We start from the raw sequence: 72089 nt of genomic DNA, 5'->3' as shown, positions 1-72089 counted from the left end.
ACAGTACTGTATGATAATCACCTGTGTGTGTTTGGAGGCTTCAACCACACCATCGACACCCACTTCAACGACCTCCACAAGCTTGACCTGTCCTCGATGGAGTGGAAGAAGGTGGAGTGCAAGGGAAAGATTCCGTGCAAGAGACGTCGACAATGCTGCATTGTACATCGCGACAGGATGATCATGTTTGGAGGGACAAGGTGTGTATTTGGACAAGACTATCTAACAAAATTCCCTCCACTAGTTCAATGACATCCCAATTATATCTCTGATACTTCTTTTGGTTTATCACGTTATTGAGGGAACAGCTCCTGATTGCAATGTTTGTTTGTTTCGTCAGTATCAACCTCCACAATCTCTTCGATTCTCAACTTCAGGTCTCTTACATATTCCGTTTTCTAAGAAATCTTGGGGGGAACAAGCTTTCGCTCACGCTGGACCAATACTGTGGAATTCACTTCCTCGTGAGCTGAAAAACTCAAGTTCCATAACATCTTTTACAAGTAATTTAAAATCCTATTTGTTTAGCAGTGCATTCTGAAGACCAGTCCCTTTTGAAGACAGACTTTCATGTCCTTTTTTTCTGCTTCTTCATCTTCTTCTATTACGGTGTTGTACTTGCATCTTCAGTCTTTTTGCTTCGATTTAAAGCGCCTTGAGCATTTAATTAAAGTGGAGAATGGCGCTATAGAAATTGTATGTATTATTATTATCATTATTATAATGTGATACTTAATGTGACCAGACATTGTTTTGGCGCTGAACATAAGAACATTTTTTTTTGGGGGGGGGGGGGCAGCATTGCAACATTCAATGAGGTAATTTAAAAAGTCAATCACATTATAGCTGACATTTCTGTCAGTGACAAGCATTGCAAAAAATACCTGTAGAAAATTGATTTTGTGTATTGTAATTTACCACTTAGGGATGTTTGATCAGATAAATGGATAGATAGAGTTATAGAGGGATTGATGTATATTTGTGTAGTATTATAGAGAAATACTTTGTTTACCCATGACTATTACTTGATTAAAGCCTTCTTCCCATGATAGTTCTAGCTTAAATTTTGGAGTGTAAAGGTTGTGATTGTGATCCTGAAAATGGATTATCCTATTTTAGTTCTCAATACATTGTTGGATTTCTGCATTGGCTCTTTGTTTTCGCTTCATTCTGATCATTCCTCTCATGTTTTACTTACAAATTTTTTATTTGTGGGCGCGGCTGGATTGTTTTGTTGTCTCTGTGAAACAGAAGTTTGAGGCCGTGGTAACAAAGTCAAGAGCTTTTCTCACAGTGCATACTATCTTGTTGTCTCTGCCACAGCCCAAGGGAAAAGTACATCCCTGGAGGAAGTCCCGGGGAGAACCTGATTGACCTAGCAGATCTACACATCCTGGACTTTGGTAAGTGGGGAGCTATTTCAAAAGGGCTGCATACATTGTCTGGATAATTTGGGATGTTCAATTGCTGTGACTACCCTCTTCCAATTATCACAGAATGTTGTTGTTTGTTTACTTGCTTGTTTGTTTTTGAAGTACAATAAATTTTGTCTGGCTAATTGTAGAAAGAATGGTAATTGACCTTATCTGTACAGTTAGCCAAGAGCAATGAAATCTATTTGATGTCTTGGATGGACGAAGTGTTGTATGAAAAAAAGGGGGTTATCATACCAGGTACCTATACAGATGAGCACTCAAGGAGAAGATACAAAATATGTTCACAAGAATTTACTGAGCAAACACTGCATGACAGTGAAAGGTTCGTGTCGTGTTTGGTATATCCATTATCTCTAGGTGATCCTAGTACTGAGTATTTCCCCAGACATTGTACCAAATATAGTTCTACGGAAATTGTAGGATGAGTGGGGCTGTGCGAGGGGTGAATTAACCCTATTTTAACTGGGCTATTTGAGACCAAGTTTTTATTGGGGGGGGGGGGGGAGTCAATTTTACCCCCCCCCCCCCCCCCCCCCCCCCCCCCCCCCTTCAGATCTCGGCCACCAATCGCGCGATCGCTGCGAAATTTTGCCTAAAGATAGAGCCAGATGTCAACTACAAGATTACATGGTCATACAATAGAAAAATATTGCCTTTCTATTTCTAATAAATTGCTTATGCAACTTTATGCATGAAATCATATTTTCCCCTATAACTCCATTAAAAAGACTAGGATTGCTACATTTTTGCGTCAGAATTCCTCAAGACACATCAAACGATTTTGTTGTAAAAAAATAGCACAATCAAAATCGATTTCTTGTGTTTTTTATTTTTTTGTTAATTTCTTATGTATTTTATTGTTTTTTCGACCTTTTGTTTTCTATTGTTTTTTGTTAAAATTTGTTGCAGGCACTTTTTCAAGCTTATCTACATTAAAATTGATTAATTTCAATGGGTAAAAGTTGAAATAATCTAATTTATATCAATCTAACCAAAAACACAATTTGCATTAGATTTGCACACGATATCATGAATTTGAGCTGTTTTCGGGTTGACATGCATATGCAAAACATTACGTAACTTCAGAATGGTGTACCAGGACGTCGCAAATTTGGTCTCAAAATATGCGGGAGACTTCAATGAAAAAAGTCATGAAACGACACGGCGAAATCTTTGCGCGTTGCAGAATCGTGGTGGAAACGTCGAGGGGGGGTCAATTTGACCCCCTCCCCAGTTAAAATAGGGTTAAAGCCCCAGACGATGCTGTCTGAAACACAGTGCCTATATTTCACACCCTGTAAGCCCCCTAAACCCAGTTCCCAACACATTCGAGTGGTCACAACCACATTCAACAGTGATAGTAAACCACCATTATGCATTATGGTAGAAAAGAGGAAGATAGAAAGCTGAATCCATGCCATGCTCAAGCTGTCTTTGATTTATGAGTAGCATGAGCGCCAGCAGGCAGAATGGCGTAAATTGAATTCAGATGAGAAAGATCTGTTGTATTGAAGTCGTGCATATTTTCATGAAGCAGGGATGTTGGTAGAAACCACCTATTCAATCTGTGACAGGCAATGGTGTCATCATTTGTCCACTCTCACAGTGGTGTGTACACATACCTCGGGGTATTCACTTTAGAAAGCATGTGTTCTTTTGAAAGTTTGCACGCTGATATAAATGAGGAAGAGTGGTTTGCGGTTACACCATGTGTATGTAGTCCTCGACAGGACTGTTGTTTAGTGAATGAGGACCCTGGAAAGAGGAGAGTGGAGGAGGGAAGTGACATAGATTGTATGGTAGGCAAAAAGTGACAATTGAGGAGCAGCAGTGAGCTGGAAGTTGAAGATGGGAAAAGAGGAGACAGGGACAGTTGTAAGGAAGAATAGAGCATGTATTTGGTCAATAATTGAGCTGCTGCAGCCCACCCATCCTCAAAATTGATCTTTTCCGAATCATATGTGAAAGATCCCCATGATTTATTAAAGAAAGACAGAAAAAAAAGGAAATTATGTGAAGGGTTTTTTTTAAAGACTGAGGTTAGTGTGAGACTTGGGGGACAAGTACTTTGATTATCACCTCACACATGTGGTTGCAACCTGTATAATTGTTTTCATGAAAACACAATCACATAAAACTTGAAATCATATAACTTTGTCACTTCATGCCTAAGGGCCAAATCTAAATAAACTTTAACATTTCATTAATCAAACTTTACTATTTTCATTAAAGTTAACTTGATTGTGGAGTGGCATTGATTGTGCTCTAATGATGCTGGTTTGATTGATTTGGGATGTTTCAATCTTTATTTTTTTTCCAGAGCCATCTCTGAAGACCATGTGCCAGATGACAATTATCAATGAGAAGATTGACCCGTCCTGTCTGCCAAAGACACTGAGGTAAGATATCTTGGTGTCTCATCACATCCTGCAGTGATAATAAAAGCAGTGGGCCATTAAACTGGACCAACTGCCAACAATAGTGTTTGCATTTTCCGTTTTCAATGCAGGTGGCATGTCAATTGCATTGTTGTTTTTTATCCATAGTTATAGTTATCCACTCTCTAGATGAAACTGATCGCCAGTATATTTTTTTATTTCAGAAAATATCTCAAATTTTGCTAGCACACATTTTTTTTTTTGAAGTGTTTGCACACATGGTATACTCTGCGTACAAACACTTCAAAAAAGCTCATGATAATCAAGATACATGTACTGCCAAATAAGAAATAAATAAGAGGCTTTTATGTGTATATAATAACATCTGTTTCATAGATCTATTAGACTCTTGGAATATGTATTTTATGTTTTATAGAGGGCAATGCCTAGGTGATTTCCAATGTCTTGCCACATGTGCTTCACATGCAGGTTTTATCGCTAAAATTTCTTACATAGCAAAACATTAACAGCAGATTAACTCGTTCCACACTGAATTCTGAAATCCCCATAGACTTAATACACAGGCCACCAGGTTCCCGTATGGAACGGGTTAACAGCAGAGGCAGTTTGCCTCTCTGTCTGTGTCTGTCTGTCTGTTTGTCTGTCTGTCTGTCTATCTCTTATCTTTCTTTCTATGTGTCTTTCTTTGTCATTGCGTCTCGAAGGTGGGAAATTGCTGCCATGACAACGAACAGTGACATCAGCCAGCCGTGTGAGGCCACGCAGCAGGGATGACCTCCAGCCGTGTTGTGGAAATAGCTGTCAGGAAGTGGGGGAGCTTCTTGCTGCTTCTCTTGCCAGCATCTTGCATGCCAGTCTGTTATTATGCTCTCCAGTGGATGAAAAACAAACCGTAAAATCGCCAGAATATGTCTGAGAAAAGGCATGGATAGTATGGAAGAAAAAAACAATGAAACAGCAGCTTCCTCTTACACCAGGTTTTTCTGGAGCTGACTTCACTGTACTGTGCCTGGCATGTCTGGATGACAGTGTCACTGTTCTCTGATTATTCTCAGGAGGTGAAGATGACGCGCACATCTTACAATCATCATCTTCAAACTCTATCGAGGCTTGTCTCTTGAAAGTTCTTGCCATTGTGATCAGCTGCGTACTCGTATGCAGCACTCTTATTTTGATGACTGCAGTACTTCCAGCCTGTGATTTGTGCTAAGAGAACTTCAGAAATAGGATGTGCAGAGTGCTAACTTGGGGAATATCACTCTCTCATCCGTACATCTATTTCACTGACAGTATTTTACCATCAAACTTTTTCCTTATCAACCGCCTTTCAGAAAATGGAAGCAGGGTATTTTTAATGAAGAAGACAAATAATTTTTTTTTTTTTACAGAAAAATTTTAAAGCACCAACAAAGGAATGAATCGGCAAAGAAATCTGACAGAATGACAGTGCAACCAAAAGATTGACAATTCAAATATATTATGTTGAATTGACTTTATACCAAATGCTCGTGGGTTCAAAACTCGCTTTTGCACCAAGCCAGGTGTGCATTCATCCAATCTTGTTAATATGTGTGCTTTTGACTAGATTATTTTGTTCTTTTTCCATCCAACATCCCAAGTGTGTGCGCAATGGACGTGAACACTAAGACAGTTGCTGTGTATATACACGTATTTTGTGTGTGTAGCCAAAATTGAAAGTTTCAGTTGAACCAAGTTTTGTGCTTCTGCTGTTCTGTTCAAAAATGTTGTCTTACACGTTGTAAACCTTGTGCATAGCTGCCATGTATTCAGAGCAGCAGTCATGGGTGGTTATCCTGATGTCATAGTATTTCTTCTGCCATTATGTCATCTGAACTCATCCCTCTGTGGGTAAGAGATGCAAGAGCCAAGAGTCAACCCTTATCATATTCAGAACCATTTTTGAAATGTATGAACTTCAATGAAGTGTAGGAAAAATGTGCAATGAAGTTTTTTTATGGGGAATTTCTCTCTTCACAGGTCCGAGCCACTGAGCAATTTATTTCACTTGTCAAAGACTTTATATGTGTCCACCAAAGATAATAGCAAAAAAGGCAAGTTTTTGATGAGCTAATGTTTGAGTTTTTATGAAGTTGTGCAGTTTTGCGAGTGTGATGTGATTTTATTTCTCTATAGCTATATGCCATACGTTATATGGCAACTTTTTTTTTTCTTTTTTTTTTTTTCTACTGATATCCCTGTGAGCTAATATTTTAGTTGTCCAGCATGTTAACCCCGGGGATGGCATAGTTTAGAGAAGAAATGACAGAAACATTTTAGAAAATGGGTAAAAGTGAACCCAATAGTAGTCAATTTTACACTGTCATTATGGCACCAAATTACAGAACAAAAAGAGGGGGCGAGATTGCTTGGTCTTTAGTGATCTGCATACAAAATACAATGCAGAGATGATTCATGTTTTCCTGACAGTGCTTTAGTGAAATTCACAATGCCTGTGCATAATTTTTAGTACCTAAGATTGTTTGTGCTTTTGCTCTTTGTTTTTAAAGGGAAGATATCAAATCTCCCTTTCATAGGCTGTTTTGAATGCTCATGATTAAAGGACAGAACTGGTCCATTGTGTTACCAACATTGCATCAGTATATTTTCTAGACAGTTTGTGAGGAGAGTTGGTATGTTTCCTTTCATGTAAGTAGTCCGACAAGAAGACCGATGAACTTGATAACTCATTCCCACAAACACGTGTGATGTTGCTAAACAGCAATTAGCCCAGCACAGTTTCAGACTTTTACCATTATTTGAATGTCAGAGATGGAAATCAAGACAGTGTTGAGGTTATGAGCAGTGAAATTTACATTTCAGCAAGTTTTTGACACTGTGCATGATATATTCTTTGAAACCTATAAAATTTGATAACGACTATTAAATTGTTGGGTTGTTTTTTAGGTTTTTTTTTGTTCTTCTGATTTTTGATTTTTTTTTTTTTACTTATTTCCCTGCCCCTAAAGGGTGCCAGAGGCATTATGTATTGGAGGTGTCCATCCGTCCATATGTCTATCCATCTATACATCCATTCTTCAGTCCCAGATCTTGTTACTGCCATTGATGAAAAACTGTTTTTTTTTCTTTGTACCTGGTCCTAGTATGCTACATGGTCATAAGGTGTAGATGTGCTGATTGGATTATATCTCAAGGTCAAAGGTCCCTTAACTTTTGCTGAAAAGGCACGTTCCAGCTGTAAATTTTTATAAGTCCAATAATTATGTTGTTTGATGCAGTGGATAGAAATAATTGTAGATATAACTTTGTGCAGAGAGGGTTAAAGGTCAATCCTCAGTCAGAGGTCAAAGGTCATTGACCTTCATAAAAGTGTACATATGAAAAGCCATGTACTTATAATGGCAGATACAGTGATTGCACTAGAAGGTGCCCGCATCCCAGATGACTGTAGGCAGGATTTCACTGTGAAAATGGATTGAAACACACCATAGGGCCTACAGTCTGGGTGTAATCACAGTGCCTGCCTGCTGACTGTGAGGAGGCTGAAATGAGATCCAGTGTTTGTTATTCAGAATAGAAAGACCATTAGCAGGAAAAAAACTTTTAAACTGTTTAACATGTGGTTATGGACCAAGGTCTGTCATGACTGTGAATAGACAGGCATTTTTAGTAAGTTACAATAATCGTAGCTGTGACAGCAACATCAAAGATATTCACGGCTGATTGGTTGTTTTGTAAATGCTGCCATGACAATCTTTTATTGATGTTGTTCTACAGGAGGAGAAAAAAAAGCGAGGCTGTGAAAACCACACAGAAAAAAAGCATATCTAAAATTGATCTTTTCCATTTCGCACAAAACATTACTTTGGTCTGATGATTTTGTTGTCCTTTCTTTGCAATAGTGCAGGAATGCATACACATCTATATGTAAATATGTTTGGGGCTTTTCCCGTCTGTGTTTGTGTTTAGTTTTAAGAAGCCCTGTTTTGCACGTTTTCTCAATTAGCACAAATTTTAGCCATACGTGTTCTTGAAAATTGGCTTCAAAATGACCAATGCGTAATCTCAAGATCACCCAACATGGTTTTGCTGTTTTCGAAAATGTTCTTTGGATTATATCCATTTTGTTATACTGAAAAGCATTTTTCAGTAATTGTAACACAGAGTTTGTCATTCCCTGTGATCAGGTAATCTATATGACCATGTCTGTTATGTTATATACCGCTGAGAGAAGTCATCATTTATAGATTGATGAGCTTGGACCTTCAAAAGGCAGTAAGGTTTTACATCAGGACTCACTATGTATGCTGAATACAAACTCACAGGCTTTAATCGGGAAGTGAACTACAGGCAGTTTTGTGTGGCATGACAGTGGCTAAGAGAGCTCGGCATTGGTTACATGACAAACTTTGCCACGTTTCAGCACCATGCGTTCAAATTGAACAAATTTCAAATAGATTTGCTTGGGTTTCGAAACTTACCTTAGTTTGCAGTCACATTGGCAAAACATACGAGAACTTGACTAAAACTTTGAGTTTTGCCAGTGTGACCATGGCTCTTGAGAAGGTCGAGGATTCAAGCCCCATCATAAAACTTGCATCCTTGCACAAGACTCTGCACCTCACAATGCATTTTTCTACTTAGGAGGGTATATTGCAGTGGCGGATCCAGAGGGGAGCGCCCTGGGGCGCACCCCCTCTTTATTTTTGGTTAAAACAAAAAAAATTAAATAAAAATGGGGGGTGCATACACCCCCCTTTAGTTTTGCAAAGCTCCCCCCCCCCCCTTTATGGAATTCCTGGATCCGCCGCTGTATTGGTATGTAGAGGGAAGCTGAATGTTCTTTGTTTGAATTAAGCCTGAAAGATATGGACAGATGAGTTGACATACACAAAGTGATGTCAATTTGTTTCAAATATCTGGGGCAGTGATACATCGTGGTTAAGCATTTTAAGCTCCATTATGTTTTGTTCTTGAGAATAACAAAAGACTGTTGTTGAGGCAATCATCTTTGTACCATCCTTGTTTGTTTGTACCACCATGTGAGTGGTTTGGGGACAGGGTAATGTTACTCCTTTTCTTCCCCCATAGATTGAGTTCTGTTCTGTAGTGTATATGAGCCGTAGAACATCAGTGTTACTCCGTAATTGTTTTATTACAATATTTTGTTGTGTAACGCTTGCCTTGCAGTCCATAGATTTATTCTGTAAACATTCTCTTCTAATGTCTTTCACGTGTTGCCACATTTACGCTGTAAAAAAGCGTACCAAAATGAGTGAATTTTTGGTGACGTTACCCATATTCTGTCAATATGACACTGCTTTTTACTTATCAAGATGTTTTGTGATTCTTAACCACTAATTTTAATATATTTTCTACAATAATCTTATCTTTATTATTATCGTTATTTTTTTTTGTACACACACACAGTTTTGTGTTGTGTGTGCTGAAAGATAAAAAAGAATGAGGTGTGAGGCTGCAGTTATTGCTAGAACAATTCCTCAAAGGAATTATGAGCTACCCAGTGCCACCCATGAGCCTGATAAAGTTCATGAACAATGATTTTTTAACTTGGTAGTGATAACTTCTGCAGACCATTGGCTTACCAGTTATATAAATTTTTGTCTCGCTGTATTTCCAAAAATATATATACATAAATAGACCAACAGACAAACAGTAAGAAGGCATGAGGGAGATTGGTCATTAAAGGCATAATTTACCATTTGCAGATGAAACAAAAACCCAGCATTAGTGCTTTAAAATAATTCTAAAATGTGAGTTAGGGATAGAAACAACCACTGAAAAAAATTGAATCCGTATAATCGTGTGAACAGTTCTGGTTGAGGTGTGGATTTAGCTTTTAACGTTTTGCGAGATACAGGAAACCACTCTATGAGATGTCAAAGAGCATGCAATTCTGAGGGGTATCAAAAGTTTATTTGATGAAAATCGGTTTTGAAATGGCTGAGATATCCAAAAAGAAGGTGAAACAAAGAGATCCTAATAAAAGGTGTGACCTGTCGCCTTTTATTATTATCAGTTTTTTGGATATCTCAGCCATTTGAAAACCAATTTTCATCAACTAAACGTTGAATTCTTAGAATTACATGCTCTTTCATATTTCATAAGAGGTTTCTCATTATCTCACTTAGGAATGTTCAAAACATGAATCCCCACCTCAACCAGTACTGTACAGTCCCTTTAAGTGTTGTTAAATACACAAAATGTGAACAATAGTTATGATAAGAATGTTTCCAGACTAAACCATCTACAGTTACGGTTTATTGGGAAAAACACTGATATCTCCTTATATTTTAGGCTTTATTGCGAAAATTTTATATGTAGGATGTTTTGTGATAGAACAGACTTACACATATGCATCAAATGTATTATCTTGAACATTTTAGAAATCACTGCTCCCAAAGGTGAACTCTACCTTTAAACTCTGGTCAGATTCAAACATCATTGTAATGTGCCTCATGAAAACCAAAAGATCACCGTAGATCACCTGCTGTCCGAAATATCAGCAAGAACCCAGTGATACTACTGATCTGCTGCTATGTAATTCAGGGTGGACTATTCTTGAATTTTTGAAATACATGTATTGTGTACCTGATATGTGGAAAATTGGATTTGTTGGTGTTCATTTCTTGTCCAGTCAGTATATGTGTACATCCAGATTTCATACAGTCTGCTGCATTGTTCCATTTTAATGGTAACTACAGTACTGATTATCAAGGCTGGTAACTTTTTAGAATACCCAAGTGAAGAAAGTGACTTCTGGTGTTTATTTTTTTTTTTTTTGGTTTTTTTTTTTTTTTTGGTTTTTTTTTTTTTTTTGCATGTTCATTGTTTTTAAATAGATATCACACTAAGATGTAGTGTACTTTGTAGTTTTTATGCACAGATTTCATTTATCATTTTACTTTTTCATTATTTCAAGATATTCAACACTCTTTTGGAGTGAAGCTGTGGTACTCCAGTTTCATGTTTTTGCTGTAAAGGGCAATTAATGTGTATATATGGAGTTTCTGTGTCAGAGAAGAACATTTGACTTGGTGCTATATGAGTGTCTAATTTTAGCAGGACATCGATGCAAAGGGTTACCATCGAAAAAGGTCAGCTTATTTTTTTCCTATGCGTGGCAGAACGAGGAAGAAATATTGTGGCCTTCTGCTTTAACCTGATTGAGTTTCTCGAAACCAAATCACATGATAGTTATTTCTTTCCTGTTGCTTTTCCTTTCACTACTCCCCCCCCCCCCCCCCCCCCCCCCCCCCCCCCCCCCCCCCACTTTCCTTTTTTTTATCACATGGACAACAAAGTAGCTTCTTAGACTGATTTCTTCAGCCTATGGAGCATTAATGCAGACCCTTTAGTGGCTACAATGTTTATGGCTCATGTAGTAGTGACAGATATTTCTTATTCATGTATGCACATGTATTGGGATTCTGAAAAGCCAGTTTGTCATTAAGTTGTGGGAAGTTTTCATTTCTTTCTCTTTTTTTTTTTCAAGTTTGAATAGTGTGCAAAAAAAAAATGTTTGTTTCCATTCATGTTCATAACCGCATGAGAAGGTATGGACTGTTTGTAATAAAGAATTGAAATAAAGTTGGCCTCCCATTGTTGTGGGGCACCGCAAATATGCCATGATAATAATGATAATTTTATTATTATTTGCGTCATACACATATTAAAGGACAAGTTCACCTTCATAAACATAAGGATTGAGAGAATGCAACAATATTAGTAGAGCACATCAGTGAAAGTTTGAGGAAAATTGGACAATCGATGCAAAAGTTATGAATTTTTTAAAATTTTTGTGTTGGAACCGCTGTATGAGGAGACTACTACAGCTTGTGAGTCATATGCGTACAACAGTATAAAGAAAATGTAAAGAAAATTCAACATATTTTCACTTTTTTCGCATAATAAAAGAGCACTTGACTTGCCTCTTTCTAAAGGCAGGGGGAATAATATTACCCATAACATTTGTCGATAATGAGTCGGGGGAATGTGTACTTTTTTCAAAAGATGAAATTTTGTGAAATTCTCTTTATATTTTCCTTATATTGTTGTACGCATGTGACATCTTAAGTTATTCACACATTGCAGTAGTCTTCTCATCCAGCGGTTACTGCACAAAAACTTCAAAAATGCATAACTTTTGAAGGGATTGTCCGATTTTCCTCAAACTTTCAATGATGTGTTCTACTAATATTGCTACATTCTCTCAATCCTTATGTTTATGAAGGTGAACTTGTCCTTTAAGCTAACATGCCATGGCCGATCAGCATCTGAGGTGTTGTGATTGCCCAACATTCTGCATTCATTGCACATCAATTTTGGGCAAAGTTTTCATATTCTCAAGGGGAAAAACGGATTCAGGAAAAGCATGTTCATTTATGTTTGAATGAAGACCCCCTGCCCTGTAGATTTGAGAAGTCTTACATTAGTCTATTAGAACAATCAAAAATTTTAAAAGTCCACAGAAGTTAGGTTTCTGTTATGTTCATGAAACAGTGGTATTGTATTGGCCATAATCACACTGATTTATCTGATTTTGCTATATAAATCAAAGTGTATCATTACCCTAAAAATTTACTTCGTGACATGGAAAAGCACCTACAGGGCATTGATTGTCAATTTCCTCCATATAATTTTTTACCTGGCCCCTACAGAATTTATTCCTAGCAGTTACATGAACTTAGTAAATGCTTGTTTGGTGTGTACATGTTGTCCTTGCATGCATCTCCTCATTGCACCTGTTACAAAATTATCTTAGCCATACAATTGCAACCATGAAAGCGCATACCATATGCCCACGTACATCGCATCTTGTCTCGGTATCAGGGATTGCATGATTTATATGATGTGTGTATCGAATGCAATGGGGTTTACAATATATACCTTCAGAATATGTGCTTTCATCATCATGCATAACTATCGCTGACGCCATACACTGTACACATATGATAAAGCTGACAACATGCATAGCATATTGGTAATGTAACAGTGTGTGTATTTGATAGCATTGAATAGTGAGTGTGCCTGCCCCACGTTACAAAGATTCAAGATAGCATAATGAATGCGTGGGATAATACTACAAAGTCTGTTAGTGTTATGCAAAACATGCCTGAACCCTCCCTTCACTGATTGGGCAAGTGTGTGGTAGACAACTACAGCTGGCCAAGCCATCCCGCACATACATATACTACACACAAAAGAGTCACACAAAAATATCCAATCTTTGCGATCAACCTCTATTGATGGTGTTTGTTGACTTAGCCTGAATTAAAGATATTTACACTTTTTTAGTGCAATTTGGAAGAATTCTTCTTATCATTATTTCTACTACAAGCTTCACACTCATATTTTCAGAAAACATTATTAGAATGACACTCTTCCATGAGACAGACTGCAGTGACAGTAAAAAATACTGTTCCTAATATAACTACAGCAATTCTTGCTGAATGTGAGCTTGAGAGTGACTGAGGTGTTTCAGACTAAAAGAGAATGAAAACCAGATACTACAGTGAATTGAAGGAATGTAGCAATATGACAATCTCTTCAAAAGTTTTAAAGCTTTGGTGCAGCCATTGCTGGATGAGAAAACTAAAACACTTTGTGATGTCCCGCATGGAAATTGATATAAACAAAATAAAAAGAAAACATATTTTCAACATATCATTTACATTTCAACATATTTTCAATTTCCTAGCATAATGAAAGAACACTTGACTTCCTATTTCAGAAAGCATGGGGAATTATATCACCCTGAACATAATGTCAATAACAGGTCAAGGGAAAGTTTACTTTTTATAAAAAATGAAATTTGTGGAATTCTCTTTATATTTTCTTTATATTATTGTGCATCCCTAATGTCAACAACCATAGTAGTCTTCTCATCCAGCGATGGCTGCACCAAAATGTTAAGAATTACTACATTTTTTTTAAAAGATTGTCTGATTTTCTTTTAACTTTCACCGATGTGTAGTACTAATTCATTTACTCTATCCACATGTATAATTGGGTATCATTTTTCTTTAAGTCATCTAGTTCCACAAACCACAGTTCTTAGTCTGGAACTAAATTTTGATGAACTAAATCTTTTGATTTAGACTTTTGTCATTAATTATTATTTTTTCACAAAGTAATCTTTTCTTTGAACACTTTATTGTTTCAGTTGCAGAAATTTCATAGACCTTTCTTTAACGTTTACAAGGTATATTTCGGTCTTTCATTTTTGCAAAATCTGCCACTCTATTGTTAGTGAAGTTCATCAACTACTTGCAAGACTATTGCCATGAAATTCTGAAGAGAAAACTTAGTGATGACAAGATGATTTCTTTTTCTGCAGCAAACTCCCCTAAGACCTACAGGTTTTAAATAGACCAATCCTCAATGTTGCAACATACAATGTACTCTTCTAGTAAACACTAGCCACAAAGTATTACTATTGCATTGTGTACTTCACTATGTCAAATTGACCTTGAATACGATTTTTACTCAAACCATGAATCTGAGCAAAGAGAAGCCTGAATATTTAAGTGACGGATATATAATCTGAGCAAAACAGTACAGAAGATAGAAGCCCTAATTTCAGTGCCTCAATAGGAATAAAACAAGATGTGAGTCATGGCTTAGCTATAAACGTTCCTCTGATTTCTCAAATTGCATAGATATGAAAATAGCATTGGTGCAACTACAGCAAAAAAGTGGAGGTAAAATTAACACATACAAACTTGTTACCTTGCACACTCCGAGTCACATGTAATGATAATGGGAGGCTAATTAAAGTGAGCTTGTACAACAGTCCTAATCAAGCCAAAAAGGTGACAGTGAAATGAGTCATTAAAACGTGTGAAACGCAGGAAGCAAGCAGATCAGCCCATTTCCTCTGCTCACAAAATTTGCATACAAAAATAAACGAGCTTCTTAATCTCAAAAGGTAGAAGCACTGGTTAATTTGTTGCTTCATATGGGATTAAAAGTGACTCATCTCGTTAACTTTGACAACTAGTGCATTTAGATTTTCTTCATGAAGCTCAAAGAAATGTACTACATGTAATACTCTGAGATGGAATAAAAGATGCTGCTGGGATCATTCTTTGATAGTGGTATCAGCTGTCAAGTCCATGGCGAGTTCACTGTTAGCGACAGTCACTGTGACCTCGTGGTGACCAGCATCAATTACAAAGTTGCCTTGATCTTCATTTGCCTGATCAACTGCCTGATTGATCAAGTTTCCAGAGGTGAGAACCTCCTGGTTGTAGAGGGACGGATCCAACGTGACGTAGGTGATGTTCTCCATGACATCATGATGGCCAATGATGCTACCCTCTGTGCCTGGCCCCAGAGTACTGGCAGCTACGATGTTTAAGTACCCCTCCGCATCTTTGAGGACTACCGTCTGGACTGTCTCATTGACAACGGTCATGTCGCCACCCTGTGTAGACGGTGTTGGTGCCTGAGAGTGAAGTCTGGCCTTCCCCTGTTGACCTGTGGTTTGTTGAGTATGTAGAGCAGCAACGTCTCCACTACTACCCTGCACATCTCCTTGTGGTGGAGGCTCATTAGTACTGGATGCCGTAGGATGAGCTTTAGACACCCCACACTCTTGTGGGGATGTTTGAGTCCTGGATGATCTCTTGTCCTGTGATGAGCTTTGTGACATGGCTGTGAGATGATGTTCAACATTGGGGGCAGTGTTGCTCTCCATAGAGAGGACCCTGTTGCCACTGATGTTATTGCCTTTGCTTGACACATCATTGCTGACTTGTGTTTGGTATAAGGATCCCTGGGTATCTTCCGTTCGTGTGGGACTTCCTGGACCAATTTGAACACCACCTTCCAGGCTGCTACTGCCATTCACTTCCTTGACTTTTGGGGTCTCGGCATTATTTCTCCTGGCCCTAGAAGATCCCTGTGATCTTTTCTTAGTCCTATATGCCACTCCTTCTGACAACTTCTCGAGCGAGTGCAACATATCGCGGAGGAATCTCTCATCTTTCACCAGTGAGACTTGAGAGTGGAGCTTGTCAAGGAGGTCTTTGTTCTTGTTGATAAGTTGCCTGCATTTGGTGGCACTCCTCTTGGGTGTTGAAGATGCCTTTGTACTTTCTGGCTTGACAGAGTCACAAGACTTTACAAGGTCCTCATCATCATCTCCTCCAGGAGGTTGACGGTGGGAGTCACCGTCATGAAGGACATCATCATCCAAACAGAAGAGGGGATTGTCTCTGTAGGACTCACAAAGTTGGTCCCACGACCACCCCTCTACATGTCGGAAGATGGCACAAAAGTGCTTGCATGGCAGGAGACATCTAGACCAGTACGAGCATGAGCAAGAAGGGAACTTGTCCTCACTGCCAAAGGAGACCCTGTGGGCCTGAGATTTGTCCCCTCTGACCAAGAACTGGCCGTTTTGTTCAGCCTGGATTCCCTCCGCCTTGATACCAGAGGCCATGTTCTTTACGATGTGCTCCACGATGAGTCTTGGTCTGCTGTGCAGGAAGGCAGGCACGGCTTCACTGTACTTGAGGTAGCTGCTAGAATAGCGAGCGTTGAATTCAACATACCTAGCATGTAGGAAAAAGGCAAGTGAAATAGATCAAACAGAGTGGGACAAGGTGAAATACAGGAAAGAAATCATTTCAAAATAGTTGCACAAAATTGTAAGTTTTGCTTACATGAGGCAAATACTTGATGAAACTTGATAGATATGAACATTTTCTGATCAAAGATGCAGATCTTGTATGGAAGAAGAAAAAAAAATCTATCTCACATCTGAAAAGATGATGACTTCATGAGTATGCGGAGAAATAATCATGAATCCACATGACTTAGCCAGTAAAATGAGTGAACAATAATGCAATGTTTATATACACCTTTTTACATAATATGGAAAGGTCAAGAATGACCTTCTGAATATTCAGATGACATGGTTTAACCACAGGATGAGATACTATGTCTCTGCTTCTATCCTATCTCCTGTTGCCTTCTGGTTACTCTGCTCTTGTTCTTGCTCTTGTTGTTGTAGACAATGTTGTGTGACATAAATTTGTTCTGCATGACATGGACATATGCTTTGCAATACACTGCACTTCTGTTACAATGAATATGGTTATAACGAAACTCTTGTTACAACAAAGTAAAAATTCAGGTCCCAAAATTATTGTCTATATGTGACCCGCTACCAGAAAATGATCCTAAAGTCGGGCGAGGTCAATTATTTGAAAATTGCATGGCATAATTTCCTAATCTTTCTGCTTTAAATTGATATATAACACATCTTATAAAAATAATCTGCTGCGGAGATATCGATGTTTAAAAGAGAGCATGTCGAGACGTCTGGGAAATCACTGTTTCGAGAAAAGCACCCTAAAAGTTTTCCTTGCGACGCAATCGCGATCAAGGGACACGCAAGTCAGTTTCCACCTCCGGACAATAGAAGGCAAGCCCTGGCAACTCCCAAAATGCTCATTCAAGCACAGCGTCGGCGGTCTCCTCACCGACCAATCAGTGACCAGGATGCCAGGAGAAGCGGCTGGGCATAGCGCACCCCACCTGCACGCACCAGCCGACTGGGCAGTGTGTGAGCTTCAAGCAGCAAACTGACCAATGAGATCACTCTGGTCGTTGTTAGGGGCAGAGCCTATCTGTGGCGCTCAATCCAAATTTTGGAACCTGTTTCTGCTTCGTTGAAACGCCCAAAAACATGGCCCAGAAAAACGCTATTTTTTGGTCTTTCCTTTCACCATTTTGCTTCAAAATTTCGGCAGATGATAGAAGATATGTCAAACTACAATAATATGTCAAAATCAGAAAATCGTAAGTCTTGACCAATTTTGATTGTCTGACTTTAAACTCGATTTTCAGGGCTTCGACCGTGCGTGACTTTAGGACCCTTTTGTTGTAGCGGGTCACATATATCGTTGTATACTTCACTGTTTCGTTATAACAAAATTTCAGTATAACAAAAGAAAACTGCCAGTCCTTAGGACTTCATCATAATGAGAGTCACCTAGAATCCAATATTCCACAGTATTTTTTTTTCTCAGCTCATATGCAAAGCCTTACAAGGAGTCTCAGCCAGAAAAGGGTTCCTGCCAGCCAGCATAACAGGATAACTTACACTTTCAGTAAACTACTCAAGATAGCACTAAAAGCCATTTTCAACAAGAAGACATCCTATCCACCTAGAGGGCATTAGTAATTGATGGAACTTGTTTTCATTGATTCAGCACTATCCATAGCAGAATGAGAACTGGAGATGACTTGATCTCACTTTTGACATGAAGCACAATTAAGATGCTGTGATCTCGCAGAGGAAATGTCGTACACATGGGGTACGGAGAACTGGAGGCAGAGAAATACTACAGTGGGAACTTGGAATAAAGAGAAACTTGGACAAAGGAAAATTTGATCAATATCAGTTCTTTTTTAACTTAAGTTAAATCTGAAAGCAAAAAATTTAAGAATTTCTCTTTAAGAACCCCCTAAAAATATCAGGTGTATAGCCCAACAAAATCTCTTTAGACCAAATTCTCTCAGGAGTTGAAAGGTAGAAATCATACGATCCTTACCTCCTGTATGCAGCGGGAAAGTGCTTTGTGTAGAGGACTGTGATGACCTCACTTAAGCTACACTCCTTGTACTGGCTGATGTAGTCGCAGCGGAACATCTCGTCTTGCTGCCGAACGCCCTTGGCTGCATACAGGCTCACCCTGACACTCTCACTCTGAAAGGCAGCTGCCCACCTCTGGGGTTGCAACAAACAAATCAACAGTTATACAGATGACACAGTGAATGTGAGAACCACAGACATATTTTGCATATAAAAACAGAAAGGGGTTTCTTATCATTTTGTTCAAGGCAAGCTGCCGTTAAGCTCTTGCTAACAATGCACACATTTGCATCTTCCACTCACTGATTGATTCAAAATATGTTCACTATGATTACTTATAAACTATATACATAGTGTACTTTGCAGTGTTTTATATTCATGAATTTTGTGAGCCAAAAATATTCAGAAAGTAAGCAACTTGAAAAAATATTGCCTCCTATAACACAAATACATCATAAACTTCTACAAAGTGGGATATTGCGAGCTTTTCTCTTAAGAAAAGAAGTGATACATCATCTTTCCATTCCGTCAATGTGGTTATTGATTGAGAATTCAACTGCTTGCAAAATTGTCTCACAAGTCCCAATTCGCGATACCAGTAGGCCTACTTGCAAAATATATGCAGTATGCAGCAGTCGATCCATGTCTGTTCATCCACATTGATGTCTTTTTTTATACATACTTTATACTTTATAGATACTTTATAAATATTTACACATATGTATGCTTCATACATAGATATCTATATATATGTATATACATGTGTATCTGTACCTTATACATATATACCTATAATGTTACATGTGAAGCGTTGTGGTGAAATCAATCAGTTCAAGCATGAGCTACATATAAATATGAAGAAATAGATAGAACCACACTCAATCCAAACTCCTCCTCCAAGCAGACCTTTATCTATCATCTACCTTGGAACACGAGAGCCAGTACGAGGAAAAATAATTTGCCACCAGTTCATTCTCTTTCCAGGTAAACATGGAGCGCAGAACCTTGAGGGCGGATGCATGTTCCCTGTGGGTTGGTGCCATGGCAGCACGATGCATGGTCTTGATGATGCGGTTCCTTGTCACTGGGTTGACAACCTCAGAAGATGTCGCCAACCAATCTGTCCACATCTTCTCACACCGGCTGACAGAGAATAGAGCAGTGCAGTCTGTGGAAGAGGAGTTTACTACTTTCAGCTCTTAAATGGCATTAGAGATACCCCCCCCCCCCATTATGATACAATCACATTACCACATGAGGCATAAAAAAGGTTGCTCCTAAATTACCATTATTCACAACATGATATGGCACCAATTGTACATGTACTTGGAAGTCAAGCCAGTTATACAAAGCAGTCTTCACGCATCAATAACCACCACACTTAACCAAATTTTTGAAATCCAAAAATCAATATTAGATATCAGTGATTTTTATTTTCACTGGAAAATGTAAAGAAAGTGCCATGCCTCTCGACTTCGTCTCGGGGCATAGCACTGTTGAGAAATCACCTCCGTGCATATAGGTTTACCATCTCCCTCTGAAGCAGTCGATATTTGTATACTATCCCCTCTCCTTCCCCTCCCTCTACAAAGAGAGAGAGAGAAAAAAAAAAACGACATGAAAAAGAGAGAATACTTTACCTGGCAGAGCAGTTTTCACGGCCTCAATCTCTGGGTCAAAGTAGTCAACCAGAAAAGCGGCAGGTTTCCACATTGGATTCCATCGCATGAAGATGCGAAGGGCCTCAGCTATATCCTCCGCCGTGTCGCTGTGGGACACAAAGAAGCCGACAACCACATAGCCAGCGTTGGTTCTGACTGACAGGAGGAAGAGGGGTAAGGGGTAGCCAGCACTCCGGTAGACTGCATCCAGCACTGTGACCGTTGTGCCATATTTGTTGAGGAGGCGCTGCTGCCAGCATGTCTGGCTGCAGAATAAGAATTTGCCTGATTCGGGTGCTGTTAGGAGCAGAATATAACATGAAAATGAAATAGATTTACCAATTATTCCATATAGCCAATACATGCAAAGTCATGGAAAATTATGGTATCATCATTGGCAAAATTTACTCCTTCAACTTTGGGTTTGATAGAAAGATCTTTACGAAGTAAAAAAAGTCATACAATCCAAGGAAACTTTACAGATTACAAGTTCATAAACTTCATACATTTCTGGGCCTTCAAAGCACCAGTTAAATCATTAACCCGCTGAGGGCAGACTGATTTTGCTACAACCTGCATTTCCCATATAGACCCCTGCCCGAGTATACTCGGGACTCGTCCTCAACGGGGTAACATATCCTGTGTCCATAGCAAACCAGTACCTGCTTTGAGTGGCCGGTACTCAAAGAAGTCACCATGGGTACTCTCCCATGACTTGACCAGCATGGACATGTTGCCTTGGTCCACCTTGGTGTGGATTTCCTTCTTGGCCTTCTGCACTGCATGCCGAATATCCACATCTGTCGGGTAATAGCGCCGCCGCGTCCTGTGCGGTTGCTCTGACGAGTGGAAGAGCTCGCTCTGCACGTACTCTTCCAGGTGTCGCCTGATTTCCGGCACCCGGACAATCCCCCTGGCGGTGAGCTCAACGATCTTGTGGAGAATCCTGGGGTCAACTGCTTCCCTGAGTCCTGCAGCCTAAGGCAGGATGGTATGGCATGTCAGCATGGGGGAGTTGCTAGTCATAGGTATTGTTAGTAATCCCTCACACTAACTTTTGATTAGGTATCCTAAAATAGTTGTAATACATCGCTTTGGATAGCAATCGATGGCAAACGTGTGTGCTTCATCAGGCCCCCAGGAAGGCTATAATTTGGAAAAGAAAAATGGCATATGGCAGGTTGTAACTTTTTGGAGGGGGGCCTGAGGTTAAAACAAAGCATGCACATCTTACTGCCGAGTGTGCAACTGATTTACATGCATTGGTAGCTCATTTGCAATATATTACACCAAAACAATACTGTCTTTCCATCATCCCTGCTATATACTCCATATTGAAATATGATTTTCTTGATGCACGTTTGGTTGCAGCTTCCATCTCACAGATTCCAGAATGTATATGGCAATGAAAACTCTTGGTTTTCCCTTGAAGGACATGTATCCTAACAAAGAAAAGTCCCTAGATGTAAGTGCTTTCTAAAAAGGCAGCAAGAAACTGACAATTTATTCTAGTCCCTGATGTGCCAGCTCACTAAATTTAAAAGAGTAACTCATGTCAGAGAGCAAGAATGTAGACCATCATCCAAATAAGTGAAAATACAACTTTTAAATTTCCTCTCCTGATGGCACAATTAAAACAACAGAACAACTGGAAAAACAGCAAGCATGCAAATCAAAACATCCAACACTTGATTTCACCACTTGGCATAAGCCATGATATTGGAGGATCAAACTAAGTGGAACTGCATGCAACTTGGATATTCTGGTAGCAAAAAGCTGGGATATTCAGGCTGGTGTGACTCACAATGTTATTGACAGGATGCCCGACGTGTGAAGATAGTGGAGGAAGACTGACGTAGAAGAGGGTCTCTGTCTGGATGGAATCAGCCCCGAGTTCAAACTCCTCCCTCAGACGTTTCTTGGCCATCACACGGGTGTGTCCCGAAGGCACTGGTTCACTCACCTGACAATTACATTCATTCAAGGAGAATATTCTGCTGAATTTGGGTCATCACACTTACAGAGACTCCAATCCCAAACATCTCTCAAACTGGAGATTCTCCTGCCTGGAGCCCTCTAGCAAACTGGAGACTATGATCGCATGAACATGCGCAAGGTATCATGTACATGAAGCATAATGTCCCTTGCATCCAGGGTCTAACTCTTGGGTTATGAATGCTTTCTGTCACTATCTTGAATTTAACATAAAGTTGGGCTGGATAAAGCTAACTTCTAAGCAAACAAAATACATTTTAAGTGGGAGATACACACTTATAGTGGGTGACACTTAAGCAAGAGAGGGGGAGATTTTGCACAGATGGCCTCAGAGGGGAAGATTTTGGATGAAAGCGAGAGAGTTGGAGCCCTTGCAACAATATCATTTATGCTTACAAATCTGGGCGGAAATTATTACAAGAACACTATCAATGATTATTACCTATACGAGGTAGTTTTGCGAGGCAATTACAGTTGGTATTTTGCAGGGTCGGGAGTTCAGCAGGCGACATTAGAGCATATCACGAGCATCCAGGGTTTTACATCAAAGCGGCAGTTTTCTTTCGTTATATCGGAATTTTATTATAAGTGAACAAATAAACAATAGAAATACATACAGTGGATGACATTGCAGCCCAAATTTTTACTTCGTTATAACCAGAATTTTGTTATAACCGTGTTCGTTATAATAGGAGTGCACTGTAAAACAGGGAGGTGGGAAGAGAAGGAGTGGAATCTCTCTTCCCACCTCCCTGCTTTACATGTAAACATTCCGATCGACCACGAAGAGAAAACATTCAAGGAGGTCGCTGCGTGTCAATTACACGCACTGCAGAAGAATGCCGATAAATCAACTCATACAAGGTTGACCACTTCCAGCAGCACTGCACGTCAAACAATGATTAGTCCATTTGTGCTCAATAACTGCACAGTGACCATCAGTTATTACAACTCTCCAAATTGAAACAGAAGCAAAAATAAAGTGTAAAAGCATTCAGATGTTTGAAGTTCGCCTGTTACAACTATATGTATCTTTGAAGTTGGAGTTGAATGATATAAATTGATGTTTTTCAATTATTCAACATCTTGGCGATAATCTACAGGTAGTCAAATGTGGCTTGATCTATATCATAGTGCATAGCCGTATTCACATATTTTCCTAATTTACCTAGGGGATAGGTAATAATTATGATATTGTCTGGCCTTGAGGGAGATACCAGAAAATATTGCCCAAACTGAAAGAATATTATATAACTATTCATGTTAGTGAGAATGAGAAGAGTATACAATACAAAGCTAATTCTTTAATGAAATGCAAATGTTTGCTGATATTGCAAAATTTCTCAGAATGCAATCTTTTTTGTTCAACCTACCTGAAAGTGATTAATCAAAGAGATCAAAAATCAAAATACTAGTACATAGAGAAGTGCACCAATAAGGAGAAAAAATTTTGAGAAGCTGTATCTGAAAAAAATTGTTGTCTAACTTTAGCAAAGTGCACAAAAGAGTACTCTTCCACAAGTCAGATATATCCTCCTCGAGCAGTACTGGGTATATTCCTTGTTGATGTGGAAAGACATCTGGAAAATTTTGCTGAACTCTCTTCATGATTTTATGCTTACTTTCTTTGATCATATTGAGAAAAGTGTTAAAGAAGTAACCCTGAGGCTAATACAGTATATTGAGAAAAATGTATGAATGTTAATTACCTTAATTCTATGTGTTGGAAATCTGAGGATCTGTACCACATATATGCTTGCAGGGCAGTCCATTTTCTTCGTATCTTGGACAAGTTTTCTCCTCTTCTTAGGAACTGCGTCATTTGATGCATCTTCTGCCTTCATCGATCAATAACCATTTGAGGAGAAAAACAATATGATCAATGAGTTACATGAACACACAAGACATAAAATGCTTTAGGGTTTGGTTACATGAGAAACATTTATAGATGATGACTGGCGGGGGAGGGAACACACCGAATGTTACACCCGAAGGGTTTGAAATGCTATTGAGGGAGGTTATAAGTCCCGAGACGAAGTCGAGGGACTTATTGCCTCCCGAAATAGCATTTCAAACCCTGAGGGTGGAACGTTTGGTACATGTTCCCGACAACAAAAGTCATCATCTGTTATATTATATGAATTAGTCAAATACGTCAAATACGTCAACGTCAACCACCCAGCACAACGCGGTTAACGCCCTCGATCGCTCGCTCGCACAGAGCCAAATTCACTGTGCGCGCGCGATAGGCCTTCTGTCATTTGTTACGTGAAAATGTTTTCCCATGGGAGAACATTCACAAGAATGTTCGCCCATGGGCGAACATTAAACGAATGTACCTCCATCACGTGACTGTGTTTAGCCAATCACTAACCGGTATTTGACTAACCCATTTAATATAATTATTATAAAATTTGTATGTACAATGTATTTTAAAAGATGAATGCTACAATGTGCATAGATGGGAAAAATCTTGTGGAAGATTTTATATGTACACTAAACACGTAGGTCTCTAGCTTCAGGCCATTTTAGAGACATGTCATCAAAACTAGCATCAAATCATGAAAACATTTTAATAATAACCTGATAGAGTCATACAAATGTGTATTACGTCATGTATGCATCATCATCTGAACATACACAGCGTACTAGCACCAGTAGTGGTGATATCAAACCCTGCCATGTCAGGATTCATTCAATACAACTGTAGGATTGCTGTAAAAAAAGAGAAAAGATTATAACATCTTTGCTTACCTTTCTCTTTGCTTTTGCCTTTTCATTGCGGTCTCTTCCCTGATGGCAGATATAGACATGGCGGTGCATGTAGAAGAATGGAGTGCCATCACACTCAATCTTGGGTGATTGGCCTCCATAGTCTAGCCTCCATCGCAGGAAATTCTTGCCAGGGTCAGGAATAGATACTGAAGTAAGAAAATGGGTATTCAAATGAAGCATGAATACATTAGACTATATATTTCTGATAAAAATTAGTCCAGTTTGATCAGGCTGGAGAGAAGTCGGCAAGTACGTCCTCAGTCGCCACGTCTGCACTCAAGCATTGCCGCGCCGCCGCGCCTGGCGACACTCACGCCAGTAATCGCTCGCATTTCAGCATTCGCATGGGTCGTTTGACATCGCATTTAAATCCATGATTTTAGATATGATGCCTCGAACCGATTTTGCTCAAATTTCGTGAGTAACTAGGAAACTTGTGAAGCTTTATGGACATAATCAGGCGAATTGCCGCAGTCCTTTCATTTTCGCGTTGCATTGCAAAAAAGCGTGGAGGCTCCTTATAAGGGGTGCCCCGGGGGTTACTTATAAGGGGGACGGGGTTACTTATATTAAAGGGGGACGGGTTACTTATAAGGAGGGGCCCCCCTTGTGAGTGGGTTTCCCGAACTGATATAAATATATGTTGTGGTAAAAGGAATGGATATTGGAATCTGGGCATGCTATATAAATATGGAAGGTGATATACAGATATCGCATCACGAGTTACGGCACAACCTATGTTAGCTCTAACGAGTTACAAGCGAGGTGTTCGCTAATGAAACTCAATTGTCCACATACAACTAACGTTAATGGTGTTGACTAACAACAACTTTAACGAGTGGGACTGTATCAGGCCATTACCGTTGAGTAAAACGCACTGCTTTACTAAGTTTGCAATTCTGCTGCAACAAGAGCATTCAGCACTGACCTGTTGGTTTTCCAAAATCCTTATCTTTGTGGACTGTAATGAATTTCACTCTGTATCGCTCTTCGTGCTCTGAAATGCATTTGTACACGTCCTCGATACTGCGAAATTTCACAGTGATGCTTGACTTTGATGCCATGGTAGCGGCGGCCCAGGCATCCTGGCCTCTCGTCGATTGGTATCGCATCGCATGCACATCGGGCATTCGCACCCGGACCCTCGACCCTGGGCGAATGATGATGATGATGCTGAGGAGATGGAGTTGAGAGCAGTTAAAATGAAATCTGAAAAGAAAGAATGCAATTTTATAGGTACAACAGTGAAAATTTTATCCAAATCAGATAAAGTTAGGGAAATATATGAAACTGTTAAGTTTCGTTAATTTTGTTACACAGTTAAAACAGTAGATTTGAATATGTAAATAAAAAAATGAGTGAATTGCTTCTTGGATTGTGTTAAAAAAAAATGAAACCTGACGAAAATTTGATTTCCTGCTCTAAAAGTGTAAAACATGTTATACAATGACATACCCACTGACCTCTACTAGGCCAAAGTGGAGGTCAGTGTATACATGATACCTAGATGAATAACGTCAAAATATTGATCAGTCAGATAATATTTATGTTACGACTTGAGACCGGGGCATAATTGCATTTGGACACAAACACACACACACAAACAAAATGAAATTTCAAAATTTTGTGTACAATCAATGGCTGGATTTGAGGCGGCGATTACATAATCAACTCATACACTGCAATTTGCATACCGCTTCTTGAATTAATAATGATAATAGGCTGTATACATGTAAAGTCTTAAACACGACAAGACAAAAACACTTCCTGGATCCCTGTGTTCCTGTATTATAGATCATGTCATCATAGTTATATTTCATCGATGAGAAAGAGAACAAGAGAACTAGGCCTACATATATGATCTCTACAAATAGCACTGCCAAGAGAAAGTGGGTTGCAATTTATTTTCACACCCCTTCTACGCCAGATTGATTCGGAATTAATCATTATGGTTGTATTTGCAGAGCTGTTGCACCATTAGCACCGTCTGTTTTTTGACAGGCCAAACTATAGGTCTACCTATCACCACGGTCGTCGTGGTGGAGTTTGACGAGTATATTACGATGTTTTCCTGGGCTTCTGTTCCAATAAAATCGGAATATATGCTCTGCAGGCCCGTGTAGTTTCATGTGGAAAATAGCACAAGAACACTGCAAATTATAATCTCTCTTCAACATGAATAACTCAATTATCAATCAATCCCACTGATAAGTTATTGACGAGAAAATATTGACATAACATGATGCCAAACATATATCTCTTAAATATTAGATCATATAACTCATACTCCACTTATAAGAGCATAGACATAAAAACGAACTAAAAATACAATATACAAATCTAGAATGAAATAATTTACAAAAACCCAACCAGCCCTTTTTCAATTTCAATTTCAATTCAATTCAATTCAAATGATTTTATTTCCATATAAAATCTTCCAACCAAAATAAATCTTCATTTATCCTAGATATCTAATCTAACTATCCTTCTTCAAATCAAATCCCAATCCCACCAACCCCCAAGTCACCAATCGCAGAAACACACCTACACCCACATCCACCAACCCACATACACACCACACCACCCCCTCCACACACACACACACACACACACACACACACACACACACACACATTACAAAGTGGGGTAGGCACATTGATAAAGTTTTCATGGTATAAGTACAAGTTACTGTAAGTAGGTTAACTTCAAATGAGGTTAGCACGTTGCTCGGCGAAAATCAATTGATGCATTTGTATCTCAATCATTTCATTTCATTTCATTTCATGTTATTAATAGTCAAAAATTCAAACAACGCCAACAGATTCACATCTGATTAACTTAATAGAGACATTTTTGTCTATGTGGAAAAAATATACGTCTACATAGACATATTTGTTTTGATCCTTTTGTCATTTGGAGCTCAGGGTAAATATTTACCCATCTGCTCCAAGAGTGCCTCGGCATATGGAACGAATCCATCATTACTAATCGATTCTTCATTGGACTAAACAGAAGACAATTATCGATGGCCTCAGTCTGCAAATAGGCGGAGAAAGAGTGCAGGGAGGAAGGTGTGAAATCTGCCATGATTAAAAAATGACAAAATGTATTTGCTCTAGACTAGTGAAAGGAATAAGGGCAGGGGTGAAGGTACATCTCTAACTTAGTCGCACCGGGTGTGTGATTTAAGTATACCGCTGCCATGAAAATTATTATCAATAGTTTCACCGAGCTCAGTGGTATGATGGACTCAGAACTGGCAGAGTTTCAGAAAGGAAGAGAAACGCATAGTTTGACGTGGTTGACAATGTCTGTTTTCAAAGTGTGGATTTACCTTGGATTGTTTGTTGCCTCGACCACAATATCGACTTGGATATTTTCAGGTAAATTGCGGAGCTACTCTAAATCGTATACTGGCTTATTATACATAATTTCAATTTAGCCATTCCTTTAAGATTTATCCAGATTATTCTTTAAATGAAAATTAGAGAAAAGGGTCTTTGTCCAACAAATCCTACAGTGAATGACAATGTTGAATAATAATGTCGACTTTACATAAATGACACTTTTGAAAACGCAGTTGTTCTTGATCACAAACAAATTCACTCTGCTTGGTTTTATCCATTACTCCAATAATGGTCATCCAAAAGGAAAATTATAATAGATAATTAGTGATATCAATTATCAATTATAATTTTCCTTATAATGGCTAATGATGCTTCAAGTTGTCGTAATAACATAGTCATGAGTGTAGTGCGGGTTTGTTGCTGTTGTTGTTTTTTTTTACTACTTGAGATTACACGAGATACTATAGTATACTTCTGCAAAGCTTTATTTTGTCTTTTAGAAAATGATAATGAATTGAACACTTCTTCAACAAAGTTTAAATGACCTTCTACCAACCATATCATGTAAGTGATGTTTAAGATTTGTCATTAAATCTCGGGCATCTGAGATTATTCCCTGTATCTTTTAAGCCATAAGATTTATATAGAAACGCATGTTGCTGAGGAAACTATCTAAACATATTTCCACTATCGACAATCATGCCACTATCTTGCAGTATATACCTGAAGAGTTGAATGGTTCTTGTTCTTTATGTTTTTGCTTTTTGTTTTTTCCTCCAAAATAGAGCGTTTCTATTCAAGGGGCGTGGTTTTTCAGAGAGCTTCGGTCTACAATGACAACCAATTGGAAAGCAGACAGTTACCCCAAGGGATCAGGGGCAGCCATGCGTCACACACAATCATTGAAGACAAAATATTGTCATCTTATCAGGTGAACTTATGTGAATATGACTGCTTATAATGATTCTCCTACACTTGCTCAGGGTGCCCCCACCCCCCTTCGAAACGCGATGACAATAATTATGACGACAATGTTCACAATACTAATTATAATAGTTCCGAATATAGTCACAATTTTACTCTCACAGTCATATACCGCAATAACGAATAATTCGCGAGATTTATAGTTCACAATAATTCTAATCTGACACATTTCAGTGTTCATTTCTGTTTGCTTGTAAGTCCTTACGATTGTGAGGAGACGTCTATAGACTTTTTGTTTACTTTTATTTTGTCTTGAAAATCTGCTTATGAACTCTGCAACAATTCTCGCTATCGCCAATGACGTAAAAAGTATCCGGATGTTGATTTAAGCGTCATTTACGGTGCATTATGGGATAGTCCGGTAGCAAAGTCACTTCCGTTCGTACGCGCGTGATACGTGACTAATGCTATTTACACACACAACCGACTGTATTCTACGTGTACTTCCGGTTTTCTCGACTTGAATTACAGCTTTAATATGATTTGAAATTTCTCCATTCTTAAGAAATTGCTGTTAATACGACTTTTGGTTGTTGCTGCGAAGCTGCCATGTGTTGTTCGCACGACAATAAATGAAAAAAATCTGCAGAAATAGGACCCTTACTGGCATGCGAGACGTGACGTGGCCGCGTGGGTGAAGTTTGCGGGTGACTCCACAGCGCAGTACAGTAGCCTGACTAGTTACCGCTCACCTCTTAGCGCACGAGTGTAGTTGATGATGACCGCGAATATCTGCCCTACATTCTCGAATACGCACTGCACGCACTGCAGTACGCGTGTGCGCAATGCTAAGAATTCGATGCTCAAACAAACTGCAATATTCAAAGTATTCACGACTATTTTATAATGTTTAAATGCAATTAGCCACATCTGGAGGTTCCCGATGGCCGGAAAGGTCTCGTCTACTGAAGTTAGTGAGTAGGCCGTGATTTTTTAGTTAAAATCCCGCAAAGTTGAGATAAGTCGTACGAATAGGCGCTAGTCGTCGACCTGACAACTGTCGGCAAATAACTGAACGATAGTAGTGTACGTATTTTACGTGGAATTGCGTACGCGAACAAAAAAAGTTCGAAACTCGTACAGAGATGGCTCTTGACTAGTTACCGCTCACCCCCCCCCCCCTTACTATAATTACGTGTGTACAGTATGTGGCGCGTGCGCTTTCAGACCACTGATTTATTACCTCCCCCCTCCTCCCTGCTAACTATCCTCTTGGATTTCCGACGAAGTGGGAGGCCCCCGAAAATTCAGATTTTGAATTGTAATCAAAGCAATTGACATTTAGTGCATTCCTCTATTGTGACATTGCTATGAATAAATATATGATTATATACATACATATAACTATACATATAATACATGTATATATACAGTTACAACTCGATCGTTATTCATAAGGTTCGTTAGTCCCAATATGAAATAAGGTTTCAAATAAAAATGTCCCCGTTTCTCGAACATTATATCGACTTTCCCGAAGTACACCTTCCAGGAAGTCAAAAAAGGATATTGCAGCTACTGAAGCAAAATGAGGAGATGATTTCAAAACTCACATGAAATCCAAACAGAAGAGAGAGTTGAAGAAAAGAAAGGAAGAGAAAGAGAGAGAAACAAAGAAAAAAAGAAGAAGGCACAAAGACATTGAGAAAGAAGAGGGAAGATCTAAAGAAGAAGATAGAAGAGATGAAGTTGGGTACAGGAAAAAGAAAGATCACAGAGATGGGATTGTGATGAGGATAGAAGAAATGAACCATATATTAGAAGAAATAAAACAGAAGGAAGAAATGAACTTTGAAGAATCTGAGTGCAAAAAAAGAGAGAGAAGTGAGCTTGAAAGAAGAAATGTAAAACTAGAGAGAAGAAAACAAAGAAGATGACTCTACGAAGAAGAATAGCGTAGAAGAAAAGAAAAAAAAAGAAGAGGAACAAAAAGGAAGGAATTGAATCAGATGATGTCAGATATGTATGTCAGCATGCAGGAAAGAAGAAGCCGTGAAGATCAATGGGTTTCTTGTGATTTTTGCGACACATGGTTGCACTTGGAATGCAGTGAACTTACAATAAGGTTGAAGAAGACATATCAAAATACATGTATCGGTGTCCTTTCTGCTGAACTGAAAGGGGAGCATGATCGCAGTCTCTCTCTCTTCCCTTCTTCCTTTTGGATAACCTTGCGTATATATACCAGTGGAAAAAAATGATCTTGTTCATATTGTATTTAAATGGAATTTTCAAAATGATATTTTGAATAACTGTATATTCAAAATAGTGTTGAGGTGTGTGTAGATTATATTGACTTTTTCTTTTCTCAGAAGAAATATGTGCGTCGACATTATAAAACAAATAATACGTATGAGCGAGCGGCTGAGAAATACAGGTATTTACAGGACTCAAAAGTGATATTGCTGTTATGACTATATCCCATATAATATTTTTGCTGTATATATACAAAAAACATATATATATATATATATATATATATATATATATAGTTATACCACTGAAGTTTGTTTTTATGCATCTTTATTTCAGACATATTTAACGAAAATTACTAATATGACCGAAATTTTAAGCACAAACATACTCTTGCATTCGTAAGATTTATTATCATAAGTATTACATGTTTGAAGGTATACAATGTTTGAAAAGATCGCCAGCCTTGCTGTAGATTTGCCTGTTTATGAAATGTTTGCAGATACATTTTTTATAATAACATTTTTCGAAGTGCTCATAACTGGTATGTTTTTATTCTTTTTCAGCATTCCCTATATGGCCAGAATGTCTGGGGGACTTTCCATTCAATATATATATAGAATTAAAAGCTTGTGTGGTGAACTGTATAAATATGTATACTTCTATAGTCCTTTTTCATATACTTATAATTAATTCCATGGAAATTGGGATGCAATGATCAACAAGAGATTATATCAATGTGTGATCACAAAGGTATGAGGCAACCCCCCCCCCCCCCACCTCCTCCTCCTCCTCCTCCTCCCACTGAGCGAGATTGTCGGCGCTAACGAAACAATAATTTTTGCATGCATGAAAAGTCAGTTTCCTTTTCTTAATTACGCATTCCCCCCCCCCCGCCTCCATAGGAAAAAAAAAAAAGCCTGGTTACGGGCGTGGTTTGACTCCATGACATCCAGGCAATCACACTTTCGTATTTAGAGGTTAATTTAAACATTACGTTTTATCTATGGTGGCCGATTTGAGTGAATCCTGGCGTTATCATCGGTGTTAAGATAATTATGTTTACACCATGTTGGTGTAAGAATTTTAACACCCTGATTTTGCCAGTTTATAAGTTATGTGACCTTGAAACGGGTGGTATCTAAGTCCACACTTTGGTATAAATGTTAATTTTATTGTTTTCAAGCTATATGTTTCTGTATTTCGTAGAATGATGTATACCGATAAGCCTTTTGTTTTATGGAAAGTTTTGAGCCTAATACCAATTTATGCCAGTTCTGAAATCTATACTGTAGGCCGACAGACATTGACAGAGCACGCCGTCTAGGCTTTTAATGGATGGGTGATAATATAATGATGTTTATAACGAAAGCTTTGTTGAAAAAGTTGTGAGACATTGACATTACATATAATTGAATGGATTTCTTTTGGAAAGTTCCTTGTTTGCCACGTTTGTACAACTTGAAATGATCCTAGAAAAAAAAAATGGAAGAAACAGAAAGCAAGAAAAGAAAAAGAAAAAAGAAAAGGAATATTAGAATAAAACAGCGGAGGGCACTGGTATAATGCACGTAAATTTATTTGCATTGGATCTATTCTGCGTTTTATTTAGATGTTTTAATAATTGATCGCTATACATCAAAGACCTCACGAATCATTCATTTCAGTACATTATGAATAATGGCTATTTCATAACTTGTATACAGGGGAATCCTGTTCTAATGAGATCGGATACAACGAGAATCCGTTTATAACGAGATAAATCGTCCGGTCCCAAACAAATTTACATGTTAGCCTACATGGAGATTTGGAGTTCCGGCTATTGCGAGATAATTTTCGGGCCTAAAAACGGAGAAAAGCAAAGAGAATTTGTGCGGATTTTTGTACAACGACAACTTATTCTCTTTTAAGCCGAACTTAACAATGGGCAAAATCACGCTTTATTTCAAAACCAGAAAAGGTTAATTTTCCGTAATTATTTGAACTATCGTTTCGTGCAAACAGACTAACATAATTATGCCAGTGCCAAACAGAAGCAATCAAGGTGATAACGGCGCTACAAGTTCATAAAGTCTCTTTCCGAGGGCCGTGATGGAACAGCATCGGAATATGTAGAAGCTATAGCCTTCGCTATTTATGCCGAAATGTCATCACAAATTCGAATTAACGTTATCTAATGGCTTAAACAAGAAAAAAATATGGTGTATACAGTATAATGTTTACGTATGAACTATCCTAAATGTTTCCAAAGATATACGTAACGGGAATATCTGTGAGCGGCGAACAAAGCGAATTGTATGTTTTGGGAGCTTTGAACATGTTCAAAAATCCTTTGCGATAGAAAGAACTGCTTGTTAAAATTAAAACTGTTCTTGAGTTTGATCGCAACCTTACCGAGCCCTGACGAAAGTTAGAATCTGCCATTATTCGCTGCATGCTTTCGCAAACATTGGCCGCTCAGTTATATTACCCATTTACGTAACTTTGATAAGATGAATTGAATTAAATGTCAAAATTAAAATACGATGGGATCGTATGATAAAATTTTAATTAAGTCAACTATATATAGCCTATCGAAATACAAGTACTAATATTTCACTCGATTTTGCAATCCACAGTTAGCCGGTATCTATACGTGGTTTTCGTTTTCTTATAAAACGGCATTGACCCATCAAAGTCATCGGGTAAAACATTCACGCAAAGCACGCATTCAACCTCATGCATCACAACCGAGAAGCTGTTTCCCTGGAAGAAATAAAAGATGAGAGTGTAAATTGTGGTGTAAACTTTCACCATAGTACACGTGGGATATCAGTAATTTGTCATAGAATGAAGGATACATTCGGATTTTACTCACAGCTTTCATCCACGCGAGTTGCGCTAAACGCAGCGTTGATAGCGCGATACTATTTACCTGTAGTTGCATAAATTTTGCTTCATCTCTCTCTCTCTCTTCTCAGATGTGCAGCTTGATCAGCATGGGGCTAACAAAAGGAAGGCCCCATATACGATATGATTATATGATTTGTCAAATCTGAAATATTTGATAACATGTGTCTAGAACAAAAATAGTAATCATCGCGAGAATGCTCTCTCATTTTCCTGTCGCATTTCTTGTTTTTCTGTTCATCAATATGACGTCGTCATAATAAAATGCAGATAGCCCAATTTTAATAGAGCATTTATATATAAAGTATAAATTCCACAAGCGTTAGGATACAACGAGAATCCGGATTATTATGACGAGCAAAATCACCCGGAACCGACGATCTCGTTATAACGGGATTCCCATCTATAAAATTCTATTTTCGCAACTATAGGGAGCCTAAATAAGCAGACCCGTCTTCCACATAATGATAATAACGACACATGTCCAATGCAGCATACTTACACAATAAAGAAAGTGAACAACAACAAACCGAACATTAATGTGATATTAGATTGTTCGAATTCGGACATGGAAATTGAATACAATTATATAGAATATCCACCACACCGTATGCTGCCAAAAATTTATGTTTATCTCAGCCTCGGCACACGTGTTGGCAGACTTGCCCTTTGCTAGTTAGCATCATTCAGAAAGGGACTTAGCATCATTCAGAGCCTTGTAATGTGCGGCGCGCGCGCCATGTATTATAGTGAGCGGCTACTAGTCAGGGGTGAGCGGCTACTAGTACAGGATGTAACGACGAAGGTATCGCGCGTTTATTCCGTTATGGGACTTCGTGAGCAGATGATCGTAATACACATAAGAAAGAGCAATATCGCCAACCACATTTCACAGGATTGGATCGGGAAGGATATAATTTGGTAAAGTTATTCACAATAAAGTATCAAAGTGAGCGGTTACTAGTCAGGCTACTGTACGTGCACGCGCGACTTACTAGTAGTGGTAGTAGCACTAGGTAGTAGGCCTAGTACAGTGCCCACGTACATTGTACGTACTTACTTGGAATTCCAGAAGTTGCTTCGGAGACAGAGGATAAGTTCGAGATCACTGTTCGTTCCCGATTGTGTTCGCGACATTTCGACAGAGAACAAATAAAAAAGAAAGGGGAAATTACAGAATACCGGTTTTGCCTCATATAAATTAGCATATTGGTGCGTATAAGAGCCGCCGGAGGCGGGGCCGAAGGCCCCGCCTCCGGCGGCTCTCCCTTAGAGATGAATTTCAGCCCGAAGGGCTGAAATTCATCTTTCCCGTCGTCTGGGGCCCCCAAAAAGCCCGGGAACGGAACGGCCGTCAAAAAGTAGGTTGACCACACAATTTTTATGAAAATTGCGTGGTTTCGGAGGAAAACTGCTCTAAATCAAGATAACTCGAGTAAATCGTCGATAAAGAAAATCGAGCCGATTTTGACGGAACTATTTTAAAGGTGATGACGTCATCACAGCTAGCAGCTCTTCTTCCTTTCACTCTTTTCGACACAAGTCATTATTCACGATCAATCACACTACACACTACTGTAGTTTGGCAAGGCAGCGCGTATACGCGTATTGTCAAGAGACAAGTGCGCTCTCAACTGCTATACGTATTGTACACTGTACTAGTAAACATGCGCGCGTTCTGCAGACTCAATACGCGCTACCACTGCACACGTACGCATCATAAGCTGTTGTGTGTAGGTACTGTTGTACGACTGCATAGAGTCAACATGGTGGGCTGTCAAGAGCACCCACACAGTGCGTAAGCTCTACTGTAAACTAGCACCAGCAATTAGATAAGTGATTGTTTTCTAGTCTCACCTAAATTGCTGTCGATTTCTAGGATACGGACTATCCTCAACTCCTAAAAACGTGAGTATTCATCGTAAATTCGGGTAAATTTTAACGGCTAGTCTAGACTAGCATCGTCAGGATCTAGAACTACATTATTCGGGGGACACCCCCGAAACCCCCGAAAACCACGTATGAATACTAGTACCACACTTCTCACCGCACAGACCAAAGAAAACACACGTAAACAAATGCAATCGTCGACAGCCGAATGACGGACCGTATCGCAGATCGGATTAATATTTTTGATGGTTGCTATCGGCGAGCGTAATTACGCTCTTTTCAGAGCGATTTGCGCTCTCCGTGATTGGTTGCCGGTATTCTGTAATTTACCCAAAAGAAAAAAGATGGGCATTCCATGACGATATACTGTGTTATCAGAGGGTACCAGAGGACGGACGTGCTGGGTTGGAGCTCCGTCTTTATGCTGTGTTTTCAGCACTTGCGCATTTCATCGAAAGGACTTTTTCATACAGCTAGATTGCATTCACTGCGCTGATGCCGATGATGTCTGGTATGTAGCACGTAATTTGAGTGTTTCTGAGTTTTTTCCGGGTTTTTGACTCATTTCTGACCGATTTTGTAGAAGAGGTATTACAAATTTAGCGTGCCACAATAACAACTATAAACAAAAATACGCTGAATAGACGCGCGCATAATGCTACGCAAGGAATGCAACTAATTGTGATGTCACTATAGATCTCCTCAACTACAAGTACGCGCTGGCTAGCAGGGCGCCTATAATTTTGCCTATGATTATGACGTCACAGAGATTTACGCTGTTCGTCCTCTGGTACTGTTAATCGCCCTAGATTTCCCTTCTCTTATCTACTATCATGTCCTTTCTTCTTCTTTCCTGTCGTTCTACCTTATTCACAGAGTTCCCTGTCTGTTAGGTTTGTGTTGATCCTACACTATGTCAGATAGGGTAAAGGCGCCTGCCCCCGGGAAAGGCCGAGACTTCACTGGTGTTAACATAGGGTATACTCTGTGTTAACGGGAACGGCGTAACCAGACAGATCAAACTCTACTTCTCTTTTCCTATATACCTTCTCTTTTATGCACAACATAATACTTTCTAAACAGTATAAATATTCGCGGATAATATAGATTATTTGATATAGAACTGCTAGGAGCAACATCCAACCAAGTTCGAAAGGTAAACTAGAAACAGCAAAATAAACAAACAGATAAAAACCCCGGACATCTGTGTCACCTGATGTTATGCTTGCACTTTACTGGATCTCGACGTGTATAGAATCAGAGAGTGTCTTCGTAACAGTCGCGTGACATTTTCTTGTTCCTTTTTCCTCAACTGTCAGTTGCCTTAAACCATCACCAACGAGGTAGGCATAGAGTATAACCCATATGGCTTACCGGTACAACTGGACCTAATGTTGAATTTTTCTCTTCTTACTTTTGTATCACTATTCTGGGCGAGAGGAGTAGCGACCCTCGCTCGTACTTTTAGCTATGAATGGAACCATGAATACAAATGCCCGACCAAATCCTATACTTCCAGCGGCGGGAGTCCGCAGGAGATTTAATGCTGCGAGGGTTCGAACACGTTCGCAACGCGGACATGATGATGGCGTGCCCTTAAACCCTTCAGGGAGGGGTACGACTGATAGGTGTAAGAAACCCGTGGCAATGTTAAGATGTAAGCAGCCTCTCAAGATGGCCACGTTTAACATCCAAACTCTGACGATGCCAAAGATCGCGGATGGTGACTCAGGGTTAAAGACCGATGAACTGGTCTGGAATATGAAGAAGCAGAGTGTAGAAATATGTGGGATCCAGGAGCACAGACAGGTGCATGAGACAGACAGGATAGATGACATCAACTGCTATAAAGTTGGTCAGGGGTATGAACTCTACACGGCATCAGCATGGAGGAATACAATGCAAGCGGCAATAGGAGGAGTTGGTATTGTTATCGGCAAGATAGCTCAAAGGGCTCTTATTGGTGTAGATCGTATTTCAGACAGGCTGATTAAAGCAACCTTCCAGGGAAATCCTGCATTAACTGTAATTGTTGCATATGCACCATGTGAATATGCAGCTAGCACTGACAAAACTGACTTCGATGACAATCTTCGTCAAGCAATTGAAGCTGTTCCTCGTCATCACTTCTTGATGGTGCTTGGCGATCTCAACGCACGACTCGGTCCAGATGATGTCCTGTTCACATGCAATGACCAGACGAATGACAATGGCAGACGACTGCTTGATGTGATGGAAGAGTATCAGTTATTGGCCACAAACACGCTCTTTCAGAAACGAAAGGGAAAACTATGGACATGGATGTCACCAAACAAGACCACCCATCAGTTAGATTATATTCTGACACGTAAGAAGTGGCGTAAAAGCATCGTTAACAGTGAAGCATATGGGTCCTTTTCCTCTCTCGGATCTGATCACAGGGTGGTGACTGCAACAATAAGACTTAGTCTTAGGGCGCCGAAAAAGCAGAAAGTGAAAAGAGTGAAATATGCTTGGGAGGATCTAACAACCGACCGTCAATTACAGGAGCAATACGCAGTGGAAATAAGAAACAGATTTCATGTACTCCAGGAGGAGAATGAGTCTGCCACAGAAACGTACCAACGCTTTATTAATGCAAATCAACAAGCAGCAGAAACATGTCTCAAGCAGATCAAAAAGGCTCGGAGGGAGGAGCAAAGCTTAAACCCTAAAGTTACTGTTGCCAGGAAGAAGACGAAAGCTGCATATAGGGCATTCATCGCAGACAAGGGTGAAGATGGCAAGAGCAGAGAAGAATATGCAAGGACAAGGGAAAACTTGTACAGATCATATGCAATTCTGGATCAGGAAAAATTGCGTAGGCAAATAGCTGAAGTAGAGCAAGCACATGAAAATAGAAAATATGGACTGAGCTGGAAGCTCATCAATGACATCTCCGGACGAAAGGCATCTCAGTCTGTCAGGATTCGAGGTGAAAGTGCAGAAAAGAGAGTTGCGACCTGGTACTCACACTTCAAAAACCTCTTGGGCAACCCTCCTGAGCTTCTAGAAAGTAACGAACCAATAACACCTATTTTTAGTGACCTTCCCATACCAGATGGTCCGTTTACGATGAGTGAGTACACGAAGGCTAAAGCAGAAATGAAGAACAACAAAAGCAGTGGGGAGGATGGGGTAGCCCCTGAAGTTCTGAAATATGTTCCTGTGGATGATATTATCTTAGAATTTATCAACCGCTCATATGAGGATGGGGACCAGCCGGAACAGTGGTCTACACTTAACATCATCCCAGTACCAAAGTCAGGGGATCTCTCCCAGACTGACAACTACCGTGGGATTTGTCTGAGCTCAGTAGTATCCAAAACATATAACAGAATGATCTTGAACCGCATCAGACCCTACATTGATCCACTGCTTAGGGACTCCCAGAATGGCTTCCGACAGGAACGATCGACTGTAGGACAGATCCTGGCACTTAGAAGAATACTTGAAGGAGTGAGAGATAGGAGCCTCCCTGCAGTGATCACATTTATCGATTTCAAGAAGGCCTTTGACAGCATCCATCGGGGGAAGCTCCTAGAGATTCTCAACGCTTATGGCATTCCTGAGAAACTAGTTCGTGCGATTGATGTCATTTACTCCAAGACGCATGCAAAGGTGTGCTCGCCTGATGGAGAGACAGAGTATTTTGAAATACTGGCTGGGGTACTTCAAGGAGACACATTGGCACCCTTTCTGTTTATCGTAGCCCTTGACTATGCTTTGAGGCTTGCCATCAATGGCAAGGAGGAGGAGCTTGGATTTACATTGGTGCCCCGTCAAAGCCGTCGTGTTCCGCCCGTAATGGTCACTGACCTTGATTTTGCTGACGATATTGCCTTAATATCAGATACAACTGAAAAGGCAAGGGAGCTGCTATTTGCAGTGGAAAAGGAGTGCAAGAAGATTGGTCTACGGCTCAATGCAAAGAAGACAAAGGTGATGGCATTTAATATCGACGATACCACTATTACAACCTTAGACGGCGCAGTACTCGATGTGAAGAACGACTTCAAGTATCTGGGCTCCTGGATTGCCTCGACAGAACAAGACATCAGGATCAGACGTGGCCACGCATGGAATGCTTTGCACAGTATGAGGAAAGTGTGGAAATCTCAGCTTAGCGACGACATAAAACGGCGACTTTTTGTCACAACAGTTGAGTCTGTATTACTGTATGGAGCAGAGACGTGGACACTTACAGCCAGACAAGAGAAAGCATTGGACGGAGTGTACACACGCATGCTCAGGATAGCCCTTAATGTGTCATGGAGTGACTACGTTAGAAATGATGACTTGTATGGTACATTGCCAAAGGTGTCTGACAAAGTGCGTGAGAGAAGGATGCGATTAGCGGGACACTGTGTGCGACACCCTGAGCTATCTGCGAATTCCCTCGTACTCTGGGAACCTAAACAGGGAACTGCAAAACGAGGGAGACGTAAGGCCACTTTAATCAGTGTCCTGAAGAAGGATGCAGGCCTTGAAAGCATTAATGACCTACGGACAGTCATGTTAAATAGAGAGGTTTGGAGGCGCAACTTTGTTTATGGAACCCGAGTTGGCATCGGCTGAAGCAAGTACATATTATAGCAAGTACATGCCCTCGAATAAGTAGTAGTAGTAGTATACTGTATATCCAGGTGGGTGGCCTACCAGCATAGGCAGAGATGACTGATCTGTGATGTGCACATCGATCGCATGATCAAGCAGTACGCTACCGGTATGTGTTAGCTTAAAGGGGCATAGTCCCGGTAGTGTAGATGGCGCTGTTGATGATACTGCCAATCACCGTTAGCATTGATACGAAGATTACCGAAGTAGAGCTGTCATCAAGAGTAAAGTGCGTAGGTGTTGCTAAGTAACGTTGCCTTTGTTGTCTTCTCTGCGCATCGCGCAGTCTGTAGTAATGCCAGGGTGCGTGCATATGTGCTTGTTATTATGACATCACAAAAGAAGTTTGCTAAAGCTGTCATCCCCCTCAGCCGAATCATGAGCCGAACTGTGATCGGACCACTGACTACAGTGAATCGGACTTCTTCGGACTCGAGAAAGTGGGCCAAAGCGTAAGCGCCAAAGAGAAGTCGATAGCGTAGGTCTCTATAGGAAACTTGCGCCATGCGCCCGCGTACGCATTTGACTAAAACACGGGGACCATGCACCTGCGTGCAGAGTGGCCACGGTGGTGCATGCTATTTGCTGCAAGGCCGGCCGGCCGCCGGAGGGGACTACAGTGTACGAGTACGTACTAGTATGACAGGCCTGGCCACTCGCTGGCTCGGGCGGTACATACAGGAGCCTACTGTACTAGTACCCGTGGTCGGCGCTGCGCTATAGGTAAGGTACACGTACGCGCACGCTAGCGTTGTGCAAATTATGCTCCGCGCCGGAAGTGCCCTTGCTACCAAGTGTACTACATCTTGACGAAAAAGCCACATCCGGGTACTTTTTACGTCATTGGCGATAGCGAGAATTACTTCAGTACTGTTTCGTGTCGCATTGGATGCGTAACATTAGTGTCCATTATTGTACTCGCACAGCTAATGAGGCGACGCACGATATCCCAGGGCTGTTTGGCAATGAGGATGCGGCCAGATTATCATCTCTACAACCACCTGGGGGCAAAGGTCATCGCATCACTCAACCACATCATCGTTCTCGACGACTTGAAATTGATGTTCTGCTGCATCCCACACACCGGCTGTAACTACTGGAAACACCTCTTTCAATCGTACCGCCTAGATGAACGAGGAGATGTTGAAAGGCAGGCAACAGGGAGAGTGTCGGACATTCGATTGCTGAGCCAGTACGGGATTGGAGAGGTTAAACAGAGACTCCTAAACTACTCGTCATTTATCTTCACGCGAAATCCGTTTCACAGACTACTCTCGGCATTCATAACTTCTTTCCGACTGGACCGCGGCGGTGACGACAAGGAGGAAGTTCGGAGAATTTACAAATCTAAGATTGAAAGGAAATCTGAGTCAGGCGATAGGGCAGCTATAACAAACAAGACCTTGGATGCTATATCATTCCCGGAATTTATAGATTTCATATCGCAATCACACAACAAATTCCACAAGAGTGACGAGGCGAACTGGTTGGGAATGTACCAACTCTGTCACCTATGTGGCATCGATTATGATTTCGTTGGGAAATACGAAACTTTTGCCGACGATTCGAAAGAGGCTTTCGAGAAATTTGGTCTCCCTGGAGTGGTCAACGAGTCGGAGATCGAGAGAGAGGAGGAAGACATTAGCGATGTCACCTTACGTCATTATTTCTCTCAACTAAACCCTTACCAGATCGGAGATTTCACGAAGCGCTTTGTGGCAGATAAGATTTTGTTCGGATACATGACTCCAGATGTAGTCATGCAATATCTGACAGATATATAGGCATTGAGAACGTAAATACATTCACTGCCTGCCATGGCTATTGAAACCTTTATCTAATCTGTCTTCATTTCCGAATATGTATGAATATTTACGATAATAAAAAAGCCAACCTAAAGAATTATAGCATATTTTGTTTTTAAGAGACCTGGCATCATAATTACATGATCACAAGATTTAAAGTTATCATTATGTCATACAAATGTATTTCTTTTTTTAAGGAGTTCTCCAATCCGCGTATAGGTATATCCATAACCTACCATATCAATGGAAAACCAAAATTGTATATTGTAAGCTTGGGATATCAATTCACCAAAGTTACATTGCCATCATCAAACAAACAACATTCCGCTTGCTGCGTCCTGATAGAATACAAGGGAATATATTGTCATCGTAAATTGAGTAAACTGAACGTCATAATTACAAAGTGAAGTAAAACTTGTATACAAGCTTCATTGTTGTCATCGGTACGTTTAGCATGTCAGTGTGTGTGTATGTATGTGTGCGTTTGTGTTACACAAATTTTGTTGTTTATGGATAAAAAAAATAAACACCGTTGGACACAATACCCTGATTAATTGCTTTTTGAAACAGTGTTCCTTTTATCTTTATTGTTGGTCTTTTGGATGAGACTTAAAACAGTTGGTCCCGTGGTTGCACAGCTTACATGCAAGAATTGATTCAAAACATCATAATTATCCCACAATATTTTTGTAACGGCTCTGACTGAATACTTCATTTACCAAAGGATGTAATACAAGGTGGTTTTCCTTTGTTAGTTTCAATCTCGTATTGTCTTCCGGAAAGTGCTTGACTGGTTTGTTGACTAAAGTGATATAGATTTTCCATCACAGACATTAATCACTGAAGACATTAAGAAAATGGTTTTCTTATCAGGTGAACTTATGTGAAAATCAATCCTCGTGATTTGCCTTAACTTGCTCATACATAGGGCAATGAGTTAGCTCAGTTGCTAGCGCGTCTGCCTCACGATCCAAAGGACCCGAGTTCGATTCACAATAATAAGTCCCACTAATTAAGCAATATAAGGTGCAGTGGCGTATCTAGGGGGGGGGGGGGCAAGGGGGGCACGTGCCCCGGGCGCCACTCCTTGGGGGCGCAAAAAAAAAAAAACGAAGAAGAAGGAAAAAAAAAGAAAAAAATGAAAAATGAAAAGAAGAAGAAGAAGAAGAAGAAACTCACCGGAAGGGGGGGGGGGGGCAGAAAACCAAATAAAAAAAAGATGAAAACAAAACATAACGATGACTCGGACAAAATGACAATGTTTATTGTGTTCACACAAGAATTCCATGTTATGTAAGCTGAAATACAATTTTCGGCTCGCTCGCTGCGCTCGCTCTCTAAATTTTATATAGAAGAAGAAGGTAAGAACAAAATGTGATGATGAAGCGGACAAAATGACAATGTCTATTGTGTTCACACATGTCATTTTATATTCAGCAGGCAAAATGTTTCACTGAGCAGCGGCTACAATTTCTTTCGTTCTGAAGCGATCGCCAATTGGATCAAAAGAAGGCGCCAACGCTTTCGAACATACGGGGGGGGGGCGCCAAAAAAATCAAACAAGATAAGAACAAAAAGTTATGATGACGTGGAAATATACAAATTTCGGCTCCCTCGCTCGTACTAATTTAGAGTATTTCTTCAAGCCCTCATTTTGTTGGTAAAAATCGTTATCTATAAGGCCGTCACTATATCTTGATTAGAATTGTAAGATTTGATAAGCAAAAATGACAAGAGTTCCATGTTTTGTAAGCTGAAATACAACAATTTTCGGCTCGCTCACTGCGCTCGCTCGCAAAAATTTATCAAAACAAAATGGAGATAAGAACAAAACGTGATGATGATGACGCGGAAATATACAAATTTCGGCTCACTCGCTCGTACTAATTTAGAGTATTTCTTCAATTCCTTAGTTTGTTGGTAAAAATCGTTATCTATAAGGCCGTCACTATATCTTGATTAGAACTGTAAGATTTGATAAGCAAAAAATGACAAGAGTTCCATGTTTTGTAAGCTGAAATACAACAATTTTCGGCTCGCTCGCTGCGCTCGCTCACCAAAATTTATCAAAACAAAAAGGAGATAAGAACAAAACGTGATGATGACGCGGAAATATACAAATTTCGGCTCACTCGCTCGTACTAATTCAGAGTATTTTTTCAAGTCTTCAGTTTGTTGGTAAAAATCGTTATCTACTGTATAAGACCGTCACTATACATTGTATTTTGATTAGAATTGTAAGATTTGATAAGCAAAAAATGACAAGAGTTCCATGTTTTGTAAGCTGAAATACAAAAATTTTCGGCTCGCTCGCTGCGCTCGCTCGCCAAAATTTATCAAAATTAAAAAGGAGATAACAAAACGTGATGATGACGGGGAAATATACAAATTTCGGCTCACTCGCGCGTACATGGGGGGGGGGGGGCATTTCATGAAGCAATTTGTCAGATATTTCGTCTGACAAACTGTTAAAAGCTACTGAAATCCTTGCTTCTGATTGGCTGAAAGCAAATTTTGTCCGACAAGTTGTCGGACAAAATGCTTCATGAAATACCCCTCTGATTTAGAATATTTTTTAAAGTGCTCAGTTTGTTGGTATAGATAAATCGTTATCTATAAGGCCGTCACTATCTTGATTAGAATTGTAAGATTTGATAAGCAAAAAATGACAAGAATTCCATGTTTTGTCAGCTGAAATACACAAATTTTCGGCTCGCTCGCTGCGCTCGCTCGCCAAAATTTATCAAAATTCATTACATTTAAATCACCCTCAAAAGACCCCTTTTAAGGACTTGAAAAGCATACCATGTGGACTTTGCTTAAAGTCCCTACTGGGATGGGGTTGGGGTTGAACAATAGTCTTTTTCAGAAATTAGGGGCGCAATTATTTTCGCGCTTGCCCCGGGCGCCGTTTTCCCTAGATACGCCACTGATTAGGTGTAATCATACCGTCCTCTCTGTAAGAGGCAAAACACTGGTCCCTCGGAAGGATTTTCCAGGATATAAAATGGAGGTACCGTGTGTGAGAGAGTCACAACTCATGCACCTAAAAGATCATCGCAAAGAGCAGGGTGAAGTGGTCCCACCTCGCATCCAACTGGACTCCATGGTTGACCAGCTGTTCCAGCTGAATATCCAGCCATCACCTCGGATGGAAATGAAACAAACAAACTTTGTCTTCACTGTGTGCTAAGTCTATTATGGAGATGCGAATAGCTCTCACCGGCAATGAAAAACATAAACGGCAGTGGAACGGAGTGGTAATCAATATAATGCCATGTGTCATACTCTAGGATAACACGATGGGGGGGGGGGGGGGACAGACACAAGAAATAAACGTTGAGTGATTTTTATTTACTGATAATAATCGAGAGCAAAGAAAAAAAAGAGGGGATTGAAAATACTCCCCCCCCCCCCTTTTGCTGGATGAGCCATGATTCCCATGTAAGGGAAATAAGTTTGAGTGATTTATCAAATCAGATGAAGAACACATTGCATTATACATAAGCAATAACGAAAAACACTACCCAAAGGCTGTAGATGCTTGCCTATTCGTGAATCTGAATTCCTAGATATTCATTATAGGTTGTTGATGGTGCGAAGTTGAATGCTTTTTTTTAACATGAATGTTTTAACGCGTGTTTTGCACATGCTGTGTGATAAAATCATAAAATCTCATGTGCTAGTAACATTAAAGGGGATGGCTGTAGTAAGTGATCAGTGGGAATCAGTGGGAAGCAGCTGATGGGGGATGATAATTGTTCAAATCCTTGTGGGATTCATTTAAGAGTACAGGTGTACATTATATTCGGTTGTTGTGTGAAAATTATTTGCTTCAGAATGGTCTCATATTCAAGTAATGTGCAGTTCAATGTTTCCAGGTTATAGTCTGGGTGCCAGAGGCTGAACTTTGTTTTACCGTCCACCCAATGTTTTTTGATGGTTTTAGCCTATTTCGGGGGTGCTGAATCCGAATCTGGATGATGCAACTCTTGCATCCTTGAGGGTTTTGAAATATTCAAGATGGCCGCCAAAATGGCCGCCAAGACCGGAAATTCCCACGTATTTCCTTCTAAATGGTGAGATGTTGAAAACAATTGATGGTTTTACCTTAATTCGAGGGTGCTGAATCTGAATCTGGATGATGCAACTCTTGCATCCATGAGGGTTTTGAGATATTCAAGATGGCCGCCAAAATGGCCGCCAAAACCGAAAATTCCCACGTATTTCCTTCTAAGAGGTGTGAAATTGAAAGTAATTGATGATTCTCCCTATTTGGAAGGTGCTGAATCCGAGTCTGGATGTTGCAACTCATGCATCCATAACGTTTTTGAGATATTCAATATGGCCGTCAAAATGGCCGCCAATTAAAACTGGAAATTCCCATGTATTTCCTTCTAATTGTTGAGAAATTAAAAACAATTGATGGTTTTACCCTATTTCGAGGGTGCTGAATCCGAATCTGGATGATGCAACTCTTGCATCCATTAACGTTTTGAGATATTCAAGATGGCCGCCAAAATGGCCGCCAATTAAAACTGGAAATTCCCATGTATTTCCTTCTAATTGTTTAGAAATTAAAAACAATTGATGGTTTTACCCTATTTCGAGGGTGCTGAATCCGAATCTGGATGATGCAACTCTTGCATCCACTAACTTGTTGAGATATTCAAGATGGCCGCCAAAATGGCCGCCAATTAAAACCGAAAATTCTCACGTATTTCCTTCTAAATGGTGAGCTGTTGAAAACAATTTATGGTTTTACCCTATTTCGAGGGTGCTGAATCCGAATCTGGATGATGCAACTCTTGCATCTTTGAGGATTTTGAGATATTCAAGATGGCCGCCAAAATGGCCACCAAAACCGAAAATTCCCACGTTTTTCCTTCTAAATGGTGAGAAATTGAAAAGAATTGATGGTTTTACCCTATTTCGAGGGTGCTGAATCAGAATCTAGATGGTGTAACTCCTGCATTGTTGAAATTTTTGAGATATTCAATATGGCCGTTAAAATGGCCACCCAAAACGAAGTTCCCATGTACTGTATTTCCTTCTAAATGGTGACAATTTGAAAGTAATTGGTGGTTTTTATCTTATTTTGAGTGTGCTGAATCCGAAGCTCAGGATACAACTCTTGTATCCTTAAGGGTTTTGAGATGATAAAGATGGTCGCCAAAAATGACCGCCAAAATCGGAAATTCATATGTAGACCCCCTATTTTTTCTAAATGGTGTAAAATATAAAACAGTTGGTGGTTTTACACTATTTTGAGCTTGCTGAATTTGAAGCTCCAGGATACAGCTCTAACTTCCTTGAAGGTTTTGAGATAATAAAGATGGTCAAAAATGAAATGTTCCATGTAAGCCCTATATTACCTTCTAAATGGTGTAAAATTGAAAACAATTGGCGGTTTTACTCTATTTCGAGGGTGCTGAATCCGAACCTGGTTGATGCAACTTTCGTGTTCTTTTTTTAAGGGTTTTGAGATGTCCAAGATGACTGCCAAAATAGCTGTCAAAAATTGGTAAATTTTAGGCCCTATTCAGCACCCTCGAAACTTGGTTGTTGAAATTCGTCCATTCTTTAGGGTTTTTAGACATCCGAGATGACAGCCAAAATAAGTGGCAGAAATTCCAGTGTTAATATATTTTTTCTTAATGGTAAAAATCAAAAATAAATTGATGGTCTTACCCTATTTCGAGGGTGCCGAAGGTCTTTGAAGGTTTTCGGACATCTATAAATGTCCTGTATGAACGGAAACTCCTTAACATTTTCTTATACTGAAATGGTGAAGTATTGTGCTCTAACGGGAAGCGGGGGATTAGACCCATGCAGGGTGAAAAGCAATAATTCGTATTTTTAAATTCAACTCAGCTGAGCGAATTTGTCAGATCAGCCAAAAGTTATTGACATTCAAAATGCTTGTCACAATGGTATTGTAATATACTGAGATATTCTGATATGTCTCAAACGGAACTTTAACACGTACTGGAAAAAAAGAAGTGATATCGACATCATACTGAAACGTACAAACACAAAGAAAGATACGACTGAAAATGTCTTTATGCATAATATTGTTAGAAAATAATGCTTTTGGTCGCCAATAATATGGCTCCACAGATGTGAAGTAAATCCTTTTCGGCTATCAATAGAGTAAAAGTAAATTATGGCATGTTGGTATTTGGTGTTGAAACTTGTCTTGTATTCTGATGAGTCTCGCCTCGTATTCTTATGAAACTTGTCGCATATCACTATCACAATATGATTTAGATGAACATGTCTTGTCCATTTGTTGTTAGTGTTCAAAACTTATCCATTATATGTAGAGGAAACAGTATAATCTTGCAATTATTCAACCGCATCTGTAGTCTTGAAGGGTCCATTGCTGGCACACTTGTATCGTACCAACTCAAAGATATCCGGTAGAGCTGGTTTCACTGTATATACAGCAAGTTCAAACTGTGCCATTGACGAAAACCTGAAATCTTTCAGTCAAAAAAAAAAAATGGGGTTAAAGTCATCAATTGTTATCAATTTCCCACCATTTATAAGAAGGAAATACATTAGAGTTTCCGTTTCGGCGGCCATTTTGGCGGCCATCTTGACTATCTCGAGGTGCATCATCCAGATTCGGATTCAGCACCCTCGAAATAGGGTAAAACCATCAATTGTTTTCTATTTTTCACCATTTAAAAGCTAATACATAGAAATTTCCGATTTTAATTGGCGGCCATTTTGGCGGCCATTTTGGCGGCCATCTTGAATATCTCAATACCCTCAAGGATGCAAAGTTTGCATCACCCAGACTCGGATTCAACACCCTAGAAATAGGGTAGATCCATCAATTGTTTTCAATTTCTCACCAATTAGAAGGAAATACATGGTAATTTCCGGTTTTAATTGGCGGCCATTTTGGCGGCCATCTTGAATATCTCAAAAACTTCATGGATGCAAGAGTTGCATCATCCAGATTCAAATTCACCACCTTCCAAATAGGGTGTATCATCAATTATTTTCAATTTCACACCATTTAGAAGGAAATACGTGGGAATTTCCGGTTTTGGCGACCATTTTAGAGGCCATCTTGAATATCTCAAAACCCTCAAGGATGCAAGAGTTGCATCATCCAGATTCGGATTCAGCACCCTCGAAATAGGGTAAAACCATTAATTGTTTTCGATATCTCACCATTTAGAAGGAAATACGTGGGAATTTCCGGTTTTGGCGGCCATTTTGGCGGCCATCTTGAATATCTCAAAACCCTCAAGGATGCAAGAGTTGCATCATCCAGATTCGGATTCAGCACCCTCGAAATAGGGTAAAACCATCAATATTGTTTTCAATATCTCACCATTTAGAAATAAATACGTGGGAATTTCCGGTTTAGGCGGCCATTTTGGCGGCCATCTTGAATATCTCAAAACCCTCAACGATGCAAGAGTTGCATCATCCAGATTCGGATTCAGCACCCCAGAAATAGGGTAAAACCATCAAATAACATTGGGTGGACGGTAAAACAAGGTTAGGCCCAAAAAGTGGTTTTGGCACCCAGACTACATTGTATTAGCATGCCTGTGTAACTGTGTCGGGGCGATCGTTAAGCCCCGTCACTGTAGGCCCTATACAGGCATGCTAACCTGGAAACATAAATCTGCACATTGAATATGAGACCATTCTGAAGCAATTTCACACAACAATAGATATCAATGTACTCTTAAATGAATCCCACAAGGACTGGGGCAATCACCCCCAGCATTCCCACTGATTCCCACTGATTAGTTAGTATTGATTGCCGTGATCATTCAAATTTGCCCGATATAGAATGATCACATCGTTCAATCGGATGCAATTTTGACGAAATTAGACGCCTAAACTTAATATGTTTAATTTGTCGGCAAGAGCTACTATCAAGCAGTTATCTTAACCAAACATTCTGACGTACCAGTGTTTTAGTGGAATTCAAATCCCCAATGATGAGTGTTTCGGTTTTAGTCAGAGACGAGAAGTCAGTTACTTCAGTCAGTCGGTACTTTCCATCAATTTGACCAATCAAAGAGAATTCATAATGCGCATAGGCTATAATGAATTATAATGCACAATAAAGAGAGTAAATTTGTCGTTGACGCTCATGAGATCGGGAATAATGCACAGTCATCATTAGGGGAGAGCGGGGAGAAGTGGGACATTATTTCAAGTTCGCCGATTTTCTTCTTATATCTTTTTATAGAAGAGATTATTACATTTCCTGTTGGGCTTGCATGAAGGTTCATATGGTAGGTTACATAAAGAGCTATAAGCTGGGGGTAGCACTGTTCTCAATTTTCTGCAGTTAATGAAAAGAAAAAAACTTATTTTGGGGGAGAAGTTGACCCACCCGTGGGTGAAGTGGGACAACGGCAAGGGAGAAATGGGACTGTGGGGGTAAAGTGTGACATCCTAGATGGTCTATAGAAATGTCAAAGTTGGAAGGCATAATGAAACATTGGTAATGAAAACAGTCAAACATGCTTTAAAATGATCTTTACTTCAACAAAACAAGTTTGAACAACATGTTTGAAAATCTGAACTGCTTTACATGTAATGCTATTATGAGGGACAAATGGGACACGTTGTCCCAACTGTCCCTCACATGACATGTACATAAATATGTACGACTGCTCAGTAACCATGCAGGCATTTGTCAAAAACAAGTTATATTAGTTGCATATTAATAAGGCTCACCACCAGCTTCAATTGTGCCCTTGAAATCATGAACACAAAGACAACAGGTTAATTAACTTGATTTTAAAAAAACATTATATTTTGGGGAAAATTTTCAATAGCAATTTATACATACTTAGAATTTGCCGAACTGCATGGCTTTCTTAGTGTGATGTATGGTTGCTAGGGGCTTATTGTAGATATAAGCCAATCGCTGATTTGTTGAACAGTTTTTGATTCAGAGAACGTGTCCCACTTGACCCGCGTCCCAACTCACCCCGCTCTCCCCATTTGCACCATATTTATGAATCATGTAGACTTCGCCTCGGAGAAGTCCAATGGTACCCTACTCCCGAAAAAGCAATTATACAAGTATACCTATGTAATAATAATAATTAAAAAACAAAACAAAAACAAAACCCAATCAATCAATCAATCAATCAATCAATCAATCAATCAATCAATCAATCAATCAATCAATAATTCGCATTTTCTGCAGTGGATGTTGTATTGCTTCTACATTTTTACATCATTTTATTGACACCATTCTTTTCTCCTTTTTTTCAAGAAAATGACAGCAATCGGCTATGTCTATCTTGTTGTTGATTTTCTTCTAAAGTTCCCGAAGTTTTAATTCTGGAATATTAAAGGAGAGGTGCGTGGTGACGAGTCTTCCGTTGAAAGCTGCACAAGAATGTACTAAGGTCTTTTTCGTCAGCAGTTGGCGCTCTTCACTTAATGATTACAAGTCAAAGAGATTTACGTCTGTCACAAGTCCACATGTACAGTACAATGGTGTATTATGCCAAAAGCATGCGCAGTAGTACTGCACATCCCACCCAGGTACTTGCACTTGTGTGTATCAAAGAAAGATCCTTCTGGTAACCTATTCCTGTACCCTCGAACGGCTGCCGAAGTTGAAAGAGAAAGTCTAGCCACATTACTTGCGTCAACTAAAATGGCAGAACGTGTCTGGGATAACCATGTCCATGAGAAGGGTCAACGTGACAAAGGTAGTGTTATCATTTACGTGGAGGCGTTATTTCAGAAATGTAGTCACCTTGCTTGCAATAGATAAACTAGACAGAAAGATCCGTCTGTCTGTCCGGAGGACTCTTTTGTATTTTGCCATTAACGCCGTCCTCCGTATACGGAGGGGATCCGTGAAGCCAGACGCAGTCTCCGCGGAACATTCCCCGACGGACAGATACAGACCGATCTTTCGGTCAATAGATAAACCTAACACTTTACAATAGTCCCTCCTGTTGTCTCCTGTGTCCTCATCAAGTTCCAGCTTTAATAAGGAGTATAAGGCTTAGCCCATCCAGTGATGTAAATTACGTCTAAAGATTCTGAATTTCTAAATACTTACGATGCTGTAGTTGGAAATACCTGGGCTATAGGCCTATCTATTCTTATGATTAATTGGATTGGTTTGCCGATAAATAGTGAGTACGAATGTGTAGACGTCTTAGACTTCTTCTAGAAAAGGGTCTAACTCTAATATTTGATGCATTATTTTACTTTTACCACGACATTCTACAACAATTAAAGTTTATAGATTTCTAGGCCTAAATTTAATTAATCAGATTGAACTAACAGCTAGATTAGTACCTCTACTCTCGTCACCCCTGACCCTTCCTGGCGGGGGTCTTGAAGTTGAGGGAAATCAAATGCAAGGTACAACTAGTTCTACATGTACAAGATTCAATATTTAAAGCAGTGGCGGATCCAGTAGAGGGGGGCGCACCAGGCATGTGTGTGCGCTCCCTCTTTATTTTTTTATTTTTTTTTCAACAAAAGAAATAAACAGAAAGTAGGGGCGCATGCAACCCCATTTAATTTTGAAAAGGCACCTCCCCTTTTGGGAATTCCTGGATCCACTCCTGATAAACATTGTGATTTGTGTTCTGAGGAACACACTAATTTTAAAGCAACCTTGGGGCTTGACTTCTGGACAACAAAACAGTGAAAAGACAACACTGTAATTCGTTCCCAATTGTCTTTCCTCTATGGGAAAAGTTGTATGTAGCTCTCTTGAAACTGTTCATATTTAGTTTATACCTAACCATTCCATTTTTACCTGAAGTTAATCTGAATAGTAACACACACAGTGCAGTATATATATATGAGGGCAGTCTTTGGTTCATATTTCTTGGCCCGTCTTCACCAGGTAACTACAAGCGGAACAGACGAGGAGGTCACCCATCCCATCATAAGCAGAGAAAGGAAGAGAATGTAGAACCAGTAGAAATGACTCCTGCTCTTCAGGCTTTCAAGTGAGTTGTGCAATCTCTTTGTACACTGTGGTATGTATGAGGATTGTCTCAGTTTCCCTCAGAATGTTAGAGAAGCACTGTGTTACAATTGAAAACAGAAATATTATGAGTGCAATATAATACTTAAGGCACAAATCAGTAATGTACTTGCTGAAATCTATGGAATATGGTCTGCTTTGATTGGTAAAATCAATTCTGCAATGACTTTTCACTGCATCCACATAAGTAATCACATGCAAATAGGTAAAGACTTCTGTCTGCCAAGAGCAGTGTTCTGACTTGTTCTAAAGAGCCCTTGAAGAATATCTCTGGTGATTTTTATAAAATACCGTAATGTAAGAAATGATATCCAGGTTACATTACAATCATAATACCAACTGATGATTATCAATCTGAAGGAGACTGATTGTACTTGTGTGAATTCAACCAGAACATAATTTCTCTCGGCCAAATCTTGTGATCTGTCACGTCAAAGCAATAACATTCATTTTCAGATGTGCTGATTGTAACATGTAGTTGATATGCAATTAATACCTTTACTACAGTATCTAAAGCAGAGCCACGTAGTGTTTGTCAGTAATATGCCAGTTTTGCTGCTCATTTCTTTGTTTGTGTCAGAGGCTACCAAGCTGAACTGGACAGAAAGCATGACAAGTATGAGAGGCTGGTCAAATTGAGCAGGGACATCACAATCGAGAGCAAGAGGATAATTTTCCTTTTGCACAGAATAGATGGGTGAGTAAATTAAAGTCATATGCATGTACATGTATATCAAGAATTGAAATAGAAATGATTCCATTGTGAAAGGGTGTGATAAGCACACCCTTTGTGCTTCACTGTTTAAGCTCTCAAGTACAGGGGCATGACAATTAAAAAAAACGGTAGGATGACATTCATATGGACTATTTTTTGAATAATCTTGCAAAAAAAAAACAATGCAATCATAAGAATCTAGGAATATAATGTCCATCCATTGCAGAAGTCAAAGAAAGCTAAATCCCAACACTTGCAGCCACATGAACATTATTGTTTGTACTGGCATTGCATTAAATGTGATAGAGTAGGAGGAGGAGGATGAGGAATAATATTTTCATTTCTTTACTTTCCGATTTCAATTTCTTACTGAATCATTGAGAGTTCAAATTTTGTCTGTAGGCATGTTGCTATTGTACCTAAGCCTGTCATGCAAAATATTATACAAATAGTGAATGGTCACGAGTGCAATGGTACACAGATTTTGCACGAGGTGAAAGATAGAAGCGCTCTATTCAACGAGGCGAAGCCGAGTTGAATAGTGCACCTCATCTTTCACCGAATGCAAAATCTGGTTCCATTGCACGAGTAAAGACCATACGCTATTTGTTTTATACAACACCTCGAACGTCAACAGATTTGGTACTCACAGATTCTTGAATTTAGCACAGAAATGGCAACGTATTCCGGGAAAGAGGAATGAGTAGCCTCACATTCGCAGTCACCGTGTGTACGTATACTACGTATTCGAAACGAAGTTGTTTACAGAAATGAGTGACAAAAGTACGCGCTTGTAAGCGTGCTTGTAATTGTTAAGTGTGCGCGGCACATGTTTGTTTATTGTGACATCAGAGCGCGTGCAATGGAACATTTTGATCGAACCAAAATTGCACGCTGAGACAGCCAGAGCGTGCAATAGAACCTTCCACTAAATGTCACGTGATGGGCAATCGACCAATCGGATAGCTACATTCTAAATAGGTGTTGTATAAAGTACCATCATTATAGAACTTCAGGGGATATGAATTGTTTTCTCTCTTTTTTAGTCTGATGTCCTGTTTTATTTTCATTTTTTATTTCGATGATATGCTAGTCAGTTTGAAGGCAACAGATATGGTGCGATGTGCTTCATTTACAATGGTATAAAAAGTTCAAACATTTTATGTTAGAATGAAACATGCAATATAGGATTTGAATTATGTTGTACAGTGACAATATTGTGCTGTGTATTATTTCTGTAATTCAGAGAAGCCAGCAGGAACAAGGTAGTGAAGGATGCTGAAGAGAAATTGAAAGCAGTCGAGAGCAGTTTAATCGCCAAGATTGCTCATGAACTCAAGGTAGGTTCTTCTTGTAGGCCGAACTCATGTGTTCATGCATAACATTGCTGCAGATGTCAGGAGTGAAAGGTCAATGTCAATTTCTATGGTACTGTACATAAGTATGCAATTTTCATAGCTCAGAAAGTATTGGTGAGGGCCCAGGAGCCATGCATCAAAGTCAAAATTTGAATTGATATCTTTTGAGCAAAAACTGGAAAAGTATCCAACAAATTTTTGTTCTGGTAGAATCACAGATTAAAGGAATGATAGGACAAACAGACTAAAGAGTACATAAGATATAATGGAGGTTAGAGGTACAAGTGTAAAGCTCAAGATCAAATTTGAAATGTTCATAAGCATGTGCAAGAACTCGGTTTGTACACAACATTCAGATTCTGGGTAAAGTAAGGTGAGGATCCACAGGATGACTCCTGCTGGTCATTTATATTGGCAAAGTAATTTAAGTTGTCTGTGAGGTGATTAGAGTGAGATGTGAAATGTACATAGCTTTGTTAGTATTTGTGATTGTACGAGTGTGTAGATGTTTATCAAAACTGCTAAGATTTTCACATTATTCAATGTGATAAAACATGTTTGGTGTTGGTGTTTGCTCATGCTTTACTTTACCATAGTGCTCATTCGTATTTTTTGTGGGTTTTTTTTTTTTATTATTATTCATCAAGTTAGGTTTGTTGCAAATGCATGTACATTGTTCTCTGTTGAACGAGTTCCATCATATTAGGAATGCAAAGTGATTAGAAAAACAAGAATAATTGCAGCCCTGAACGAGGGTGCCTGTATTGAATCTGCTCGTAGCTGGTGATTTGGTGGTGGTTTGTAGCATTCATTCATTTCATGATGATATCTTTTCCTCAAGGGTGAAGACCTTCATCAGTTCTTGAGGGCGTTTTCCCCCGCCTGCAGGAATACGTCGAAGCATTGTCCTTCTGTTTCTACCTCAAGGAGGAAAGACTGATTTCAAGGAAAGAAATCGCTTCAAGATTTATTTTCAGGGAGTGCGACAAAACGAGGGAAACTACGTCAAATGTAAGATGAGCTGTGAGTAATTTACACGGCCAGAATATTCGACTGCACAACTAATAAACATTGATGCAAAATACATACAGAAGTTAAATTGCTGATCGCTGTAGCATTTTCTTTGCCTTTTTTTTTCGGATGGGGGGGGGGGGGGGTATATGAAGTGTATCACATGATCTCAAGAAGCTATTTTACAAATGCCATGGAGTATACAGAGAGAAACGCAATCAAAATGTCCATATAATTCTAGCTGTCATTGCTTTAATCGAAGTGTTTTGCTAGCACACATACAGAAGCTAACACGTCTATATCGAGAATAAGTTATCAAAAATTAAAGATAATTATCGTTTAATGGTGATCCATGCGTTATCTGAAAAAAAAGATACACAGAGTTGGAGACCTTGCCATTGCAACTCACAGGGTCAATTGCTCTCACACAGACAGTTTTCAATTGAAATTAAGGGGAGATGTCAGATCTGAAATTCAATAAACAAGGAAACAAAGAAACAAAAGTAAAGGAAGAACGTCAGTTTCAACGACGACTTCTCGTTCTCAGTATAGCCATCTTCACTTGAAAATGGCGTCCGGGCCTTGCCTAAAACTCCTTTTCACTGAGTACTCACAATGACCAAAATATGATTGTTCTCTTTACGGAGCCACCCCTTTTTGGGGATGCATGTTTTACAGTGTTAGATTTCCTATGCTCAGTTCCAAGTCATTATGAAGCTGATGAGCAAGTTTTTAAATCTTTTTAATGAAAATGAATAATGTTTCTATGAATTATCCCGAAAGGATCAAATGAACGGGGGAAAAATAACCGCAGATTTGACTTACCATTAAATTGATCAAAAAGCACAATTAGAAGAGAACAAGGATTTAATGCAACAATCGAATGAAGAATGAAGATGTGAAGCTGTAAGAGTGAATCAAGCTCCTTCTCGTTCCCCGCAGAATCGTCACCTTTTTCAAGGCGCAGTATCTCCTCGCATTTATAGCTGACTGATGTTGTTACAGCTCATCACAAATATGGAAGTATTGAGACGTGCAAAAAATTAGCCTCCTAGAAAATTGGCGATCTTTGCTTTCCCAGCTGTTTGGTGCCCCCAGAAAAGTTGTCTTTCAAGTTTAGTTCCGTTGCAAGTGATTGGTTGTTTATATTGATCCGCCATCGCCATGTCGACGGAATTCAAAGATGATATTCATTCACGAGAACTAACCACTGCGGTCAGCTGTGACTTTTCCACCGGAAGAGAATGATCGTCCTCGGTGCCCACGGAGGGCGGTAGACAAAGAGATAGAGAAAGAGAGAGAGGGGGGAAAAGAAGATGTTGAAAGATTGAGAGAGAGAGAAAAAAAAAAAGAAAGAAAGAGAGAGGGGGGGGGGGAGAGAGGGGGCGGAGCATAGAAGAGGTTGTGACTCTAGAATTGTATAAGATTCAGTGGACAATTACACACTTGCGCACGCGCACATATATTCGGACAAGGAATCATACAGGTAAAATAAAAGGTTGAGAGAAAGGACTGGTAAAAGAGAAATGGGAATAAAGAGTCAAGCGAGGAAGAGGAGGAAACAGACAGCAGAAAGGAAAAGAAAGGAGAAAGTGCAGAGGAGTAGGGAGAGAAAGAAAAATAAAAGCATAACAGAATTGTATGTAGAGCTGTTGATGTATATAATAAAGTTATCTGAATAGCCTCACTAAACAGCGTGTCAGCGCTGATAGACAATACTACATGTTCATTGACGTTAGGAACAGTAAACAAACAAACAAACATTGATTATTAGGTAACTCAACGACAGAGTAAATTGGATAGAAAAGGGAAGTACCAGTATAAAAAAAGGCACTAGAATAAAAAGAAAAGATACGAATCCGGAAACTCAAAACATGGAAGAACTGAAATAATTATGTAATAAAGAGAAACAAAAAGTGCGAGAGAAATTTCTCCTCAGGGACGTTATGCTAATAAACGATGATCGCCATAACTAATATAATACATTGAGGACTATCATAGGTTTCAGTCATCTTTAATAATCTCAAAAGAAGCGAAACCAATCGGCCGGAAAATGATTCCGGCAGATGTGACAGTTCACACTCTCCTATTCCTTCTCCACTGATGAAATACCGTCCCTATTTCACATCTGCCCTCACGCGGAGATAGTGTTACTGCGCCAGACACCGTGGATGGGTGCTTCCAAGAATGAACGTGTTGCCTGCATCGGTTGGGTGTTTAAGGGGGCGTGACGTTGGCGATGGCATTTAAAGCATAACGTTTGATTCCAATAATGCACATGAACACGCACACACACACACACACACACACACACACACACATATATATATATATATATATATATATATATATATATATATATATATATATTTATTTATTTATTTATATTTATATAAGTATTTTGCTTCGTGCTCTAGTGGGGTTCGAACCCGCACGTGTGCAACCTCACGGCGCCAGAGACGTCGCCTTTAAGCTCTCAGCCATACGTCTCGACAAAAACAAAATACAAAAAGCAAAATACATGTACTTATATATATATATATATATATATATATATATATATATATATAAACACATAAAATATGTAGGCCTGAACACTTATAAAGATAGTGCGCAGTACAATGTGTATCATAATGTTTGATGAAACTGCAAAGCAATGTCATACATAGAATAAATAGATAAAGTCGATCAAAACCAAATCATGAATATATATACATATATATATATATATATATATATATATATATATGATATATATTACAGATGATATTATGATAAAGGTGATTTATGATAACAATAATAATACCAGTACTTATATAGCGCCTTTGCAAAATAGATGAAAACACTCTCACAACTACAACAAAATACAAGAAATCAACAATATATTTACTAAACTAAACAAAAGAGCAAAAACAAAACAAAACAAATGATAACATTTAGCTTGATGTGATCACTAACCTCTGGAATTGAATAAAAACTAAAAAGAAGTTTTACTTCTGGAATATTTGGGTGTTGTTTTTTCACTTTTTATTTATCTAGATATGAATTTCAAATTGATTTTTTTTTCTTTACTTGATCTGTGTTAACTGTTGACTGGATATTGAGATATGGGAGGGGAGAGACGGTTCCAGGACTATGGTGCTGCAACAGTGAAGGCGCGATGTCTGGCTGTTGTTCCGGCTCACAATATACAATTTGGTATAATCATTTACAACACAAAATTTTGATGTTGGAATCAATGAAGCGCTCGATGACTCATTCACAACTGATTCAGAATCTTAATACGTTGATGGAAAGGGCGTATAATTACTTTAGAGGCAGAGATTGAAATGGGCACGGAGGTGGAATCGCTCCTTATATCTTATTTTAACTGCGAGAAAGTATGCATGATTGATTCCTGCGATTCTCTGAAAAGCGTATCAAAATTTGTTCTAATTTCTGCTTAGTGGTAATAATACTCTGAGGAGAGTTCATTCTACTATTTGTCTGTGTGTAATTACAGATGAAGAAGTGTGGTCGTCCAGTTATGAAAAAAAAAAGAATATGGTTAAAGCAGCATGACGAAATGTTAAAAGAGAAAGCACTCTTTGCCGCAGAAGTCTCTATTATTCCATACAACCCATACCAGGGCTTCCTCAGTTTGAAAATTAACGTTCTGTTGTTTGATCGCATCAGTTTTAATATCAAACGAACACTACAAAGTGAACACCAATGGTTATTATGAATCATAATTTTGATACTTCATTATGCTGAATTATCCGATAATTTGGAATGGTAGACCTCAGATTAGTGGTTTAGAATCTAATGGCATTATTTAATGTATGAAATTGTGCACTGAGTTTCGCCCGCTTCCGGCTTCAACGGAAATTGGGTGATCATAAGAAATACATTGGTCTTTGTATTACAGGCAAACTACAGGATTTTACTTAACAACCCTGCAGGAAGATTCCTATTCTCCCTTTTATAGCTACGCGGAATTCAACAAACCATGCATTACGATCTTCCCCTTTCTTTTCTGTCGTTAAAGTCATAAATGTTACAATGTTTACATGTTAAAGCCGCATTCCTGGTGGTTAATTGGATTAGCCTAATCAAATTTTATATCACAACTGTGTATGCAACTTCGTGAAATTAATCATCAAATTCTATATTTTGTTTCTTCCTATATGTCCTTCGCTGTCTGGAACACCGTTTTTTAGTTGAATGGGATTCCAATCATTATTAGAATCTATTTAAAAAAATCGATAATGAATCAATGAATAAAACAGAAGAGCTACATAAATTTCATCGACAAAAGAACCTTTATCCGTAAAAAAAATTGAATCGAATCGAATTGAATTGAATTGTATTGAACTGATTTGTCGTAATTCCCAACAAATACAATACGCATCACTGGACACAAACGCACACACACACACACACACAGTAACAAACACACACATACACACACACACACACACACACATACATACACACACACAAATCATTAGAAAACAATTCAAAATAACTACTTACGCAAAGTAGGTGCAATTATATATTTTGAATAGATAAATTCACAAGGGATAGCATGTATGACCGACCAAAGCTTTAAGTCCATAACAAAATAACAAAAATAATCAATTGCTTCGGTTGATAGTGTCCTTCAATAGTGATAGTAAAAATGCTTGAAACCATGTAGGCAGGGTAATTACAGACTTCAGAATGTGATTTCACGTTCAGCGAAGCAAGACAAACATGAATGTTGTCCTGAATATTTGTATGAATCAACCAGTTCCACACGATAAAAATGTAGTACCCATAGAATTATATGCCAGACATATCAAATCCCCGAAGGCAATAAGTAAAATGTAAATGCATGGCAATGACTGACAATTAATTTCTTCATTGCCATGGGATAAACATTCATGCATGTTGTCTTACTGCATCATAATTCCCTTGATTTGTGGAGGAATGCTTGTAACCACCCAAAAATATTGTGGTTAATATTGCAATTTCGGAGGGAAAACCGCGAAGAGCGTAGGTGGGCATCACTCACCGAAGCTGCCTCGACCCAGCAGCGCGCTGGCGTCACCATGCCAGGAGATTTCATTTCTTACCATAGGTGGCGCTGTTGAATTACGTGTAACATGGACATTGTATCAGCATTGCCATTGGACATTGCGGAAGCACGGTATCCAGTGGCCTCTAATACATTAACAAGAGTAAATGAGTAGTCCAAGGTGAATGGACAGCCGCTGCATTGTTTCCATGACGATCGTAGGTCGTATGAGATGCCTCGTATGTCTAGAACATCTCTTTATAATGCTCCTCGTTATGGAGAGCGATCCTATGACTTTCACATACTCCTTAACGCAGGATGTCGATGTCTTAATTGATTGATTGAAAAGGTCTTTATGAAAAAAAAATCTGACTGGCGACCAAAGGTCGAATAGCACAGATGTACATCTCATTATACAAAAATATACATTGGCATAGGAGGAATAATTTCATAACCATAAGTATAACAATCATCACATTCAAACACGCATGCAATTAATACAATTAATGTAACTCTAAAAATTAATACTGGAATTTGGGGCACATCAATCCAACACAGGCAAACAAACTGGGAGGGCACTGTGCTATAATAAGTATGGCTCAGATATGATGTCACCCAGGTGATGTCACCTCACGACTATCCCATTTTGGGGCAAATTATTTGTATAGGGACCCATTTTTTTTCTCTCTCTCTTCTTTCGATCTTTAAAATAACAACAACAACTATCCCATTAGTCTGTGGACAGAAATATCACCGGAATCATGTTGTTTATGGTAATAATTTAACTTCAGTTTCTCCTTCCTAAAGCTCATTGTTGCATGGCTAGCATGCATAGTGTGATGCAATGAATACCTGTTATTCTCACTGGTATTAAAGGCATTATTTACCATTCGCAGATGAAACAAAAACCCAGCTTGAATACTTCAAAATGTGAGTTAGGAATAGAAAACAACCAATGAATTTTAAGCATTGTTAAATAAAGAAAATGTGAACAGTAATTATGATAAAATCGTTTCTAGAATAAACTGTATACAGTCTTTTAATCAATGCTCCCCCCCCCAAAAAAAAAAATAAGGAAGACATTTAGTGAAGACCCGTGTACAGTTTCATGGAGACTTGTGAGTTCATGAGTGAGTTTGTGGTTGCGATTGGCATCACTGATTTGTCGGGGGAAATGGAGAAACTGATAATTGGGATAACTAATCTAATTTTCAGTACCACTGTGATGAAACATCTCGAATTCTGTTCCTCCGAGTTTGCTCTATTTGTGTACGGCCGACGTAAACGTGATGTAGAGTAAATGTTAAACATCTAAATGGGTCATAGTTATGTTAATCCCAACATTCACTGTACATGATGTTACATTTTCGCCTCTGAATTACACCCCCTCTGCTTTGGATGTGAAAATTTGTGTAAATGAAAGACTTTTTCTTTTTGTCTTTCATGTAGATCAACGCTAATCCCTCTTTCAAAGGTTGTCATTGAACTTTCACTTTTCAACTATCAATTCAAACCTTATGTCACATGAATTCTTTTAAATGCAATTATTTACAAAGTCAATGTAACAAAAAAATAAAATATAGACGAGACATGAAAACTCGTCACATTGAGGACGAGTTAGGTGATACGCTTGTGGTCATCAGATGACAGTCATCTGTGATCGACAAAGAAAAGAATGTGATATAGGCACCTTGAAGTTATATTGAGCGTGCATGCGAAACCGTTTCTGTAACCACTCGGCCACGGGTCATCCACGGAAATGGTAAGACAGAAAAACAACAACAATGTATAGATATAACGGGGGGAAAGTCAATGCCCACTCAACTAACGCGGCCGTGTGAACATCTATTGCATTGCTAGACGGAAAAGCGGCCTTGTAACGACTGAGGTCGCTATACCATTTCTGGCAACTTGGGAAAAATACGTCCCGCAGACATAAAACCTATAATCGGCTGGTTTTGATACCTTGCCTTTAATCACAATTTTCAGTGTAATGACGTCATCAAATTACAAAACAATGACATGGTCTTGAAAGAAAATTGTTCAAAGTACAACACCTCAGTCGTCGTCATTACATACTATGATCGGTTTGACAAAGTCAACCTGCAAAATTTTGCTGCAGTCGAAGCAATGTGGTCTCCAACACACAAAAAAGAGGGATATGGCGTGTGTGTGTGTCTGTGTGTGTGTATAGGTGCGTTTATATACGAACGTGATTTCTACATGGACGAATATGTAATACAAAATTGAAGAAAAAAAAACAGTAAAGTAGCTAAGTATTTTGTTTCGTGATCTTGTGAGGTTCGAACCCGCAACCTCACGTCTCTGAGACGTCGCCTTTAACCGCTCGGCGACACGTCTCGACGGGAAAATATGGGGAACGTTATGGACTTGAAAGACAGTTGTTCAATATATAACACATTCATCATACGTTGTCAGTTTGCTATTGACATGACGATCTATCACATGAATATGAGGGAGGCATTAGTACCTGTATGAAATTATTATAGGCATGGTTATCAAATTGCCCTAAAATATCCTTATAATTGCCTTATTTTTACACACAGTTACGCTATCCCTTTAAACTCGTCACAGTTTAATTAGAATCATTAACATCATACATTAGTACCATATTCAGTTCCATAGCTGATCACGTTTGCTAATCAATTAAGAGTAATTGTCTAGAATGTGTCATATGGCCAACCTGTATACACACGTATATACACACACACAATGCTAAATGTATGTATCAAACATCTGTAACACAGCTTTGAACTAACTATAGGAATTATCGCTGCACTTATCATCCATACTTTTTATCACTATCTGAAACTCCACAAAAACCACTAATTGACAAATAATCATCAATACAGAAGACTGAATACCTTTTTTACAATGTATAGCTTGTTACATGTATAAATCAGCACAAAGTAACCACGACTACATTGTGTTACTGAATTGATATGAACAAATTTCATTTTGTTACAGTATACTGTATCAGTTTGAAAAGCCCAACCTGCAAAACTATAATTTTGCAGCAGACGAAGTAATGCAGTCTCCAACGCAAAACAAAGGTATACTGTGTGAGTGTGTGCGTATAGGTGTGTTTACATGCAAACGTGATTTCTACATGGACGAAGGTGTAGTACTCCATTGAAGAAAAAAAGTTAAAAAAAAATTATTATTTTCTTTCGTGCTCTTGTGAGGATCGAACCCGTACGTGTGCAACCTCACGTTTCTAAGACGACGCCTCTAACCACTCGGCCATACGTCTCGACGAGAAAATTAGAGGAACGTAAGCTTATGTACGTGAAAGATGAATCACGAATCGTTTGGTCCGCATTCCATTCTCATTTTCAGTTTTAAATTGCAAAATTGTCAACCTCATGAGGAGATTTCAAAGAATAAAATGCATGATTACTGCAGCTTATTGTCACATCTACAACATAAATAAGTTTCAGAGGAAATGAAGCAAAATCAGCTGAGATAAAGGTGCTTAAACGTTGTCAAGTCAATGCATGGTTTCTAAAAAAATCACCTCCCATAGACAATACACGTAAACTTGTCCGATTTTGCGTCTTTACCTTTAAACACAATTTAAAGCATGATGACGTCATCAAATTTCAAAACCATGACATGGACTTGAAAGGCAAATGTTCAAAGTACAACATATCTGAATTTGGGATAATATTGAGCTTAAACAACAGAGATACGAGCAAATGAATGTCAGAAACAGTACCTCAAAAAAATTAATTCCACTTTTTTGATTTCAGATGACGATATGATGACGTCATAATGTAATTATGGAAATAATGATACTTGAAACGTCAAGTCCAATTTATATGCTTTTGTAATATGCAATAAAAACATAGGGTCACCTGACGTTTTAAAGAGCTATGGCGAAATAAACAAAGACATGTTTTTTCACTATATTTGCACATAGACGCGCAGGCGAAATTTGAACTTTGACGCAAGTGCATTGCTTTGTTATTTGTAGGAATCGATTAGAAATCAATGGATATTGTTGCTCAAAGTATCAGGAATCCAAATCTGTCAAAAAAAGTGTATTTTCATGTTGCTGACGCGCTGTGCGCGCGAAAATGCGCGGACGGACGCGCACGCGCAAAATTGTTTGAAACGCATAAAATTGTCTGAAACTTCGAGATTTCCCATTGGAAAGTTGTTTTGAGCCTTTTAAAATTTTGACGCGCGCTTACGCGCACTTAATGATGTCCTAGGTAATTAGCATCAAAAGAAGTAAGATAGAACGTGACCTGAACTTTATGTCCACAAAAAATGATACAGAAATGACCTTTAGTTATGAAGTTATGATCGATCATGTAACATGGTCCAAAAATCACAAAATGGCGCCTAGACGACGTCATAGATATGTTACTGTCATGAAAACCTTATTGTGGCTAGATATTGTCATGAGACATGTTCCCTGAAAATGTCATGTTATTCCGTAATGTCATTCTTGAGATATTGATGACACAAAATTGTCCAGAAAGAAAGAAGAACGAGACATGAAAACTCGTCACATTGAGGACGAGTTAGGTGATACGCTTGTGGTCATGAGATGACAGTCATCTGTGATCGACAAAGAAAAGAATGTGATATAGGCACCTTGAAGTTATATTGAGCGTGCATGCGAAACCGTATCTGTAACCACTCGACCACGGGTCATCCACGGAAATGGTAAGACAAAAAAACAACAACAATGTATAGATATAACGGGGGGAAAGTCAATGCCCACTCAACTAACGTGGCCGTGTGAACATCTATTGCATTGCTAGACGGAAAAGCGGCCTTGTAACGACTGAGGTCGCTATGCCATTTCTGGCAACTTGGGAAAAATACGTCCCGCAGACATAAAACCTATAATCGGCTGGTTTTGATACCTTGCCTTTAATCACAATTTTCAGTGTAATGACGTCATCAAATTACAAAACAATGACATGGTCTTGAAAGAAAATTGTTCAAAGTACAACACCTCAGTCGTCGTCATTACATACTATGATCGGTTTGACAAAGTCAACCTGCAAAATTTTGCTGCAGTCGAAGCAATGTGGTCTCCAACACACAAAAAAGAGGGATATGGCGTGTGTGTGTGTCTGTGTGTGTGTATAGGTGCGTTTATATACGAACGTGATTTCTACATGGACGAATATGTAATACAAAATTGAAGAAAAAAAAACAGTAAAGTAGCTAAGTATTTTGTTTCGTGATCTTGTGAGGTTCGAACCCGCAACCTCACGTCTCTGAGACGTCGCCTTTAACCGCTCGGCGACACGTCTCGACGGGAAAATATGGGGAACGTTATGGACTTGAAAGACAGTTGTTCAATATATAACACATTCATCATACGTTGTCAGTTTGCTATTGACATGACGATCTATCACATGAATATGAGGGAGGCATTAGTACCTGTATGAAATTATTATAGGCATGGTTATCAAATTGCCCTAAAATATCCTTATAATTGCCTTATTTTTACACACAGTTACGCTATCCCTTTAAACTCGTCACAGTTTAATTAGAATCATTAACATCATACATTAGTACCATATTCAGTTCCATAGCTGATCACGTTTGCTAATCAATTAAGAGTAATTGTCTAGAATGTGTCATATGGCCAACCTGTATACACACGTATATACACACACACAATGCTAAATGTATGTATCAAACATCTGTAACACAGCTTTGAACTAACTATAGGAATTATCGCTGCACTTATCATCCATACTTTTTATCACTATCTGAAACTCCACAAAAACCACTAATTGACAAATAATCATCAATACAGAAGACTGAATACCTTTTTTACAATGTATAGCTTGTTACATGTATAAATCAGCACAAAGTAACCACGACTACATTGTGTTACTGAATTGATATGAACAAATTTCATTTTGTTACAGTATACTGTATCAGTTTGAAAAGCCCAACCTGCAAAACTATAATTTTGCAGCAGACGAAGTAATGCAGTCTCCAACGCAAAACAAAGGTATACTGTGTGAGTGTGTGCGTATAGGTGTGTTTACATGCAAACGTGATTTCTACATGGACGAAGGTGTAGTACTCCATTGAAGAAAAAAAGTTAAAAAAAAATTATTATTTTCTTTCGTGCTCTTGTGAGGATCGAACCCGTACGTGTGCAACCTCACGTTTCTAAGACGACGCCTCTAACCACTCGGCCATACGTCTCGACGAGAAAATTAGAGGAACGTAAGCTTATGTACGTGAAAGATGAATCACGAATCGTTTGGTCCGCATTCCATTCTCATTTTCAGTTTTAAATTGCAAAATTGTCAACCTCATGAGGAGATTTCAAAGAATAAAATGCATGATTACTGCAGCTTATTGTCACATCTACAACATAAATAAGTTTCAGAGGAAATGAAGCAAAATCAGCTGAGATAAAGGTGCTTAAACGTTGTCAAGTCAATGCATGGTTTCTAAAAAAATCACCTCCCATAGACAATACACGTAAACTTGTCCGATTTTGCGTCTTTACCTTTAAACACAATTTAAAGCATGATGACGTCATCAAATTTCAAAACCATGACATGGACTTGAAAGGCAAATGTTCAAAGTACAACATATCTGAATTTGGGATAATATTGAGCTTAAACAACAGAGATACGAGCAAATGAATGTCAGAAACAGTACCTCAAAAAAATTAATTCCACTTTTTTGATTTCAGATGACGATATGATGACGTCATAATGTAATTATGGAAATAATGATACTTGAAACGTCAAGTCCAATTTATATGCTTTTGTAATATGCAATAAAAACATAGGGTCACCTGACGTTTTAAAGAGCTATGGCGAAATAAACAAAGACATGTTTTTTCACTATATTTGCACATAGACGCGCAGGCGAAATTTGAACTTTGACGCAAGTGCATTGCTTTGTTATTTGTAGGAATCGATTAGAAATCAATGGATATTGTTGCTCAAAGTATCAGGAATCCAAATCTGTCAAAAAAAGTGTATTTTCATGTTGCTGACGCGCTGTGCGCGCGAAAATGCGCGGACGGACGCGCACGCGCAAAATTGTTTGAAACGCATAAAATTGTCTGAAACTTCGAGATTTCCCATTGGAAAGTTGTTTTGAGCCTTTTAAAATTTTGACGCGCGCTTACGCGCACTTAATGATGTCCTAGGTAATTAGCATCAAAAGAAGTAAGATAGAACGTGACCTGAACTTTATGTCCACAAAAAATGATACAGAAATGACCTTTAGTTATGAAGTTATGATCGATCATGTAACATGGTCCAAAAATCACAAAATGGCGCCTAGACGACGTCATAGATATGTTACTGTCATGAAAACCTTATTGTGGCTAGATATTGTCATGAGACATGTTCCCTGAAAATGTCATGTTATTCCGTAATGTCATTCTTGAGATATTGATGACACAAAATTGTCCAGAAAGAAAGAAGAACGAGACATGAAAACTCGTCACATTGAGGACGAGTTAGGTGATACGCTTGTGGTCATGAGATGACAGTCATCTGTGATCGACAAAGAAAAGAATGTGATATAGGCACCTTGAAGTTATATTGAGCGTGCATGCGAAACCGTATCTGTAACCACTCGACCACGGGTCATCCACGGAAATGGTAAGACAAAAAAACAACAACAATGTATAGATATAACGGGGGGAAAGTCAATGCCCACTCAACTAACGTGGCCGTGTGAACATCTATTGCATTGCTAGACGGAAAAGCGGCCTTGTAACGACTGAGGTCGCTATGCCATTTCTGGCAACTTGGGAAAAATACGTCCCGCAGACATAAAACCTATAATCGGCTGGTTTTGATACCTTGCCTTTAATCACAATTTTCAGTGTAATGACGTCATCAAATTACAAAACAATGACATGGTCTTGAAAGAAAATTGTTCAAAGTACAACACCTCAGTCGTCGTCATTACATACTATGATCGGTTTGACAAAGTCAACCTGCAAAATTTTGCTGCAGTCGAAGCAATGTGGTCTCCAACACACAAAAAAGAGGGATATGGCGTGTGTGTGTGTCTGTGTGTGTGTATAGGTGCGTTTATATACGAATGTGATTTCTACATGGACGAATATGTAATACAAAATTGAAGAAAAAAAACAGTAAAGTAGCTAAGTATTTTGTTTCGTGATCTTGTGGGGTTCGAACCCGCAACCTCAAGTCTCTGAGACGTCGCCTTTAACCACTCGGCGACACGTCTCGACGGGAAAATATGGGGAACGTTATGGACTTGATAGACAGTTGTTCAGTATATAACACATTCATCGTACGTTGTCAGTTTGCTATTGACATGACGATCTACCACATGAATATGAGGCAGGCATTAGTACCTGTATGAAATTATTATAGGCATGGTTATCAAATTGCCCTAAAATATCCTTATAATTGCCTTATTTTTACACACAGTTACGCTATCCCTTTAAACTCGTCACAGTTTAATTAGAATCATTAACATCATACATTAGTACCATATTCAGTTCCATAGCTGATCACGTTTGCTAATCAATTAAGAGTAATTGTCTAGAATGTGTCATATGGCCAACCTGTATACACACGTATATACACACACACAATGCTAAATGTATGTATCAAACATCTGTAATACAGCTTTGAACTAACTATAGGAATTATCGCTGCACTTATCATCCATACTTTTTATCACTATCTGAAACTCCACAAAAACCACTAATTGACAAATAATCATCAATACAGAAGACTGAATACCTTTTTTACAATGTATAGCTTGTTACATGTATAAATCAGCACAAAGTAACCACGACTACATTGTGTTACTGAATTGATATGAACAAATTTCATTTTGTTACAGTATACTATATCAGTTTGAAAAGCCCAACCTGCAAAACTATAATTTTGCAGCAGTTGAAGTAATGCAGTCTCCAACGCAAAACAAAGGTATACTGTGTGAGTGTGTGCGTATAGGTGTGTTTACTTGCAAACGTGATTTCTACATGGACGAAGGTGTAGTACTCCATTGAAGAAAAAAAGTTAAAAAAAAAAAATAATTTTCTTTCGTGCTCTTGTGAGGATCGAACCCGTACGTGTGCAACCTCACGTTTCTAAGACGACGCCTCTAACCACTCGGCCATACGTCTCGACGAGAAAATTAGAGGAACGTAAGCTTATGTACGTGAAAGATGAATCAGGAATCGTTTGGTCCGCATTCCATTCTCATTTTCAGTTTTAAATTGCAAAATTGTCAACCTCATGAGGAGATTTCAAAGAATAAAATGCATGATTACTGCAGCTTATTGTCACAGCTACAACATAAATAAGTTTCAGAGGAAATGAAGCAAAATCAGCTGAGATAAAGGTGCTTAAACGTTGTCAAGTCAATGCATGGTTTCTAAAAAAATCACCTCCCATAGACATAACACGTAAACTTGTCCGATTTTGCGTCTTTACCTTTAAACACAATTTAAAGCATGATGACGTCATCAAATTTCAAAACCATGACATGGACTTGAAAGGCAAATGTTCAAAGTACAACATATCTGAATTTGGGATAATATTGAGCTTAAACAACAGAGATACGAGCAAATGAATGTCAGAAACAGTACCTCAAAAAAATTAATTCCACTTTTTTGATTTCAGATGACGATATGATGACGTCATAATGTAATTATGGAAATAATGATACTTGAAACGTCATGTCCAATTTATATGCTTTTGTAATATGCAATAAAAACATAGGGTCACCTGACGTTTTAAAGAGCTATGGCGAAATAAACAAAGACATGTTTTTTCACTATATTTGCACATAGACGCGCAGGCGAAATTTGAACTTTGACGCAAGTGCATTGCTTTGTTATTTGTAGGAATCGATTAGAAATCAATGGATATTGTTGCTCAAAGTATCAGGAATCCAAATCTGTCAAAAAAAGTGTATTTTCATGTTGCTGACGCGCTGTGCGCGCGAAAATGCGCGGACGGACGCGCACGCGCAAAATTGTTTGAAACGCATAAAATTGTCTGAAACTTCGAGATTTCCCATTGGAAAGTTGTTTTGAGCCTTTTAAAATTTTGACGCGCGCTTACGCGCACTTAATGATGTCCTAGGTAATTAGCATCAAAAGAAGTAAGATAGAACGTGACCTGAACTTTATGTCCACAAAAAATGATACAGAAATGACCTTTAGTTATGAAGTTATGATCGATCATGTAACATGGTCCAAAAATCACAAAATGGCGCCTAGACGACGTCATAGATATGTTACTGTCATGAAAACCTTATTGTGGCTAGATATTGTCATGAGACATGTTCCCTGAAAATGTCATGTTATTCC

The 72089-nt window shown here is 39.0% G+C and overlaps 5 protein-coding genes across 5 annotated transcripts in view; 4 read left to right on the top strand and 1 right to left on the bottom strand.

Annotated features, from left to right (window-relative positions):
• LOC139712530 (kelch domain-containing protein 3-like) overlaps positions 1-4684 on the top strand; it is a 16717-nt gene extending 12033 nt beyond the window's left edge. Inside the window, exons 7-10 of the mRNA XM_071624344.1 lie at positions 5-200; positions 1324-1403; positions 3757-3835; positions 4540-4684. Of these exons, the coding sequence (XP_071480445.1) occupies positions 5-200; positions 1324-1403; positions 3757-3835; positions 4540-4609 (425 nt within the window). The 3' untranslated portion in view covers positions 4610-4684. The remainder of the gene's footprint in view (positions 1-4; positions 201-1323; positions 1404-3756; positions 3836-4539) is intronic.
• Positions 4685-14188: 9504 nt separating this feature from the next.
• Positions 14189-26004, bottom strand: LOC139712544 (uncharacterized). The gene is made up of 9 exons (XM_071624359.1): positions 25803-26004; positions 24842-25020; positions 23809-23937; positions 21909-22067; positions 20767-21082; positions 20084-20401; positions 19367-19611; positions 18403-18578; positions 14189-16395 (listed from the first exon to the last, which is right to left on the bottom strand). Exons 1-9 carry the CDS (start codon positions 26002-26004, stop codon positions 14919-14921), a joined length of 3201 nt encoding a protein of 1066 aa, XP_071480460.1. The 3' UTR covers positions 14189-14918.
• Positions 26005-37848: 11844 nt separating this feature from the next.
• LOC139712543 (uncharacterized) lies at positions 37849-40770 on the top strand. Its single transcript, XM_071624358.1, has one exon. It carries the CDS (start codon positions 37849-37851, stop codon positions 40768-40770), a length of 2922 nt encoding a protein of 973 aa, XP_071480459.1.
• Positions 40771-41780: 1010 nt separating this feature from the next.
• LOC139712542 (carbohydrate sulfotransferase 11-like) lies at positions 41781-42593 on the top strand. The gene has a single exon (XM_071624357.1). The coding sequence runs from the start codon at positions 41781-41783 to the stop codon at positions 42591-42593; it is 813 nt and encodes a 270-aa protein (XP_071480458.1).
• Positions 42594-52272: 9679 nt separating this feature from the next.
• LOC139712541 (translin-associated protein X-like) lies at positions 52273-56724 on the top strand. The gene is made up of 5 exons (XM_071624356.1): positions 52273-52327; positions 53488-53593; positions 54212-54328; positions 55593-55686; positions 56593-56724. Exons 1-5 carry the CDS (start codon positions 52273-52275, stop codon positions 56722-56724), a joined length of 504 nt encoding a protein of 167 aa, XP_071480457.1.
• Positions 56725-72089: the final 15365 nt, after the last annotated feature.

Source organism: Diadema antillarum, unplaced genomic scaffold (assembly GCF_040938485.1).
Source record: "Diadema antillarum isolate AM-2024a unplaced genomic scaffold, OU_Dant_1.0 seq00001817_RagTag, whole genome shotgun sequence".
Classification (NCBI taxonomy): domain Eukaryota; kingdom Metazoa; phylum Echinodermata; class Echinoidea; order Diadematoida; family Diadematidae; genus Diadema; species Diadema antillarum.
This window is presented reverse-complemented; position numbering and strand designations above follow the sequence as displayed.

What these genes read in the sequence shown, in the direction of transcription:
- LOC139712544 (XM_071624359.1), bottom strand. Translation starts at nt 26,004, where the DNA reads ATGCCCGATGTGCATGCGATGCGATACCAATCGACGAGAGGCCAGGAT. An exon ending in GGCATCCTGTCAATAACATT is followed by an intron (nt 21,083 to 21,908) that starts GTGAGTCACACC and finishes ATCCTGCCTTAG; the next exon opens with GCTGCAGGACTCAGGGAAGC. An exon ending in GTACCGGCCACTCAAAGCAG is followed by an intron (nt 20,402 to 20,766) that starts GTACTGGTTTGC and finishes TGCTCCTAACAG; the next exon opens with CACCCGAATCAGGCAAATTC.
- LOC139712543 (XM_071624358.1), top strand. Translation starts at nt 37,849, where the DNA reads ATGGCCACGTTTAACATCCAAACTCTGACGATGCCAAAGATCGCGGAT.
- LOC139712542 (XM_071624357.1), top strand. Translation starts at nt 41,781, where the DNA reads ATGCGGCCAGATTATCATCTCTACAACCACCTGGGGGCAAAGGTCATC.
- LOC139712541 (XM_071624356.1), top strand. Translation starts at nt 52,273, where the DNA reads ATGGCAGAACGTGTCTGGGATAACCATGTCCATGAGAAGGGTCAACGT. An exon ending in CCTGCTCTTCAGGCTTTCAA is followed by an intron (nt 53,594 to 54,211) that starts GTGAGTTGTGCA and finishes TGTTTGTGTCAG; the next exon opens with AGGCTACCAAGCTGAACTGG. An exon ending in CTTTTGCACAGAATAGATGG is followed by an intron (nt 54,329 to 55,592) that starts GTGAGTAAATTA and finishes TCTGTAATTCAG; the next exon opens with AGAAGCCAGCAGGAACAAGG.